The sequence below is a fragment of the Carassius auratus genome, unplaced genomic scaffold, assembly GCF_003368295.1.
Source record: "Carassius auratus strain Wakin unplaced genomic scaffold, ASM336829v1 scaf_tig00012602, whole genome shotgun sequence".
Classification (NCBI taxonomy): Eukaryota; Metazoa; Chordata; class Actinopteri; order Cypriniformes; family Cyprinidae; genus Carassius; species Carassius auratus.
This window is the reverse complement of record NW_020524303.1, coordinates 1-72089: the sequence shown is the minus strand read 5'-3', so window position 1 is coordinate 72089 and position 72089 is coordinate 1. Positions and strand designations below refer to the sequence as shown.

Below are 72089 nucleotides of genomic sequence, written 5' to 3'. Positions count from 1 at the left end.
AGTAAAAATGAAATTAAAATCTTAAAACAATAAGCATGGTTTTATGACATAAAAACAATATTGTTACCAACAGAACCATTGCTGAAACTAACAAACGTCAAACTGAAATTAAAAGTACATATGAAAATAGTATTAAAATAAAAATAAATGTTAAATGGCAAACTACAATAACCTTCCTCAGCCAGTTTAGTGCCATTGCTCCCATCCGTGCCCATCTAAGAGATACCTGCATTGAAGATGCCATTTGCGTGTGTGAGTGTGTGCATGTGTGTGTCTGTGCTGGCTAATTGACAAGATGGACGTTTGTCATAAATAGTGCCTCAGTCCACCGGGTGTCATTATATAGTCATTTCCTGGTTTAATGTGTATGGAGAGTGTTCATTATTTGTGACAGATGGACTCTTCTCTTCCTCTTTGAATTCCTGCTCTCAGAGAGCCGAATTAGAATCTACTAATAGGACAGGACCTTTATAGTCATTTCAATTTCATCCATTTAGCACACACCCACACGCACACAAACACACACACACATTAAAAGCAGGTCAAAATTATCCACTAGACTCTACTACTCGACTTTTTATTGTTATTACTTATTTACCTGCAGTGCTCTTATATTATTATATACCATAAACAGACAATTTTATTTTTCATGACCATCTCTCTGACTGCATCTTAACCAAGCACAATGTAACAAGGTCGAAGTGACAAGACATGTGCCTGTCACACTGGATGCAAAACTGCTGTGTGATGTGACACAGCCAATCAGAATGTATCTGATGTTTCACATCAGCTATGAAGACTAGCAATTTGGACCAATGAGGTTCAGTGGTAGGCGTGGCTACCTAGTGTGATAAAGCATACATGGAGACCAATAGATTAATAAAATATCCAGTTACTAGCAAAAACACAGAATTTACATGAAAAAAAAAAATAATAATAATAATTGTGACTATCATGGTAGGGATACACACCGATTTTTTGAACTTCAAGATATGTCCTTTTTAGAATAGTTGTGAAGAAATGTATTAAAGCTTGTGTGTCTTCGCTGTATACTATATGCTCTTAGTCAATCTTGACATATGCTTTTAAGTGAGTATTACTGGCATAGCACACACATGACCTCTTTTGGCACTGTGCAGCATTACAGTGCTTCATTCCATTAAGAGCTGCTATCACTGCAGAAATTATCTGTGTAGCATATTGTCACGGGAGGAGCACAAGACAGACACAGTGGGCGTGGCGTCAGGCCTCGGAGAGGCTTTTATTAACAGAAATCATAAAACAAAGGGAATAAAAGTGGCCAAAAGGGGGAAAGTGTCCAAAATAACAGGGAATCTGGTGTCCTCGTTGTGCTGCGGGATTTGTGTAGGTCGGGCAGTGTTCATCAAGGAAGGGTCCAGGCAAGGGGCGGAGTCCGGCGGCCGCACGCGCTCCCCTCCTTGGTCCGGGGCGCGAGGGGCGGCGGCTTCTCCTAGCGGCCGCGTCTCTCTCGTTGGCCGCGGCGCTGGTAGGGGATGGACGGCCCGGCATCCTGGCCCGTCGGCCGTGTATACGGGTGCGGTTCCCATCCGGATCGCGGGTCCGGCAGCTCACGTCTTGGTGGCGCGGGAGTCCCTCAACGCACCCTTCCTGGACCCACGAGGACACCAGTGTGCATGCACGGGGAAGAGACCGGTCTCCTGAGGAGAGGCGCGTTGGGCTTTTAAACAGCGGCGGTAATGAGGCTCCACTTCCTTCAGGTGTGCCCCATCACACGCCGCCAGCCCTGACTCGTCCAGCGCCCCTCCTCTCACACACCCACTCCAGTCGGGAGCCTGGTGAAGGGCGGCGATTTAGGACGGGGTGCCGGTGACAATCAGGGAGGAGGCAGCTGACTCGTCACATTCCCCCTCCCAAGCGACATCCCCGTCCCCAGGGCGCCACCCACACGGGAGTGCTACCATCCTCAACCAGGCTCCAAACGGTCGGAGTGGGCGGGGTTTCCTCTCCGGGCGGTCCTCCCTCTCGCAGCGCACCAGAACAGGGACAGAGAAACCGGGTTTTAGTGACAGCCTCAACCAACCACAGGGTAAAATGACAATGGAAAAGTCACTTACCCCTTGTGTGGCTGGGAGGCTGTCCCCAGTTTTCCTCCGTCCCAGTCTGGGTTCTCACGAACGTTTGCAAGCGAGAGGGGGTGACGTCACCAGACGTTTCCCAACTGCGCTGTCTAGGCTCCGTCTGCCCGCATTCTCCACCAGTGTCACGGGAGGAGCACAAGACAGACACAGTGGGCGTGGCGTCAGGCCTCGGAGAGGCTTTTATTAACAGAAATCATAAAACAAAGGGAATAAAAGTGGCCAAAAGGGGGAAAGTGTCCAAAATAACAGGGAATCTGGTGTCCTCGTCGTGCTGCGGGATTTGTGTAGGTCGGGCAGTGTTCATCAAGGAAGGGTCCAGGCAAGGGGCGGAGTCCGGCGGCCGCACGCGCTCCCCTCCTTGGTCCGGGGCGCGAGGGGCGGCGGCTTCTCCTAGCGGCCGCGTCTCTCTCGTTGGCCGCGGCGCTGGTAGGGGATGGACGGCCCGGCATCCTGGCCCGTCGGCCGTGTATACGGGTGCGGTTCCCATCCGGATCGCGGGTCCGGCAGCTCACGTCTTGGTGGCGCGGGAGTCCCTCAACGCACCCTTCCTGGACCCACGAGGACACCAGTGTGCATGCACGGGGAAGAGACCGGTCTCCTGAGGAGAGGCGCGTTGGGCTTTTAAACAGCGGCGGTAATGAGGCTCCACTTCCTTCAGGTGTGCCCCATCACACGCCGCCAGCCCTGACTCGTCCAGCGCCCCTCCTCTCACACACCCACTCCAGTCGGGAGCCTGGTGAAGGGCGGCGATTTAGGACGGGGTGCCGGTGACAATCAGGGAGGAGGCAGCTGACTCGTCACAATATATACAAAGAAAATGGGATATTTTCATACTTCATTAGGTTCACTGCTATCCTAGAAGACTTAACTCAAAATAATGTGTAGCTAAAATGCAGGGACAATGTATATAAAGATGAGACCTGACAGGATTATGGAAATGCCATCAACAAATAACATACAGTTGGGGTTCAACTGCTAATTTAAATTTAGAAATTAAGGTAACACTTTATAATAAGATTTGTTAGTTAACATTTGTTAACTGCTTAAGTTAACGAACTAAGAATGAACAATACTTCTACAGTATTTATTAATCTTAATGTTAATTTCTACATTTACTAATGCATTATTTAAAATCAAAAGTTGTGCTTGTTAACATTTTAATGCACTGTAAATTAACAAACAATGGACGACTGCATTTTCATTAACATTAACAAAGATTAATAAATGCTGTAATAAATGCATTGTTAATTGTTCATTCATGTTAGTAAATAGATTAACTAACATTATCTAATGGAACCTCATTGTAAAGTGTTACCAAAATTAAACTTATTTAATTTAACTGACACTTTTACTTAAATGTTAAAAAACATTATACTGATAATATAATTTATGATGAAAACAACTGCTTAACTACAAGCAAAAAAAGTAAATAGAATAATTTTTCAAATGTGTATTTTTTAAACCCAGTGTGCAAATTAAATTTATTTTGGTTTGTCAGGCAGAGGTCTGGCTTCAGTAGAACTATATTTTATCTCTAGAGCAGCTGTTGATGACATGAATGCATGAATTATTCTTCTGTCACACAATGAGGGCATGCCAGTCTCTGTCATTCCTTCATCCAGACAGCTGGTGAAATTAGAGGAAACTGCCACAGAATCTTTCCGCTTATCTTGCATACTGTATATTATTTTGCCCGACCAAACAGGCAGGATGACATATTACACAAATAAACCAAATGAAACAAGCACTGTCCACAGCATAACTACAGCGTCACGTATACTCAGCCACACAAGACTCCAGATGTTTCGCCACAGCTGTAAGCGCAATATGGCAACAGGTACCAAGAGCTTTAAACAAGCCATACTTCATTTAATACATGCTTACTTTGTTATAGCCATTCAAACATGGCTAAAACGATTACACAGACTAACAACATTAGGCAGCCATATGGTTCTGTACACCTGTGGATTAAAATGTAGAAATAAACCTCTTGAAAACAATGTAACAAAGACATTTCTTTCTTTAGTTTCTTTCTTTCTTTCTTCATCATCATTATTATTATTAAAATACAGGAACAAAAGTGCCAATTGTACAAGCATTTTAGAATATATATATATATTAGGGGTGTAACGGTTCACAAAATTCACGGTTCGGTTCGATACGATACACTGATGTCACCGTTCGGTTCGGTTCGATACGTTTTAGATACAGCAAAATGTAAAAACATCTCAACTTTTCAGAATGCCGCAAGCGCACCGCGGGTCATGTGACAAGAACCAACCAATCAGCTTCATCCTTTCCCGTAACAACGTTGAGAGCTCAGCCAAGATGAAGGAACAGCTGATCATAGTTGTATATGGATTGCAATTTTGAAATAAATTCAGTAGCAGAGCTACTGCAAGCGATTTTTAGAGCTGCAAATCCATTTATCATTCGCTGAAATTTCCGCGTCTCATGGAGAGAGCACGTCATTGTTGCTTAGCAAAGACAGACGCCTCAGGAGAAAGACGCGCTTAGCGTTTTCCGTGCGTTTTTAGGCACGATATGTGAACGGCCCCTAAGGCGCTCGCTCACTCAGCACGCGCTGAAGGCTCGTTGCAAAATGTCGAATGCCTTTAACAGACCAGAAATATAAGATCCTAAAATAACCAACAGGTCTGGTGTTTGGGTTGGATTCCCTGTAAGCTATAGTGTCTAAATGCTGCAGGGATAATTTGCTGCGTGCATGTTTCTCCTTTTTTTCGTCTTTTCCCAGATAGTACTGACGCATATATCCCAGATATTCCCGCTGGTTTTTTTTTTTTTTTTTTGTAATCCCGCTCGTGTACCCTGTCATGTTGCAGATGCGACATACCGTTGTTTATTTATCCACCACTCTCTTGCCATCACCATTATAGCTTAAAGGGAATCCAAAGTGCACCCAAACACCAGACCTGTTGGTTATTGGAGGATCTTCTCATTTCTAGTCTGTTAAACGCATTGGCTATTTTGCAACGAGCCTTCAGCGCGTACTGAGTGAGCGAGCGCCTGCTGAGTAGCCTAACATAAACATATAAGATGGTGTTTTTTTCTTCTTCGGGAGTGTCAGGGGCGTTGCCTGTTACGTTGTTTGGGTTATTGGGCTACCTTGTTGAACGCATATCATTATATTTCTTTCTCTCTCTTTTTTTTTTTTTTTCAAATATAATTAATTACTCCAACGAACCGTTCGGTATACATAATGCGTACCGCGTACCGAACCGAAAGCGTCGTACCGAACGGTTCAATACGAATACGCGTATCGTTACACCCCTAATATATATATATATATATATATATATATATATATATATATATATATATATATATATATATATATATATATACACACATACACACACACACTTTTTTTTTTTTTTTTGATGCATGAATTAGTTGTGGCAAGTTCTTCTCCAGCATGAAATGTGTTTTTTTTTTTCTTTCTATAATTTCCAATCACACTCCTCTATCTTGGCTTACAGGCATTGAGTTCTGATGCTTAAATAAGAATGACATTGATTATTGCTTTTAGAAATCTTGTTCATCATATCTTAATTTACAAATAAACAGTGGGACAACATGAATAGTTTCTTAATTGTGTTTGAGTGATTTGGTTTTGTTTCTGTATTCTTAGATCCATGTAAGAATAATTTTCACTGTTTGCAAACTAGTCCTTTTCTTCCATTTCAGACGTATTTTCAATGAAAGGAAGCTGTAATTTAGAACTCCATTACACACTTTGCTAAAAAAATAAAACAGCCTTAGCATGGTAGGTAATCATCCCAACATTTAAAGATCATATTGCAAAGAGTCTTTTATGAATTACTTTCGCCAGCTTGAAAGCAAAGTAAAAAAATCATTGTTCATCATCTAACGATACCTAATAAAACATTCAGCTGATGATCTCATAGCACTGTTAAGTGCCATTTTTTATGCCACATTACCTGCATGAGATGAATTTGACAATTAGAATCATCTCACTTTAACTAAAATGTCACAATCATGTCTAATGTATTGTAGGAGGCGTGATAACAGAGTAGAAGATCCAAAAGCAAAGCTTTATAAAAAGTGTGGCAAGACAGGCAGGGTCAAAACACCAGCAAACAGTAATATCCAAGACTCAGGCAAAAGGGTACTCCAATACACAGGCTATAGTTAGGGCAGGCAGCAAGCAATCAAAAACACAAGGAAACAGTCCAGGGTCAGAAACAAGACAGGGATACAAGAGGAATACTACAGACTGTGTGTGTGCCATTCTTATAGTGTGTGACTGATGAGGTGATGAGAGACAGGTGACTAAAATTGGTGAGTGCTGGGCAAAGGATTATGGGAAATGGAGTCGTAAGTGAATAGTAAAAGTCATGAATAAAGTGCCTTCTGATGGAGATCATGGGCACTCCAGTGGGAAATAGTGACATCTAATGATAAACAATCCAGCTTTGATGCACTGGCCCATGAGTATCTAATATAAAGACACTTTTTTTTCTGCACAAACACAACTATATAAATTAGGGTTACTGCAGAAAGTGTCATATGCGGTTCATTTTACAAGAAAATATTTCAGTCTTCAACATTTTGAAGACTGAAATATGTTACATGACATGACCATATTTGTGCCCTGACTTACAGTCTGGATAAGTTGACACTTTTTGCCGAAAGTCAGCAGATTTGAGTTGAGTGTAGTGCATGATGGTCACAGACCTTTTTTTTTTTTTTTAGCTTTAGACTATTATTCTTTGCAGTTGGAGGGTATGAAGCATGTTCGATATTTTAAAGACTATTTTTTTTAAAACATTGTCTTAATTTGTCACACCTCTCCTAGCAACAAGGCATTATTTTGTCTTTGTTGTTTTCAGAACGACTTAAGTCTTGAAGTGAGTGATTCTCAGTCATTGAGGAATTCCTCAGTCATTTAGTATATGAATATGATGCCCCGTTTTTCCTTTGTAACTATTCACAAAGTCGGCAAGTGTATGATGCATAAGGCCATATTTACAACTATTGTCAGGATTTACTAAAGATGTACTAAAAAGGTGTGAACGTTTATTTTTGTGGGAGTTTCAATTTCAGATGCAAAATTTATGGGAAGCGAGTATTTAAAGGGCACCTTTCATGCAAAATTCCCTTTTACATGTTGTCTGAATATAAATGTGTGTTGGCAGTGTGTCCACAATATTATATGTATCCTGTTGACAGACACTGCCATATAAGCAGAGACCCCGTCCCCGTGCTAGAGCATTTAAAAGTAGCATTCAAGTAATAAATGTCTTCTTATTAAAGCTATAAAAGTTATTCGATCAAGAGCAGTGAGTGATTTTCTGTTTTTATTATATTAACATACAACATATTAACAGCGTAGACAGCAGTATAGGTACTTTATAATACGCTACTGTCACTTAATACAGAGATCTCATATAAACGTGATTTCTTCCCCAGCTGTTTACCTTTAAAGACAAACGTTTTTTGGAACTTGTGTGTTTTTAACATAATCTTGTGTGTAATTGACAGTTTGAGCGCAGTAATACATGAACAATAAAATTACTTTAGTACCCACTTGCCGTGCGACAGCCACTTTGTGCATGTTTCAGTTTGCACTTCCACTCACAATAGGAATTTTCAAAAAGACAAATTCTGTGTGGACTATTTTAGGGTACATTCTTTGGACACCTGAGACTTAATACATCTTGTAAAATGGGGCATAATAGGTCTCCTTTAAATAAATTACTGCAAGGTGGTTTACTAAGGTTTGTGGTAGTCATTTTTACTGGTATTTGCACGATTATGTAATGCCCCCAAAAAAGCATCTTTTAACCCTTAAATATCTTAAGCCTCTGCTTCTGTATTCTTTATTTCCCACATTGTCAGATTACCAGCAGAATTTGCCACTTTTGATTGGCTTTTATGGGATTGCAGCCTTGTGCTTATTTGTTTTGTTTAGAAAAACTGGCCATTGTTTTTTTCATTATTATTCTTTTAAGAATTTAAAAGTTGTGTAGTGTATTCCAGCATTTACTTGCCATTTCTTAGTGACAATTGTTTCCAAACCATTTTTTTTTTCAGTGTATCTGCTACATTTAAAACCTTGATATCAATGCATTTAGATGCATAAAAAAATAGATAAATAAAAAATAAAATTAAGAGGTGGTCAACAGAGCACTCAAAACCTGCATGTAATTTAAGGTACTGTGCCATGCAAATTGCATTCAGCAGAGATTTTGAGGCTGTGTTTTTGTTGTTACTTCATTTGCATAATTCCTTTAGTGAATTAGCATTAAATGTGTGCAAATGGACAGTGATATAAGCAGGCACAACTCAATCCAAGTGTAGGTTTGTCAGATAAGGTTTTGTGCAATAAGATCTGAGGGACTGCTGAACTGGAACATGTATGATGCTGGATGTTTGGAGAACAAGTTCAGATCTAATGGGCCAAGAAAAAGCCCAAGCAGGTAAGACTGGTGCTTCGGTTAGATCACTCTGATGAAATGGAGAGCTTGAAGCTTCTCCTATAAGCCAAACAGATGTGGGAGGCTTTGAGAAGCCTCCTGGTTTCTCTCCCATCCCTGCGCTCTCTACGTGAACATAGGCCCACACAGTTTGGGTTTTCTATCAGTGGCAAAATAAAACGTTAGAGGTAGCCTGAAAATACTTTTTTTTTTTTTTTTGTCTGTGTAGCTTCCGATAGATCACATATAACAAGTATAAGCACCTCAACAACATGTAGCCCCATTCATCACGGAAGAGCGGTGGTTACCACAACAACTGCTGATGTTAGGAGCGAGCATCATTAAAGCGAGCACAGAATGATGGGAAAGCATTACAGTGTGCTATATAACAGGATTTGTATTTCGCTGGGCTGAAAACACCTTTCTGTTAACTGGGCTGCTGTGAAGCATTCGATGGCCTTCATTGCACTTCGATTTCTATTTAATACTTAATCTGCTAAATAGTTAATGCTAAATTGACAACAATTATGAGCAGCTTAACTGGCACCGGCACCTTGGGAAAACCTGACGCTATTGTAGCGAAATAATTAAACACACAATTAGTTTGGCAGCTTAAGACGGGGATAATAATTATTCTAAATACCTTGATGCATTTCTGAAAAGTGCAAGGACAACAAACAAGCTTTTAACGATTCGGCTCCCTTTCTGGTTTTGCTTTCTTGTCTGTGATCATGTGGATGTCTTTAATGGAGCGTGTTATCAGAGAGAGTGCCCTAAAGGAGGTCGGATTAGGCCCTTTCTCTCGAGAGAAAGGCTATCCTTAATTATGTCAGTATGCATCATCAGTCTCTGGCTGTTTTCTGCACAGAAGGACAGTGTGGAAGTATGTTTGCGTGGGCTTGGAGTGCACTGATGGATTTATTAACTGCTAAACAGTTGCAAATCTCATCACATAGTCTCCTGAGAGTGGTGTCCATCCGGGATAACTCATCAGGGAGATTTCCCGAGAGGGAAGTGAGCAGTGGAATGCATATGCCCTCTCACAAACACACTCGTATGCATCTAGAGACGCCAACCGCAGTGAGTCAGTTTTAAAGCGCTGTTGATGTAATTAATTCTAATGACTCGGAATCTGCCGCTGCTAATTTGGTTCTGATTGTAGAATTACTCTAATCAAGAAGCAGAAATGACAGGTTAAAGCTCACTCTTCAAACTTAATACTAGCTACTTTGTGCTTTTAAAGGCATAGTTGATCGTTCACACAGAAAGGGCATTTATGTGATTGTTTTTATTATCATCTACTTTCCACAATGTCATTATGACACAGCATTTTATTCTGTGAAACAACAAAAAAAAAAAAACTTCACTTCTTTTCTATACAAGGACAGTAGATGATGAATTATAGATCTAACGCATAATAGTACATACAAATTTTTACTTACTGTATCACAATCAATCACAACATTGGAGAAGCAATGATGTCTGACATAAGTGATCATACCTGGTGTGAAACATGTATAGGTGTGATTTTTACTTCCACTTGATCCAAACCTTGAGTTTCTTTCTTCAGAACACAAAACAAGACATTTTGAGGAATTTTGCCAACCAAACAGTGGATATTCATATTGTAATATTACTCTGTCTCATGTAAAACTTTCTCAAAGGACATGTATTTGTGAATATATGTGCTATTGCATCCCTAATATATTCTTTTGTCCTTTTTTTGTTGGGAGCATTAATCACTATGCACTTTCAATGCATGGAAAAGCACAGCTTGGACATTCTCCTGCTGTGTTCCACAAAGAAAATAATACAAGGACATAAGAGTATTCATGTATGGCTACATGGATGAGGAACACCTGCTCCACTCAATGTTTGTAGTAAAGGTAGCAGTCTTACTCCCATAACAGAAACAACAGTAACCTCTGGCACCTTGCTTCCAGGGTGTAATTGAGTATTAATGGAAGCTTGACCCAGCCACTGTGAGAGTTGTTATCACCAGCCCATGGCTGGCAATGCTGGCTGTGTTTTAGAGGATTTGGTTATCTATTATTTATGAGGGATTACTCTCTCTTCTCTCTGCTGTGTAATATTTAGGCCCCTACTGGGTCGATTCGCTGCCTACACAGATCCATTCATGCTGAAGCCCACTCATTTTTTAACCTTGAGGGTGGATGTCCCATTAAGCACACCACATATATCCAAACGCACAATGGACATGTGTTTGAGGGTTTGTGGATGTTCCACAGGGTGCTGTTGTCAGAAGGAGTCAGCAACTTGTATTTCCATCTCTCGTCATGCTGGATGATGTAAACCAACCACTTTCCGATGCTTGAATAGACTTGTTTCATATGCATATAAATATTAATAAAAACCTAAAATAAAAACCTTTCCACTAGACCACATCCGTCTATGGTTCTTTAATCTCCATCAATTGGAAGCAAAGGCCCCAGAGACGAGGTGGGCAGAGAAAAATTCACTTTGTCATTCCTCATTCGGTGAATGTCTCCTATGTGGGTAGGACCCCTAATCCATCAAGATCTCTTTTCTTATTAAATTCTTAAGGAGACACTTTCAATGCCCTCTATGTGCTCCTCTGTCCTCTCCCATCTTAAAAATAAATAGCCAAAGAAAAACAGAGGGGAGTTAAAGTCCCTCATCTAGGAGTAACCACAAATACTGTGGGAGGAATTCACTGAGGATGAACAAACTCGTTTACTTGTACGTGCTGTCTGTCACTAACAGACTCATGTTAATCAGGTAAGTGAAAGTGACATAATGAGACGTGTGGCCAAGAATGGAGACCCATACTCGGAATTTGTGCTCTGGATTTAACCCATCCAAATGCACACACATGGAGCAGTGGACACCCAGGGGGCAGTTAGGGGTTCTGTGCCTTGCTCAAGGGTCTCACCTCACCATCAGTCGTGGTATAGGTGGTTATTTACTCCTGAAACTCGAACCCACTACCTTCGGGTTGCAAGTCTGACTCTCTGTACTTTAGGCCACGACTGCCCCCTGTAAGAGTGCAATAATGCCAAAAAGTGCATCAATTTGACTAAATGCAACAATTACAGTACTTAATAAACAATTGTTACAAGCCTGGCTCAAAGCAAGCAACAGTGTAGGGAAAGACCACACGCGGAATAGCAATAAATACTAGATTTATTAAGTAAATCTAGTCATCTAAATTAAAAAGTAAATATATTAATTAATGATTCAGTAAATTATAAAAAGTTCTTAAATGTAATACCTGTATGCAATAGCTGGCATACCACCCTTTGTTTTTATTGAAACGGTTATAAATATATATTTATTTCCTTTCCAAAACTTTTAAAACTATGAATACTGACAAAATGATAATAAGCTTAATATTTAGTGTCAATACTCAAAATATCTCTCATCTTCCGCATATGTTTGCATTTAATTATGAATCGGTCTAAAACAACTGAATTGGATGAGATTGTAAGCTCATTTCAGATTTCATCAGATTTTAAGGGTTGTTATTGAACTGTCAGGACTGGGGTAACATTTACACTTCAAGTGCTGAAGGACATTTGCATCTCACATTTTCCCATCTTGCACACTGGTTTTGAGTGCTAGGTTGGTAGTGGACACAGCAGTGCACTACAATCTGGTGCACTTTACTGTGACTGTTAATCATTACTCTTACTGTATATACAAATATCTTTTTTTTCCTTTCTTTTTTTAATCCACTGCATTTACGTCATTTCATTCCACTTGTGGCATTCATTACTTCAGAGCAGACAGTCTCTGGTTAAATAGTAGTGCAGCTCAATAGTGAATAAGGTGCAGGTGTAAAATTATTACTTAAAATACCACACTCAGAAGTGACACTATTTAATGACTTCATCCCTACGTGTTACGTTCGTTTCCTTCCTTAAGGTTGACTTAGTTAGGTCAGGTGTTTCACTGCAGTTTCATCACTTCCAGACTGACTATATCTAGTTTTCTTTACATTTTCTGAAATGCTCACATTGATCTTACATTAAGAGTCTCTCTGCACTCACAATACATTTTGTTTTTCTCTTAACTGGAAGTCAATGAACTTATGTCTTGTAAACTGCAAATAATTGATAATTGATGTATCTGATTCCTGTACATAAGCTGAAATATGATTTTACAATAAATTTGCCAACAATGAAATGGTTGGTTCAGATAACGGCTGCTAATTCGTCTAAACAAAATAACTCTCGAGTTACTCTCTCAATTTTTTCCCTCTATGCTCAAAGGTTTAAGCTTCTTAAATCTCAAAGGCTGCACAGTGAGAGAAGTTAAAAGTGGGCATCACTACAACCGCGAGAGGCCAAAAGGGAGTGATACTCAAGAGAAAACAGCATTCTCAATAAGAGAAGAGAGGGAATGGAGACAGTGGCTTCAACAAAAAGAAAATAATGAGTGGTGGGACGTAGTGACCTCTTGGGATGATCTGATGACAATAGGCTTCCCCAGGCATTCTCTGGTTTATCATAGGTGGGCGAATAAAGCCACATAAGTCTGCTTTAGACAAGAAAACTAAATAAGTTTGCGTATTAAAGCTCCACATTGGCCATTAAGCCTGTTATGACTGGAAAAGAGAAAGCCCTGAGAGAGCTAACGGCCCATTGTCCACACGCTCCGAGTTAAAAGTTATTTATACAGCAATTCATTTGCTTTTTGAACACAGAAGGAAATTGACCTGAAAGCTCATTTGATTTTCAGAAACATTTTGTCTAAGACATTGGTATAAAAAGAGCCCAAAATGTGACTGACTTGGCAGTGAGGCTAAATAAAGAATGGCATGCAGAGATAAAAGGTCATAAAACTGAAATTATGACTTTGCTTGTGGTATAATGACAATTTAAACATAATGGTCTGTAACAGAAATAGTGATGGACTTGTCTACAGAGGGTCACATGAAGAGACTTCAGCCTCATGGAGTGTCATTACCGATAGTCAGTCATCAATGGTGAAGTCTGGCAATCCAATTCTGCTAAATTTTGGTTTGTAAACTTTTTTTGGTGCAGAGCCCATTTTTTGGCACAACACTTAACTGGTGTAACAGTAAAGTTATAATGCAGACCTCCAATTTTCACAGGTCATGGTTATTCATTAGGCTTCATGATCTTTGTCCTGAAGACTCAAGGTGGACTAATGTATCCCCATAAATTGGCAGCTACCAACAATAGTTCATTAGGCAGTTTATTAGCTCTAGGTGACCTGCTAGGGCTGCCCCAAATAGTCTCCATCTACTCTCATCTCTGTCTGTCTGTCCTGGTCTCTCCTTTTCTCCAGACCCTTCTTTCTGCAGCTCATGTCCTTATCGCTATAGGATATGGAAGAACAACGTTGTGCTGAATTACCGTCAACTTTTATCATAGGCTACAGAGCCGCAGGGTCTGGGAGCCCAGATCTGATAGCCTGCGCTCATCTAATGACCTCTGGGCTTGCACTCAACCTTTTAACATCTAGCTATTCTGCTGAATTTATTGTACTCAAACCAAGAATCGTTATTATCAGGCATTGTCCTGAGAGAGCATGACTCTGTCTGGTTTACTTGTCTGAGAAACTTTTGCAAGATGTAATTAGAACGGACTATCTTACAAGTAACATCTACGTCACATTAAAGAGCCGGAATAAATGCTCGTCAATCACTGTTTGATAAAAGAAAGATGATTTACCCTAGTGGTGGCTTTCAAAGTCAAATGAACACGGTCCTGATCTATGAGAAGAGCTGCCCATCCACAGGAGGTTTGCTCCACCCATTCTAATGCACCACTATCAAATAGGAAATGGCTTCCTAATGGTTCCCGCTAGCTGCTAATTCAATAAATTCACTGACTGCCTCTTGTTTAGCCTTTTGGGAGAAGCATACAAAAAGAAAATGTCCAAAGAAAGATGGAAAAAACAACAACAACATGAATGGATCAGCTAGATGTAGAGATGCACACTGTCCCTCCAGCATTTCTTCAATGGGGTTTAAGAACATCGGTCCTGAGAGCAGATAAGTAATGTTTATCACTGCCACGTGTCTCTTGAGCTTATAAGACAAAGAATCTCTCTTCCCGTCTATCTCTTTGTCATGTAACCACAGCAACAAAAGCCACTCAATTTGTAGACCGTGCACATGATATTATCTGCATGCTGTATTTTCTTGATAAATGCAGAAAAGCATGCGACTGTGAAAGATGCAAATGAAGGCCTTCAAGCTTTTTTTCAGAGTTTGCGTGTCTGCGTGTGTGTGCTTCTGTTTGTAAGTGTGCATGACTAAGTGCATCTGTCAGTTTCTCAATATTTCAGAAGCTCTTCTGCCATGTGACAGGCTATGTGACACTCTTGTAGAAAAAAGCTAAATATATATATATCAGCATATATCAGAGTGTCATCCCAAAGTTCATGAGCAACTGATCATACTGCCAAAAGTTTTGCGTTGATACACTTCAAATAAATAACTGCTGGTTATACAAACACGTAAGATGTAGTATCAGGGGTGTCCTGGTGTCCTTATTTGGTGCCAGAGCAGAGATGTGAACCAAGAAAAAAAAAAATAATAATAATATTTTGACAACTTAGTTCCATATTTAGGGCCCTATGATTTCTGCGATGTAGAAAACGTGGACGGGACCACGGAATCCAGTCTTTAAAAATGGAATTTACAGTTTAACGCGGAATGTCACAGAATTTGTGCAATTTTGAATGAATTAATCAAAAGTAGGTCATTGCACTTACAGCAAATCACAATATGGACTAGTATCTGTGAATATTAAGGCGGAAAAGTGTATTTAAATATGAATCCTGTATTTTATGCATGTCTGTTTTAATGAATGGTGCAGAAGCATTTCTTCGTCTATTACACACACTGAAGCGCGAGTCACGCTTGCGGTGATTTCAGCTTCTGTCATCTCTCTAAATAAGGATGTGAACACATGAACAACATCTCCAGAACTGCACTGAGAGTCACTTCATGAGCATTTGACAGTTTCATTCGAGTAAAACTAGTGTCACATCACATACAAAGAACTGTAAAGGTATTCATGGTAACCTATCAAAATAAAAGTCTATTTAATTTAAAGACAAGTATTTGCCAGAAATGTATTACTATTGTACAGCAGAATGTACATAGCCTACTAATACTACTACTAAAATGACAAACATTATTTTTTTAAGGAATAATCACACATTTCTTCCATGTTTTAGTTTTAATAGTAAATCCCCTTTGTTTACCAAAAATTTAAGTTTGCTTAATTTTCAATAATTAAAGGAAAAATGTAATGAATGTTAAATGTACTCTTTTAAGAAAAAAAAAGATTAAATTTAGTTGTTTTATGCATTTAAATAATTAGACATGCTAAAACACAGAATTAGGTAACAATGAAATATATGGTGAAGAAAAAATAAAAATTTTCATAGGGCCCTAAACATTTAATTTTTGTTACACTTTTAATAAATTGTTGTGAAAAAGTGTTATGATTTTAATTAATTAGACATGCTTTTTGATTCATACAATTAAATTTAACCATTAAAAAGGAGTTAAGGAAAAAAAAAAAAAAAAAAGTAATCCAGAAAAATTTAAATGGAAAAAATGAATTTGGAAACAAAAAATAAAGTGGAATGGAGTTCATAGGGCCCAACAATTACACAAACACACACACACACACACACACACACACATGTATTTGCATACATATATACATTATATAATAAATATGTTTGCATTTGCATTTAAGTCCTGTTGTCACAACATTCAAAGTGAATCTGAAGCTTCTGTATATGCTTTTAAAATACTTTAAGATAAACTGTGTACTTTTCGCTGTATAGATCTGTACTTTTTGTCTATCAAGATACGGGCGAATTAAAATCAATACCAATCATCAATCATGGAAAGACATTCAATCTATCGGGAAACATTTTATGTGAGGAGGAAGGATACTGGTGGGGAAAACAACAGCAGAGCTTAGAGAGATATTATGTAAAATGGAGAATAACCCGTGGCATACAGGCACATTTGGAAATGGACACTAACCCCTCAGGGCCCACTTATTTCTATGAGATCTCAATGCAACACGGACCTTTTGAAAATGCTAGAGGACATGGGAATCATACAGCTGGGGATTAAATCATGAACAGCAGTTGGCTAACCTAATTGCTCTCAGTATAAAAGGTATAGTGATGGCACTTAAATGAGACTTAAATTTCCACACCATATAAATCAACACAACCAATAAGATCCAATCTATTCCTGTGTGCATTCATCATTTCAGAAGAATCTAAACATCTGGCATATGCAGCGCTCTGTAGCACCTATATTGCATGCCACAGCAGGTGTGTAAGTGTGTAGCTTCAGCATTGCTGGAAATATAAATTTATTCATGCCCCAAGAGGCAGATTTTCCTCAGTTTCCAATGAATTTTGTATCTAATCTGATGAATGATCCACACTAGGAATTGAAATATCATTGCTGAATCTAGCAGAGCACATTATAAGACTGCAGGTAATCTATGCGAGCATGCTATGACTGCAGAGAGCAGTGAGGCAAGAGTGTGAACATTAGTAATGCTTAGAGAGTAATATCAGAGTCTCACTAACATCATGTAAACCTACCAGTTTCTCATCACACAAATATACATGTAATCAAACTTGAAACTTGTTTATGTATAGTGTTCACGTACACATTCACATACACTTTCTGCATGTGGTGCTGAGCTTTCCATTTGTTGCAGTTTGTGGTTCAATTCTGGACAACTGTTTGCAGTTGGCCTTCTTTACAAATGTCAGATAATGTCATCATCATCATCATCATCATCATCATCATCATCTCTGTGTGTTATACAGAGAGAATTCATCTAGAAATGTGCAGTGAATGAAAACCCAACCATGGAGAAAACAGATGTTTTCTTCTGCAAGAATAGTAATGTTTGCATACCATGATGATAACATATAAACAAACTTACACAAACATATATAATGTATTTTGTCTATTTAAAGTTTTTTTTTTTTTTTTTCAAAAAAAAATAAATCCACTCCTTTGTGATGTTAAGTTAAATAACACATTTTTAAAACTTCTGTATACATATTTGAATACTTATTTTGATAAGTGCATTCAAGTTGACACATTTTGTAAAAAAAAAGCCTAGATTAAAGTAATTTACTGCAGACATCATTTCTCGACCCAGCTGTTTTACCAAACATCCAGGCAGAGACACACTGGAGCCACCTGGCTGAACGGCGGTTCTGGAACCGGAGGGAGCAGGTGAGAGGGAGAGACAGACCGGGGGACACAGCAGGTAGACCGTCCTGCCAAAGCATTGTCTCTGGAGCCATGTGCCGGGTACACCTGCTGTCTCACAGAGAGCTGCTGCTAATCCTCAGGGGCCTGATTTGGCAACCTTGTACTCTGGCTGTTTTGCAGATATTTACTGAGAGATACAGCAGCCTGTGATTAATACAGCTCTGATTCTAAATAATGAGATCATACAATCCCAGGCTCAGACTGAGCATTTCAGTACCGAACTTGTGTCATCATTAAACATTAGGGTGAGAAAGAGAATAAGAGCGAGGTTCGGATGGAAAGAATAGGAGAGTCAGCTCACTAATGCCTCCGAGTTCAAACTCCAGGTCGTATGTGCTGGCAGCAGACCTGTGATATTTTTGTCAGAGTCAGAGGGCTTTTTTGTCCTGGTCTGGGTGGTTCTGGCAAGATTAGGAACAGAACAGGCTGTTAAAAAAAAAAAAAGTCAGCCACTGCAAAATGCCCTATTTAGCAGAGCACAAGTAGTCTTTACTATTAACCCATGACCCACAATCTCATTTTTAATAAAGTGGTTATATTTCTTTATCTTCTGTTCTTTGTACGATTTTATTTTATTATTTTACATACTAATTTGCATTTTAAAGGAATAATTCGTTTGTGAGTTTTTGTTTTTTGTTGTTTTGTGATAAAAAGAGGTTTCTCTTTTACTTTCTATGGGAAATAAAAGAAAAAAAATACGGTGCTGGTCATGCAAGAATCTGGATGGGGACTGAAGCTTTCAATCATCCAAAGTAATGTAAAAGTACCATGAAAACCAAAAAAAAAAAAAAAAAAAAAAAATCTAATTAATCTTCCTCTTCCTATATGAATGAGTGAGACCGTTGAACTCGAGAACCAGATCAGTCAAGACCAGTTTTGTGAATTGGATTCATTTATATTAATTCTCTTATAAAAATATCTAATGTCTTTTTTTTCCATACCAGTCTGCAAATTAAGATTATGCTTTAGGTGTGGTCAGATGGGATTTAATCTGAGATGATTATTAAATTTCTTTTTTTTTTTTCATATGTAGTTCAATGAATCACCGTATGAAAGGGTCTTTGTAAATCACTCACAGAGAAATAAAGGAGAAGGAAGAAGTATGAGAGTAATATGTCAACATTATAAGGTGGCAGCAGATGTAAGGGAGAAGCACATTTAGAAACAGAGCAGTAAATTCAAGGCTCGGTATATGAATGTAATAATCCATACGGAGAAGTCTATAAGGTAGACGAAAAGTAAGACACACAAATGATTTGTGCATCTGCAAGGTACAGCCACAAACTCCATGTCTTCATAAACAGAGGGCTATTAAATGTATAACTGAGGCTAGAGTGAGATTGGATAATCAATCATACGAACCACTGGTGGGTAGCGTGTGTGTAGCCCACACACACATACACCTAAATCAGGCTGTCAAGATCTAACATATAGCACCACCACCCGATCAACAACCTATCAGTGATTCTCTAACATACAGCGCGTTTTGGGTCATTCCGTGTCAAATCAACCAGTGGTCCCCAGCTCATTTTTTTATTTTATTTTGCGAATACTTTTTTTCTGAACAAAGTTAACATGTATGGTGATGAAAGCCAAAATATTAAATGTCACGGATGAGTACTTATTGAGTAATCCACTATTTTGTAGAGGAGGCCATTTTCACCTGTGATTCAGAGCCAAATTACAGGGGGTTAAAAATGACTTCAGAAAGATGGCAGCATCATAATGTTACTTAGAGATTGGTAGGTCGATTAGTGAAATCTGTTGACTTTGGCAATCTTCAATGCATTATATGCCAATGGTGACCATTCAAAAATGGGGAAAGAGCCCTTTTCAAGTTTTTTTTTTTTTTCTCTCATAAGTTTGCATGCCTGTAATTCAAGAAAATATATATATTTAGTCTTAAACTTTCCTTTTGGCATCTTCATTTCTAAGGCCCTTTATGGTTCCGAAATTGGAATCATTTATGTTATATATAGTAAATATACAATATTTTCATATAAATATTAATACCAATATAATTTATTAATTTGATGCAAAGATACATTTTCATTAGCCATCACTCCAGCCATTTCTCCAGTCTTCAGTATAAATTTTCCTTCAGAAATCTACTATGCTAATTTATTGTCAATGTTGTAAACATATCAATCATCAAATCATTTTTTGATAAACCATATAGTAGCTAGTTTTCATTACTAATTATAAAATATACACAAATATATATAAAAATATACACATGAAAAAACAGGCATTCATATTCCTGGATTCAACATGGTTTTTGAGAACATGTTGCTGAGTCAGACCTTAGGACAAATTAACATATGGAAATGTTCAGAATATGAGATTAGGGGTGGAGAGTGATCCTGAGGGAAACTGAACGAGTGGATCACTATCTGCCAGAGAAAACGTGCATCCAACATTTGCTTAAATCTGTCACTTATAAAGACTCATGATCACTAAAGACTAGAGCAAATCTACACATGATGACTCGAGAGGAGCTCGGTTTTACTGGAGACTGGGAAGGGTAATGTGCATGCACTGAGAGAAAAAATAAATTAATAAAAATTCTCCCATTTCTCTCAAGGTATCCAAACGTAAAAAAAAAAAAAAAAAAAAAATCAGCCTAAAGCTTGACCCTGTGTTAATCATTCATTTATCTAATCTCATTCACTGGCTCATCTAGCAAAGCCCAGGGCTGTGAATATTCATTTGTGGTAATTTAGCAGGTCAAGACTTACATTTCTCATGCACCCCCAACATTGTTCATAACAGTAACCAAATGCATTAGCATAAAAAGCAAAGAATAGCAGCTCCCTGTCTACTTGTGTTTTTAGGGCCACTGGTCTCTGGACAATGCTAACCATCTTGTCTAAAGCTACCAGCACTGTGTCCTTATGTATATTTCATGCAGCCGCGTGAAAGCTTAAGAACGTTTATATTCTCATTGGGTTTGTCCACACAATTTTATCTTTCTATTGACACCACGCTTTTGAGAATGGATATAAATAGAAATGCATCAGCATATTTTAAAAGCCAGAGTCAGTGGAAATTTATCCAACACTGTATTGGAGATTTTCCGCCCAATTTAATTGGGTGCTTTACTGAATGGTAACATTTTATTAAAATAAGTATTGCTTGATTAGCTACAGCTATTTAAATGAGAAAATGTATTTAAAGGATTAGTTAAAAAAAAAAAAAAAAAAAAGTGTAATTTCACATCAAGACCATTCAACAAAATTTGAAAATGGAGAAATCTTATTACACATTATACAATAATATCTCACAATGAGCTTGAAGTTGGTCGCTTTAAAGATGGTTTCTATTTCAACGTGATGTCGTTTTCATCTTCAATTCTCTCTCTCGCTTTAATTCTTTCCTTCTCATTGCTCTCCATCTATCTAATGGGCCAGAGATATCAGGCAGGCACTAATTATGCCACAAAGGGCAGAGGAGTGATGACAGAATGGCTCATCAAAACCAGAGCAAGTAACAGCCTGCTGATGGGGAGCAAAAACAGATCATAAATTAGCAAACAAGAAAACCACACACATTTTCTTAAAAGGTTTTACCACACAACACACAAGTTACTGTATGTTTTCTGTCACACCAGTTCAGTCAGGGGCAAATATGCACTTAATAAGAACAGTAGTCTTGTTGACTAGGATGCTTTGCTCTCAATTACTCGTTTCTCAGCTGGAGCACAAGCCACTGAAGCTGAGGGAAGCTATTAGCCTTGACATGTATAAGCAGTATGACATTTCCTGCAAACCTCTGCACTCCTTTATTTTAAAACTGAGTATGTGTGCTAATCAAATGTGTGCTTTTGTTTTGCTTAATATATATTCTCCAGTTAATGAGTGGCTTTGTTTGTACCAAAACCCACATACAATTAGCATTTTAGTGTTAGTTTTATTTATTTATATACAGTAAGGTGTAGCTCTTGCCGGGAGAGGTTAAAAGGCTCCTCATGGGGAAAAGTGCTTTCTCGCTCCAGACTTCAAGAAATGAATTCTTGACTAATTGAGAACAGGGACTTCTACAGATGAGGTCTTTGAAGAGAGATGAAATGGAATGAAGTACAAGTTCTCTCTCAGAATGAATACCAGATGAAAAACATGAAATATAATGAATGAAGATCTAATTAGAATGATATCTTTAGAAACAGGCTTTCGACTTGACTGAAAACTATTATAAACGTTTATTGTGGTCTTAATGGCTTGTGACTAATCATGATACATTACATTGCATTAGAACAAGTATTATATGAATTGTTTACACCATTACCATCTGTCTCAGGTAACCTGAAAAAAAATAAAAAAAAAAAATAAAACAACCTGTTTACACCTAGAATAGAATAGAAAATAGAGTGTCTCCTGATAAATCTTTGGTGATCTGATCACGAAGATCATTGGTAGTCAAAAATCCATGTGATCAAAATGCATTTTCAGTGTACCTGCTAATGCATTCTAATATGACAACACAAATATCCAACAGTTCACCTGAAAAATCAATCAATGAGTTAAAACAATGGTTTTAAATTTGCCCGTTAACATGCAACAGATGCTTGATTAAAACACTTGAGCAGTCTAGGAATGTTATGTTTGCATATACTGTATTAGAGAAAAAAATAAAAGGTTTTTCTGCAAGTAATAGCTGACATTTTCCTATTACTAATTAGCACTGTTATACACACAACATTAGACATTATCCTACAATTCGCACTTGTGAAAACGGAGCGGATTCTTTTTGCCAAATCCTGATATGAACATTGAGAACAAATAACATGAAGATGTGATAATGGATTATTTCGATAGGAGTGATGAAGGATGAAGAGAATCAGGTGTGACTCGTCACATGTTCCCAGTAGGGGTCTGTTTGTCACACGCTGTCACAAGTCTGGACAAGTCTGGAGAGAAGGGCAAGACACTGATGATTTGTGTAGAGTCGTATCCCTCATCACACATCTCAAAAGAGTCTCTAGTTAGAAAGTTATATTATGCAGTTTTAATTAGACCCTCTCTGCAAGCACCTTTCTGCCTGCAGGCTGTGTGGAAAGTTTGGCTTTTGAAAAATCCACGCAGACAGAGTTCAGATCTCACAGAATCTCAAAAAGTAAAACGAGACCTTTCTATATATAGTTTGTCAGAAAAGAGGAAAAAGAAAAAAAAAATGACATGCCAAGTTGGCATTGTCTGACATTTCTCTTGCCTTTAATCAAACCGAGAGATGGAATTAGTTATGGTAAACCCCTAAGATCTCAGAGCGGTGGTTTTCATTAGAAAGAACGTGGCTTAACATCAGGAGTCTGACATTACACCGCTACCAGATTCATCGGGGCATGGCACAATGAAACCCATCTCATTCGGACAGCAAGTGCCATTATGTTTGTTCCTGAATATACAGGAGGTGCTCATTTTCAAACGGAAAGAAAGTCCCTTTGAGTGACTTCAGATATACTGATAATGAGTTCAGGGACCCATCCTCCACCATCCCTGACACCTGAATGGTTTGATTCTCACCCTTTTCTGTCAGATGACAATGTGATAGATAGAAGGCGATTGGTACAAGAAGCACAAAAGTCTGCAATGTTGTTAAATAGAGAAAATGGTTATAGTCCAGTTCCAATTTGCCATTACCAAGTGTGAATTTATATACACAGAATGATGTATGGTTTGCTACACTACCGTAAAAATTAATACATAAAAAATATTTTTTGTTATTATGCGTGTATACAAATAAAAGTAGACCCTTTACAGATTCAATTGATGTATTGCTTTTATGTATGATTGATGTATTGCTTTTATCTGTACGATCAAAACTGAAAGTGCCATATTTAAGTTATTTTCAGTGTTATCAGGAGAAGACGCGTATCCATGTTTGTCGACCCCAGAGGGTTAACAGGGATTGCAGGTGGGGAGAGTGAATGTACAGCACTGTCTTCCACCTACAATACCACTACTGAGGTACTGCAACACTGCTCTGGGTGTGCGTTCATAGGGTGTTTGTGTTCAGTACTTACTGCTGTATGTGCACTTGGATGGGTTAAACGCAGAGATACCTCAATAGGTAGTAAAGTATGTGCCAGAGAAACTAGGCAAGCAAAGTGTTGAGGAAACAGGTGTAACCGATAAGTTTATAGACACTGTCAAATTTAGAACTGAAAAAAAAAAATGAAACAAATCATTACCCAATTGAAGCAGGCACAGAGGTGCCAATATTACCATTGAGAAGTTTAGTTATAGTCTGAAAGAGATGCCTAGTATTACTTTGATTATTATCTATAATCTGAGCGAAATAAGCAGATCTTGCAGACTCATTTGTAGTTCTATATTCCCCACGTGGCTTGGAAAAGTACATTCAAGCCTGAGGCACGCCATTTATGCTCCATTTTACAACAAGCTGCCTTCTTAGAGGGCAGGTCATCGTTATACCAAGGGGCAAAATGAGCAAATGAGACATCGTGTGACTTCAAGGGAGCGAAAGGATACAAATTAGAGGCAAGAACAGTATTCAACTATAAAATCATATCTTCAAGAGGCGCTGAGGGAAGACCACTAAGAGAAGAAACAACAGACACTGCAAAATCTGACGGATTAATTGATTTCCAAATACGAAAACAGTGTGTGAAAATGATGTACAAGGAAGAAGCAATTACAGATTAAAACAGATTGCCATATGATCGGACAGACCAATATCAACAGAAGACCGCTGTTGGAAATCATAAAGTCCAAAACATGACAATTGTTATGTGTTGGGCAGCTAATAAAATGTGCAGTTTATAATAAAGAGTCTTTTGTAATCCTACAGTCATTATGGTGTAACAACGATTCCCCCACTTTGACCACTAAGTCGCAGGAGATCAAACAGCACCTACTAGAGTAATCTGATCTGTAAATAAGTCCAGTTTTTGATCTGTAATTATGTCTGAAAAAAAGCAAGGCTTTTTTCTTTACTGAATGTGCACTGAATAATGCAACATTTAGGAGGTTCTGACAGAACAAAGAAGGCAACGAGTGAAGCTAAATTGATGAGAACTGCACCAGTATGAAACTATTTTGGTCTATCGCTGACTCATAGGAATGCATATATTGGTAGAAGAAGAAAGGCTATGACTGCATCCTGATTTCCGATGTACCTCCTTTGTCTCCGCAGGCCAGTATTACGACAGAGTTCATAACTGTCTTTTTGTAATTCTGTTTCAAGTTTAGCATCTGGTGTGCGGTGTACCTTAAATCCATGCTCCATGAGTCCAAGACCGCAGCAATCCTAAAGCAGCGTATATTCACAGTAAGGCCACAGGGGAAACTCCTCCGATTAAGCTCCAGAGAACACAGGCAGATAGAAGCAACAGTCCAAAGAGAATATAATAGTCCCATGACATTGCAAGAGTTTAGATGACAAAAACAGTGGGTTTACAAAACCCACTTTTAAAATAAAAACAAAGAAACAAACAAATGGTGAAAGGAGTGACAGCCAATCGAACCGGAAGTCATAATTTAACAAAATGTAATGATGATGAAGATTCATCAGGAGTGCTGCCACTGAATGTGCTGCAGAAAGCACTGGGTCAGATTTTATAAGCATTCAACAACCTTTTTAATCTTCTGCCTCAATTATCTCCCCCTCCCAAACCCACTGAGAATGTGTAAAATAATAAGCCTATGAACCTGCTGTGAAAAACTCGAACACACTAATGCTCCATACCACAAATGTTTAACAAAAATGCTTTGGATGGATACGCACTGACCCTGCCAACCTCCAACAATTTATCCTCAGAAGAGCTCCTCACCCTGAATCGAATACCAATGCTATGGTCACCTTGAAAGTCCAATAGAGAAAGCACCAGTGAAAACATTAAGTGCACAGACCACACACCCTTGTGGTGTCTCTACTCCCTCTGTCACTCTAATCCTTTATCGTTTGTAATTGAGGTAACCATTACATTGTGACCCTTGGTAGAAAATAAATCTTTCACTCTGGCTGTGCTCTATCCGTCTTCATTAGCATGGCACTGATGTGGTGTTTATTATCTGCCGAGTAGGATCCGGGTCTCCTGAGGCATGGCACCAATTCACAACAGTGCAGTGCTCTGCTGAAGATAGAAGAGTGTAAAAGTCATTCGGGGATATATGAGCATCAAAACCTAAAGGAGAATTGCACATACATTCAACAAACCAGTCATTAAAGGAAAAGCAAGATACTGATTTGCCAACCCGTGAACAAAATGCTCACACAACTTAATCTACAGGGGATCAAAATGTGAAAGACTTACAAAGATGTCATTAAAAGGAATTATATTTAGCAGTTATAAAATAAATCAGTGGTAGTAACAGCAAAACACAGTATGGTATGTTCAGAAAAAAATCTAATAATTCTCACCAGATGTTTAATTTATCACACGGAGGCTCATTCAGCAAGCTCTGATCCTGCTGAATGATAAGCTTTGTGGAATAACACACCAACAGATTCAGGCATTCACTGCTGTTTAAGTCTGACCCAGGGGAGGGGAGGCCATCGTAGCCCTTCAGAAGGTCTGTCTTGCTCAGTGAGGCAGTCAGTCAGGCCGAGCCCCTCTTGGTGACGAGCCCCTTCATTATCTGCTTTTAATTGCGTATTTAATGGGCTCTCCTCAAGCACCGTAGCCCTGCTGTGAGAGTCATACTGCAGCTTGGCTTCAGCCTTCCTAGCGACACTCCGCATCAGTGCGATCACAGCAGGGCATCAACACCCTTAACCAGCATCTTCCTGTTCGTCGTCATTACTGGTACTCTCCTTAATCGAGTAATGGAGGGCGAATTGTGCATTTATAGGATCCCTTTGTACTGGAAGATGCTCATTTGACCCTTGTTTACTATAATTATACAGTCTGCGTGTCTCAAAGACATCTTTTCCCTGTCACCATACTGCAAGCTGCAATTTACCTTTTTCTTAATGAACACCTATGTAACTGCCAAAGCAATGAGTGTCATGTTTAAATTCACAGAGAAATCAGCAACATTGCAGTTAAAGGGATTGTAAACTCCTAATAGAGATTAAAGATAGAATGTCAATGGTCTATTTGAGAAGTGGCGGTTATGCACTTGTAAGTCTGCAATCCGCCGTAAAGCAAGTCGCACACGCAGACTGAAGACAAACACGCTCCGGACAGTTCAGACATTGCAATGAACATGAGAGGTAAAAAAAAAACTATGTACAGTTTTGAGAGTTTTGAGAGATAAAATTAAAATTTTTGGTTGAACTATCCCTTTAAATGTAACAGGCAAGTCATGATATGACTAAGTCATATTCTGAGTGCAATACAATAAATGTTATAGAGCATTTACAATGGAAGCAAAATGGGCTAATGATTAGTCTTTTCAAAATATAAGTAATATACCAAGTACAATACAGGTTAAGAGAGAGAAAAAAAAATACCAATGTTAAAGGCACTAACAATTGAAGAAAATAGGCCATTTTGTATAAGGATGTAAAAGAAGAAAAGGAAAGCTTATAATTTTGTGAAATTCACAATATGAATCAAAGTAATATCTTTGATTCAATACATATTAAGCTCTATTTTATAGCATTGGTGCCATTTTGTTGATTAGTACGCACACACACACACACACACCATAAAATAAAATAAATAATAAATAATTTTAAAAAGAAGCCAAAATCAATGTTCTGGGAAAGCACTTTCAATGGAAGTAAAGGGATAAATTTTTTGATGGAACTAAAAGCAGAAAATCATATGAATTAAGATAATATTATGAGATCAGTAAGTCTTAATGTCAGTTGAAAGCATTGGTGCTATTTTGCTGATTAAAATATAAATTAATAAAAAATAATAATAATTTTGACCAAAAAATAAAATAACTTAAGGTGATGCATTTGGGAACTTTTGCATTTAAGAACAATGGAAGTAAATAGGGCCAATTTTATAGAGATTTAAAAGCAGAAATGTAAACTGACAATATGAATTAAAGTACATTGTTAAACTCTGTTGACAGCATTTTATTGATTACCAATAAATAAGTAAAATTACTGAGAGGCACTTTCAATGGAATAAAATGAGGCCAGTTTTGAAGGATTTAAAAGAAATGTGGAGCACAGAAAAGGTAGCAAGAGATGTTAGCATGCATATTATCTTGCATTTTTTTAACAAAGAAAAAAAACCTGTCACGTCACTTTATTCGTATTAAGATAAAGAAGGGAGTAACATATACTGAACCCAATATATTCCATTAAGCATTGAATAAAACGCATTAATGCAAAACTGAATGCTGTACTTAATTGCCTGTTATGCTCCGATTGCTGCACAATGCACTGGTGAACACCACAAATGCCAAGCTGCTCATCACATGGTTCAAACGGCAGCATGCCAGAGATGACCTTTTCATCGTATCCCTGTCATGCTCCATCATGTCGTGCTCCTAACCCACAGCAATGCCACACACACAGCACTTCTTCAATGCTATTGAGCACAGTACACAGCTCTGAGACCGAAACCACAGAGCAATATGAACACCTGCAAACACGAGCATGAATAAAAAAAACATGGCATGCAGCTCGGTTGCACATGTAGAGCTTTTATGAGGGAATACGTAACGCTTGGCTGCGGGCTGGTGTCGCAAAATGTATGAGGACCATATTGAATGGTGACGCCACCAAGTGGAACGCATCACCACTCTCTGCTCATTACTGCTTTCCGCAAGACATTAGCTCAGCAGTCAGGCACCCTTTAATTATAGAGGCCGACCCCAATACCAGTTTAAACATCAAAACACCGATATAAACATTCCCTGAGAGGTGCTTAGCCATGCTAATACGAGTCTGAGACATTAAACATTTCCAGTCCTATTTGTGCTCTTTGTGAAATCAAAGCGAAGTTAACTTATCTTTCAGTCTATGAACAAAAACACACTCAATAATGCCCAATTCTTAAACTCAGACTAACCAAAATAGTTTTCCCCCTCTAGTGGCATGTAATGTAATCGAGCCGATCAATATACATCCTCCTCCTGATCATTAAAAGACAACAAGTCCAATCAGCTCAGATTGTCAGTATGACTGCAGAAATTCTACAATTGCGCTTCCTCCACTGGCAAGTCTTTTGTAAGAAGAAAGCGAACATTACAAATTAAGTAATTAGGTCTGACTGGAGCAAAAACAAATAGCAAAGCTTTTATCTTGCTTCCAGTAAATGCAAAGTCATTAGTGATTTGGGCTAACAAGCAATTGACAGCGGATTAAATAATTTTAATGAGGTGCAAGACTTTCCTCGAGCCAAATACGAGAATAATTAAATAAGAGCAAAATAAAATAATTTGAGGCATTAATTTCAGTAAAAAAAAAAATTATATATATATATATATATATATATATATATATATATATATATATATATATATATATATATATATATATATATATATATATATATATATATATATATATATATATATATATATATAATGCACATATATAAATAAATGGGCTGAATAATTCAATTAATGCTTATCTCTTCCTAGAAGTAATTCAGGGAAGTAAAAGTAAAGGAACTCTAACAAACACTTTAACTCACACTACAGACTTTAAAGTCTCATTTACTAATTAATACAAATGAAGCAACACTAAGACTTTGAGCCTGAGGGAGGATAATGCTATACTGTCTGCTTACTGAAGGATAATGCACTCAGGGCTGCATTAGCATCTACTTCAATGTACTTTGGATGTACAAAAGACCACTTATTTTTAAACCAATAAAAGAGCACCTGGCAAATATGATGAGCTATTGTGATTAGGCTCTGTGCCAGTTTAGCATGTCATATACCTGCTCATTAATGGCTCGAAGTAGAGAGAATCAGCTCTGAAAATGTTTGCTGACTCAGAATAACACATTGTCAAAACATGTTGTGATTATGGAGATCATAAAAAGATGCAACATGGCAAAAAGAACAAAAAAAAAGAAAACACCACAAAACATAAGGTATAGAGTATTTAAATTTACTAAATTTTTAATTACTATAATTCAATTCTAAAATTACATTTGAAAAATGATAATAAAAAATATATATTATTGTTCATGCTATTGCCAAAGAACACAACATCAACAGTGTGCTAGGAACTACTTCATAATATTCACAGTATCGATTTAATCTGCATGAAAAGCACAGAAATCAGTCCATAAAACAAAGTGCTGACAAATTATGTGTTTTGCCTGCAAGTCACAAGCTAATTAAAAAAAAAAAAAATTATTCAATAGATCATGTAATAAATAATTTATCATGCATTTATATAACCGCCCATATAAATGTGAAATAGTCCCCTGCAGACAGTAGAAATATGGCACTGCAGTGAACGCCTGGATTTGACACATTACAGAAGAGATACATACTTATAGATCTTTAAAGAAGAGTTAGTGTGCAGCTGAAATATGAGTCAGTAGTTATTGTATTTCACAGTTTTAACTACGTGCACAGATCTCAACCACAAGTGCAATAGATTTCTAGACTGTCACGGGGAACCAACAGCTGGCATGCTGTGTCAAATAAAACACAACCTGTGTACTGGAAGTGCTTCTTACTATAGTGTCGATTGTATTACACATTTCCTGACCTCTGCTCCTGCAGGCTGTTACTAGCGCTCTAGTTTCTCGTGTGATGTTGAGCTGTGATCAAATAAGAACATCTGAAACCTCCTGTCATACGGATTTCTTCCAGTATATCGGTATAAAATAATGGCCCTATAGGTACACTGTTTGGATTTTCATTGTGTGTGTGTGTGTGTGTGTTTGTGTGGATTGTAAATGTAGATAGATGTAAAAGATGCAGCAGGTGTTTCTGCTGGATGTTTATGAAGACAGATGAGCTGCTCACATCTTCTATATTGATGATGATGAACCCTCATAATTCCACACACCTGCACCTTTGGAGACATGGTGAGAGGAAGCACAATTAGGCATTGCAGTGAAGCTGGATAACTTTTTTATTATTATTCAAGTAGTACAGGAATGAGACATTTGTCCTCTATGGTTATGCTTGCACTGCTGTAGAATACTGTTGCTAGTCCGGTTTGAAAAGATAAATCTGGTTCTGTTTACATAACAGTTCAGTTAAAAAATGACATTTACTACTGTATGGGATAACAGAAATGAATTTAAAGTCAAGATTGGAAGCTGTATTTCACCTCAATCAGTCGGCCTGTGTGTAATGTACTGTTATTTCTCCCGATTTCAAAAATAATTTGCTATCTTGACAGATGACCTTATTTGTACTGCATTGACGGATGTACTGCATGGGTTCACTTATTTGCTCTACACCCTCCGATCCCCAATGACCTCTTTCAGGACACTATCGCTGAGTAATGCTGAACATATCTGAATGTTGCAGCACGTACGCAAGAACATAACTGCTTGAGCATACTTAATTGTATAAGATCAGAGCAGTACACCCTGAGAAATGGAAGGTGACATGGGGTGAATTAAAAAAAAATTGCTGCTGGCAGCCTGTCTCAAAATGGACACAGAATGGCAATGTCATATAGTCAGTCATTATTGCAGGTTTCCATGTCTCCAGCAGCAACAAGGCTAACACAGAGAGCATATGTGCTAATGCTGAGACACAGTCAGTCAAAAATCAGTCAGCTCTATTTTAGTACAGGAGCTAAAACACAGAGGCAGTGTGCTTAATGCAGAAATATAGTATGGTTAATGCTTTTATTAACCAATCAAACAGTTATCTTTATCTGGCAGAACATACAAATTAATATCCAAATTGTATAAACCCACACAAAATCAAATGTCCTGTATATTTTTTGGAAATGCTTTTTAATAGGGTTCCATTTGTTAACATTAGTAAACTATATCAAATAACATGAAAAAATTATATGATTGTTTCTTCATAACGGATTTAAAGAAATGTAGCATTACATATCTTGCTCACCAGCAAGTGGCTTCTATCAGAACGAGATTTCAAGAGACAGTTTAAAGTTAAAACACCTTTAACAATGGATATATCCATTTATTGATTTTTTACAAACGTGCAGATTTTCACTTAATTGGACTAGTGTTGTTGTTTTGTTTTGTTTTTTAATCATCATCAGGTATTTGGACTCTCATTCTGATGGCACCCATTCACTGCAAATGATCCATTGGTGAGCTAGTGATGCAATGCTACATTTCTCCAAATCTATTCCAAAGTAGAAAAACTCAAATAATCTTGGATGACTTGAGCGGGAGTACATTTGTTTTTATTGTACTTTATGTACAAAAATTTTAGTTTTTGGGATCAACTATTTCTTTAATGTCACCATTTACTAATGCATTATTTAAATCTAATTTCACAGACCAGAGCTAACATTAACCAAAAATGAACAGTTGTATTTGTATTAACTAACATTAACAAAGATAAATAAATACTTCAACAAATATAGTGTTGGTTAAAGTATTAAATAATGTTAATTAATGGAAACTTATTTTAAAGTGTTACCTAATTTATATGCTCTTTCAGTTGTGCCCACTGTGAAAATAGGTCTGGTTATAGCATGATATGCCATAACTCTTTACATGTGTGAATTGAGGGCTGCTGTCATCCAATCCCATTAGATTGATGCCACCTCAAAATCAGATACTAATTTAATCCCATCATCCATGTAAAGTGATTCATGTTAAAGGTGTCCCATTAATGTCTACTGTAATATTCAGCTACAGATGGTTAGAAAGAAGTTAATTATGAGGAAAAATGAGTTTTACTATCAGTGACACAGATGAGATAGAGGTCAAGAAATGTGATAAATGTAAGACTTAAAAGAAAGTAAATATGAAATTAATACTACATTAATTATTAAAAGTTTCAAAATATGTAATAGAATAAGTACTCAGTATACAACAGCAAGTATATATATATATATATATATATATATATATATATATATATATATATATATATATATATATATAAAATCATGGTGCTGAAAAATGTTTAAAAAGTAAATAGTTGATATGCATTTCAAAAGCAGGTGTACAAATGTATTTGGTAGAGATACAATATTTCCTGACAGCCTCATGGGTAGTTCTCAAATGCCTTGTGTTTTGTTCCACCTTTAAAAACAGGTAAAACCTTGCAAACCCTTGGGACCAAGAAACAGGAAACTGTTAGCTGCTTTACACTCCTCTGTCAACAAATCTCAAACTAAAATAGCTAAATTTACAGTCAGACACTTGTTAACTTAACACTTTTTCACTAAAAGTGTTTCTTCACGGTCTAGCTGAGCAAGGTTGCTTGTCACTTGTGTGTGTGTGTGTTTGTGTGTTTATAGATCTGTGTTGTATTGTACCATTTTATTTACGGAGTTAGCCAACCATGTAAAAAAAAATCTCAGAAGTAATAGCTGGGATGGAGTCTTGAGGATGACAGGGTTTGACTTCAGTGTTATCAAGATGTTTCAGGACACCACAGAATCCTCACCTAACAAATCCATCCAGTTAGCCTGAAATATCTTCACCTGCCACACAAACAGAGCTTGGTTCAGTCTATGTGCTATACACTACAGCAAACGCCAGCCAAAGTCTGCATTCCTTTACAGCAGAGCAAATTTCTCTCAGATGATTCAGATTACAAAATGTCATCTTGATTTTATTAGCCATTGAATCAAACATATCTTTTAACAATATATACAGACAACCAAAAGATATCATAATTTACACTTGTGCAAAATTATATGGATGCAAACTTAAAGTTGTTTTAAACATGCTAGTTAAATATCCATGTTTGTTAAATGTTAATATAATGTTAAAAGTAATATTTGAAAAACATGAAATTTGAATGTCATTTAATTTGGTTCTAACCTACTAAAATACTGTTTTCACAGACTAAAATTTATGATATTTAAATCAAAGTAAAATTTCCTAAAACTATTGATGACATATTGATTAATTTAAAATATATTTTAAGTAAAAAAAAAATCACGGCGACCATATACATACATATATTTATATTAACAATTCCAATAACACGAGGTGAGAATCGAGGTTATAACATACCACCTCTGTATTTCACACAGATTCAGTTCAATTTCCGAACACTTCTTTTAACAGATGAAATTCCATGTCAGTCTATGCAGTACAAAAGCAGCATAAGATCCCACCACAGAACCATGGTAAAGCAGAATCTAAGAGTCCCTGAGAGACAGAAATGGCATGATCCATTTTATCTGAAACAGGAAAGAAGATTTTTCCAGCTTCGTGGCACAATACTGTTAGATTACTATTACTTTCGCAAGGCTAACAGTGCCTTAGGGCTGCTTTACTCTGATCTCCGGTTGAAGATGCCACATTCGAGACCTATACCTCCAGAAACACATATATCCATAGTAAGCCGTGTCATTACTGAAGGGACATAACAGCAGGACATCCCACATCCCATAATCTGCAGGCAAAGACGTACAAAGGACAGAGCTGTGGTTTCTTGGCCCTTCACACACGCAGGAAGACAGGTGCTCAGATCACCCTGCTGACCTTTATGTATTCCACCCATCTCGCAGGAGACGGCGGCACGCCGCAAAGCAACACCGGACTTCACACGTTCAGCTCTTAATAACCAGCCCCCACCTCCAGCAGAGATCCAGACGGAGTCACCAGCCCTTTGTCCAACAGTCGAGGTGTGGGAGTTTAAAGGAAAGAGGTGAAGAAGTGAAGGCACGGGTGGATGAGTAGGATTAGAAGAGGGGTGAGCAGAGCAAAGAAACGAAAATCAAAGATGGACACTTCACAGAAGAGCAGCGGTATAAGGGTGAACCGAGATCAGACAGAAGGTCGCCTGTAGGGAACATGTCGTTTCCATACCCATGTGTCATTGTCCAAAGCTTGACATTGTCGGTCCCTCAAAGATCTGCGTCTTTAATAACAGTTGGGCAGTTAGAGGTTGTTGGGAGGTTACAGTATCCCTTTGGGGTCTCCTTGCAGGTGGCTTTTAATTTCGGTGGTGATTTGCATATATTCAATCAGTATGAGTAATTGGAGAAAGAGCAGACAGAGCAGAGATGCGACTGATTTCACCGCCGTTTAAAGACGACGAGCCTACAGCTGTTGAGATCAGCTGATGACACAGATAATCTTGACACTGACTGATGCGTCTAATCACCAAAAGTATCAGCACAATCAATTGTCCTTCCCCACAGCATTTCAAAAAAGTGCTTTTCTCGCAAACCAGGAGAGACGAGTGTGTTCTGGCGGCACATAAACAGAGCGAGATAATAAACGACCTTGACAATGTCAGGTGTGCCAGAGATAAAGGCCACATACAGTAAGGACCCTCCTGTTCTTCATTTTTGCCAAAGACTGCTCAGTCACTCTGCCAACAAGATCTAGGTTCGGATGAACCAGGGGCTATGTAATGAAAGCATGAATTAAATTATGGTTATAGTAAGAGTTAGGGTTAAGAGTCATATGAAGTCTGTATGACACTGTTCTGCTGAACTCATTTTAACAACCCAGGCCCGAGCTGCAATTCTTAGGTGGTATACTAATGAAACATGAATCACACCTGAAATGACAGATAATGTTAGGTGGCAAAGAACTGACGGGTTCCACGGACTACCCAGATTTGAAGGGCACAACATAAAATGAGTAACAGGAAGAAAAGAGCTCAGAGAAGCCATAATTATCAACATCCTGGCAAATGGAGTGCCCAGCATTGCCATGGCATAATTGGCAGTTAGATTTTGCAGTGGCAAAGCACAAAAACATCACCAATAATGTCTTAATGGAGGCTTATTAACATGGAAATATCTGGCAGGCACTTTGGTTGGCCAGGGTCCCTTTAAGATCTTTAAACCTCTTCAAAGACTTCAGTAATGTAAAACACACTCCTGCTGCTCACTGATATGACTGAGTGCAAAAACATCAGCAGGGCTGCTTGTCTGCCAAGTCACCATCCGGTTCTGGAATTCTGATTTTACAGAACTGTGTTTGGGTCTCCGCTTGGGCGGTCAAATAATAATCACTCAAATGTGTACCATTGTACCACTTGGCTCGTTTGAAGGCTCCAGTGGGATCACACTGCAAACAAATGATCTTTGTTCAGAAACAAAACCAAATGACTAAATCATCCTCCCTATTTTTTTATTTGGAAAATAATAAGGGTTTCTGTACAGTCTTTGTGGTCTTCTGTGATGGCACAATGGAGCAAAGAGGCTGGAAGCAAGCAGCGCAGCAGAAGTGGACCGCTGGCTTGACTAGATTCTGTAAAATTCCACTTGACTATATTATTTTAATATCGCATTTTACCTTTGCCTGATCTGACTGTTGACATATGGGGCAAAAACAGCATTGAGCAAATTATCATAAACTCAAAATAAAGTTATATTATGCCACTTGTCACTAAGTTTGCCCAAACTTTTAAACTCTGTCAACATCTATTCAGATTTATTTTACTTATATAATTCAGAAGCAGTTCTGAAGAATGTACTGGTCATTTTTCCCCACTTACAATACATACATAAATTTTATTTAATTGAAACTTTATTGAATTGATAAGAAAATTACTCCCTTCAGATTTACACATAACGTTTGTAGTGGGTAGAAGAAAAATACACTGTCAAATGAAAACAAAGTAATTTTAATTGGCTTTGACTTAAGCACAGTGATCATTTGAAACCAAATTAATTTTTTAGAAATAACATTATTCTTCCATTCTGACATTTGAAACATTATTTTTTTTTTTAATTTTTTTTTTTTTTTTTGGGAGTTTAACTGCCCGAACCCTAATTCAATTTAATTATACTGATAAACAAAAAGAGAAAACTGAAGAGTTGTAGGCTTAGGCATGTGATTTTTCAACATGAGATTGAGTAAAATGACAAACATTTAAGCTTTTGAAATATAAAGCGATTAACAAAAACAGTCTCTAAAGATAAAGATGGGTAAAGCCTTAAAACAGCTTTATACTGCAGTGTATATAAACTGTACATTTTCCACCCAAGAGTTGATGGCACAAGCAGTTATCAACTTCGTAATCTAACAGGATACTGCCGTCACATCTATATGAACAACTATTCAGTCTTGCAGTGGTTCGCAGATCCAGCTGAACCTTTAGTCTCTGAGGTTGGAAGATTCGGCTACTTACTCCAAGACCTACACAACCTTTCTCTCCTGTTATCACAGTAACCGCAAAGCACCTGGAAAAGGGTCGTGGGTCACTTCCCAGCAATCCTTACTGTTGCCTCATGCCCTCATAGGATTCTGATTGGAGGCTGAGGGTGGGCTGACCCAGACACACTGAAACATGACCGACAACATAAGGGGAGAAAAACTGAACAAAAATCATCATCATTCATCTCAAGATGCCATTGCCGGCCACATACACAACCTTGCAGTTTGGATTTCCCTTTGAAGTATCCTCTTCCATCAGCTAGGAGTGAGAATGCAGCTATCATTTCAGACAGGACTTACTGGAAAAGGTGAATTCGAGAGGGCAGAGCTCTCAGCCCTCGCTGAATTTAGACAGCGGACATCCTAATGTTCATACTTGGGGAATGGCAAAATCTTTTTTATTATTATTATTATTACTGTGGCTGTATATGCATGCTTTATAAAAGATCATCTACAAATCCCTGATTTTGTGGACACTGTTGAAGTTCTCAGAATTGCTTGCATGGCATTAGCAGGCTGCTGGGTGGGCAGGTGACAGGCGGAGGGTCTTCTGACTGAAGGCTTTGACATTGAGTGTTCCTGACAGCTCTGAAACAGGTCAGATGAGAGGAGCCCGGGCGCTTTGACTGTTAACTGACACATTAATATGCATTGTGTCTACAGATGCAATTATATTCAGGGCAGTGTGTATTATAAATATCAACACCCGGCCCAGATAATTTGAGGGTCCCTGGCCGGCATTCAACCTTGGATTTCAATCTAACTTTCCGAGAACAGGTTTCTGTAATTACCATTTCCTTCTGAGAGTGAGACAAGGAAGAAGAAAGGAAAAAGGAGAGAAATCCCAGTGTGCGTTTGAATGTGCATTAAAAGAGAACAAACCACAAAATGACGCGGGCAGTGACATTAATACGGAGCTCTCTTTGAAACTTCTACATTATTTTTCTCAGTCTCTTATTAAAGCATTACAGCTGTGGTGTGTATCTGCCCTTATCTGAATTTTGCTGTCTAACGCATGCCTAATTTTGAGAATCTATTTAGAAACTGTAGCTTCACATGGTACAAGCCGTTAAAATACACAGTTAGATTAAAATATTTTTACGCAACTATTTGCTCAATAGAACAGAAAAAGAATAGAACATTAAAAGGTTATCCAAAATTAAAAAACAAAACCACTTGGCCACTTCACCCATCATGCCATATCTGGAGCCAGGCCTGCTTACGTTTCATACATACATAAAATTATTGTTTTCTAACAGATCCAATCTCCAATCTGCCAATGGCTGAACAAACAATGTACATAAGTGGTTAAGCAAATATGTTGCTATATCAGGATGCACAAGGAATTATATTTCTCTCTTCTCTCAACACTGCTATTCTGTGCGTCTACAACCTTACGACAACATGCATTTTTTTTTAACACTAACATGATTCACATACTATTTGATTTGCATGGATTTGATTTTGTATTTGAAGAGTCTTTGGGGGTCACAGTTGAGTGGACATGAGCAGAAGGGCGTTGCTGGATCCAGGAATTACACATGGTCTGCATACACACACAGCAGCTGAGCTGCATTAATGTGGCTGGATTAGGGGCGAGTGCAGCTGTATTGAAAGTTTACAAGCTGCTCCTTCTGTTCTTTGATTAAACCGTTCAGCTTGAATAAACAGAGCCATTTGAAAAATACTTCCCATCACACACAAACACACACAAGTGCTCTAATCATCCAAGGGCCAGCACAAACTCACAACGAGGCTCTGGTGGTAAGCCGATCTTTTGATTTCTAGAGTAATCCACCCATGAGCCGGGTTACAATAACCAAGAAGAGCGAGACACAGAATCAGTTACGCATGTATGAAATGGTCTTTCACATTTCTGCTGCTGAAAAATAAAAGAGCCATTGATGCGGTTCTACACACATATTTGGTCCGATTTAAGAGAGGTGGGATTTACTTTAAATCAGTGCTTCGGGATTGGATTTGTGGATTACGTCATAGTGAAGTCTAATGTATAAAATGAAATGGCATGCAAAATAAAACCAATCTCTTTGACCTTGAACATTGCATTGTTTTGTATTTATTTGATATTATAAGTTTTGTAGCACTCTGTATGACTGTTTGCTAAAGCAAGCTTCAATTTTACACTTTTTTTTTTCCTTCAACCCCAGCCCTAAACACTGAAAAGATACTCCCTCACTATTTGTGCTAGACATACTGTATGTTACTGTTCAAAAGTTAGGGGTAAGATGTAAGGTATTTATTTTCTAATAATTTTCTAATATTTTTTCTAATAATATACCTGGAAAACAATTAAAGGGTAAAAATAAAAAATTGTCTTCCATTTCTTTTTCTTGGACCTGTATATTAAAAACAAACAATGTCCTGGCAATCTCACCGCAAAGTGCTAACAATCATTCTTAATAGCTACCATTTAGCAACACCCTGGCAACCACTCTGCTACACATCAACGAATACCCAAACCAACCACGTCAAAAACATTAACAATGACTCTTAACAGTTCAGCAACCCCTTGGCAACCGCTCAAGTGATTTGCGCTTCCACGACATTGCTAAATGGTTACTAACCTCTAAAAATTGATTGCTAAAACTTCCTGACATGGTTGCTGGGGTGCCATTTGATTTTACATTGCTTTTCTAAATAATTTTTACTCATTTTTGATGTTCTCTAGCTCATTACCTTCACTCCACGTTCAGCTCTCTCCCTTTTTCCTTATTTTCCTGTTTAATGTCTTATTTTACACTATCCTCTTTTTGCAATTGACCTGCTTAAGCTGGGGCTTTTCATGCCTGTCAGTCAGTCCATGATACAGACTGGGCCAGACCACCGGAGGAGACGATCAGCGTGAAGATGCCTGTACAGATGGCCGATGTTTGTCCTATTAAACAATCAGCATGTGCGAGTAGAAAAAACACCTTTGCAACGATATTCTGATGCTGCTTTAGGAGTCGACACTTAGCTGCTGTCATATGCAATAGGAAAGCAGCTAAGTGGAGCTCTCAGCAGCGCTGGATACGGGGGTGATCTGAGAGATCTGTTTTCCCCCCAGGCTGACTGCATCTATGCCTGCTATTCTACAGGGAGATGGCATCCACTGTCCCGACACGAGTCTGCCCACACGAGCTGAAAGCCTGGGGAAAACACTGCTAATAGGATGAGTGAAACAGCTTTGTAAACACAGCAATCTCATGAAGCAGTGATGTGACATGAACAAAGTCTGTTTGTGGTGCATGTAAATGTCTAGAGTAATTCAAACATCAACACAACTGTAATGTCTACTGCTATTGCTCATTCATAGTTTATAAACCAGAAAAGACGCATGGGATTGACTGATGGAATGACTAGATCATGCAAAATGGAAGAGTAGTCCCAGCTGGTTTGGGAACATTAAAAGGTTAGGATAGCATAATCTAAGATGGTAACTAGGTCAATTCATTAACTTTCACCATTGTACCTTTACAAGGTAAGGTCTATCAAGGATTATGTCCATATAATAATGAGAGTACTGTATGTCACTATAGGAATAGCCAAGCATCATAGCTAAACGTAAATAACTTTCGTCCACTTAAGAGAGGAGTATTTATCAACCGAAGACACACTAAATTGATCTACAGTTACAATTTCCATTAAAAATAAATGTGGTTTAAGAACACTATGCACAAAAGAATCCTGGGGAAAAGAATTCTCACCTTTGTCACAAAAATATTAAGCAGCATGACGTTTTCTTGAGCACAGAGCAGCATTATAGAATGATTCCTGAAGAATCACATGACACTGAGGACTGGGGCCTGTAACATGACAGGATAAGTTTTGAGTTGACAAAACCAAACCTCTCCAACCCGGCTCTGTTGGTACCATGATGCTGTTCATCAACTTTCTTTGTCAACTCAGGCTTTGATCCTGAGTTTGTGGAGCGCGTGCACATGAATGTGTGACATCACTGGCGAACAGCCAATCACGAGCCTTGCAACAAAAAGCAAGTTTGGTTTAATTGTGAACTTTACTAGAAATGTCGGAGTAAAAAAAAAAATTTTCTACGCTATTTTTTCAGTGTACACTAGAAATAAAAATGTCAAAGTTGTAAATACAAAAAATATTTTAAACTTGTTTTATAAAAATCAGTCTCCCTATTTGAACACTTAATGATTGAAACATTTTTATTCATTTTGTTACTTTCAGTTTCTTTGTAATAAGAATATAGCCATTTTTGAGTGAAAACTGCATCAATACCATTTTTATTCCAGTGTTTTTTGTTTTGCTTTTTTTTTTTTTTTTTTGTCAATTAAATGACTCATTTAGACACATTCCAGATAGCAGGGCATATCAAAATGAGAAAGACAGCTACTCTTGCTAGACGTCACCATGCTGTTGTAATTAGAACGATGCCATATTAATCCATGTGCCCCTGAAGGCATTGTCACGGACGCAGCTGTGCCCGCTCAGACGCCCGGGGTGAAAGAATGCCCCTCTCCAACATGGCACCAACACAGAGACAGGATGCTGGGAAAAGAGCCATGCTGCTAAAACTACAAAGCCAGATCAGCTGAGCATATATGAGGCCGGCTCAGGGTCAGACAGCAGACAGTAAGGTAAAGGCTCACAACAGATTGCTGCATCCTATAATTGATTTGGGGATTTTCTGAAAAATGCAAGATGCTTCATCTCTCAATCTGAACCCAAATCATGTTGTGGACAGGGTATAGGCTTTAAATCTGCATTTATGAAGTGCTTGAAGCGCACACAACACCCACATGTGCTTGCACACAATTCTCAATCCCACTGCAGTGAGTGTGCTTGTGTTTACAGTCTTATCTGACAGGGATATAATGATTTTATTGGCCCCAGCAGGCAGCGTTACTGCTTGTCAACACAGATTAGGTCATTAAAAATAAAGCTCACCCAAACAGCAAGACCTACAGGTGCATAAGCCACCCAGCTCTCCACCACACACACAAACACACTCAGCAGTTCACAGCCTTCCTGTGTCTTCACTCAGATGGGAATACACTGATACCTGAGAGCAATGGGGTTGAGTCTCTAAACCAGCACATATGCATGGACTAATCAAATGATAATCAAACATCTGTAAAGTCAAAATCCCTACATGAAATGTTTTAAATTATTCAATTCCATTTGCTTGCATAATTTTGTTTTGGATACTAGATGCAATAAACAAATTAATTTACACATTTGTGTAACTAATCTTACTCAAAACATTGATCGTGCCAATTTCTCTTTGTCACAAAATGCCTTAATCTTTATGTCAAATTATAGTTATCTAATTATATTATGTGAAATGACTATGATGACCAGCTACAACAGCATGAAGTGACAGCCTTTTTGATCAGGCATTTTAAACGGCTAGCCCTTGAAGTCCTAAAGACTTTAGATTCTGATGGTGACTTGGGTTTGTCACAACATCAATCTTCTGCTTTCTTTGCAAAGACTTTAAAGGGGTGTGGGGGACCTACTGTGGTCTGAGCATCCTACTGTATGTATATTTGAAACCAGACTGACGAGAAGTGATTGGAATCACCTGCAGTACAGTTCTGCATCTCTGCTTGGTGCAGAGAGACAGATAATTACTACATAATTATATGCAACATGAGCCATTAAAAGATCAGATAAAAACACAATTATGCTAGTGTATCATAATGAGAATTCAATCAAATGGTGCAAGACGAGGGATGATTGGAGCGCAGGCATGTCTTTCCCTCCATTTTGTGTCACATATGTTGTCCCACATTGTACCATCTGGCAGCCAGTCTCATCACCACCACCCAGACAATTTTCTGAAGAGACACTTGCAGCTCTTATTTCTAGCATATAATTGCTTCCCTGACTGAATGTAAACTAGTCAATCATTTCACACATCTGATACACAACATGGAGTACAGACATTCACTTCATTTTTAAAACAGTCTTGGCAAATGTGCTGTTGTCAATCAGTCAATAAGCTCATCTTAAGTACCAAAAAGCATTAAGAATAACTTATATGATGTGCATGGGGAAGACACTGCCTGTTAATGCAGCACTGTGTCTTCTGAAGAGGCTGTAAATAGACGATTTTAGCTCATGAGCAAGCTGGTAAAACCACAGCACGGCTGAAATTCTGCAAGCCATGCACATGGGACATTAGCTACTGTGGCAAGACAGTGAACATTTTGATTTTCTTTCAATTTCAGCACATGTAATCCGTGGAATATAAAATCATTTGCAGACTGAGTCAATTAATGCAATTGTAAGCTCGCAGCTGCTTCCGGAGCATGAATAAATGGTGCAGGATGAAAGCCAGAATGTTAGGAAAATAGGGAACCAGGGTATAGCATTTCACTTTTGTAGCATAACATTATACCATAACTATATAGATTTTTTTTTAATCTAAATTTAGTTGACAAACCAGTCTATTATTATTTATTATTACATATATTAACATTTAATACTTCATTTATAATTTAAAACGATAAATCACTAAAAATAATATAGAATGGTTTTATTTTAGAATACATTACAAAAATGCATTTGCACATTTAAATAATTTAAAGGTGACTAAATGCATTTGCAAGCTCATGGCTGCTTATGATTATTAATAATGTTAAATATTTTTTTAAATAATTTACAATAATTGTATTTTTAATACTTAAAGTAAAAAATTTAAAATTAAAGTCCACATGAAATCAAAATTGACTATTTATTAAAAGGGGGGGTGAAATGCTCGTTTTCACTCAATATCCTGTTAATCTTGAGTACCTACAGAGTATTACTACATCCTTCATAACTCCAAAAAGTCTTTAGTTTTATTATATTCATAAGAGAAAGATAGTCTGTACAGATTTTTCCCGGAAAAACACGACCGACTGGAGGCGTGACGTGTGGGCGGAGCTAAAGAATCACGAGCACCAGTAGGCTTTTGCGTTGAGAGCGTTTGGAAGATGACATTACCTTGAGGAAAAAACCATCATCCAAAACAAACCATGGCTAACAGTCAGATTCAGCCGTTTATTTATGATCCAGAATCAGATAAAGAGGCTGAAACTGAACGAGAGCAGCAGCAGCAACGACTCGCTCCGAGCGGGGCTCGAACCCGGGTCTCCGATGGGAGGCGGACGCACTAACAAGGAAGCAGAGATATTTGAAGCAGGGCTGCGTTCAGCCCCGACAAAACGTTGCACAACGTTTTTTTTAAACCGAAACGGTGATGCGTTGAACACACTGTTCTGATGACGCAAGAGTTGCAACTATGGCAGCTGAGAAGGCCATTCTTTGAAGAAAAAAGGCCATTCTTTGGTTTCTTTGTGAAGAATTTTCGGAGCCATCTATTTAGCCTCACATACTGACTATTTGTAGTTCATACGGTTTTAATATCCTGTATTTTCTTTCTAATTTTTAGGAAAAGCGCTTAATTACCATTGTTTTTTTTTTTATACCAAATGTCATACACTTGTAGTTCTTTATATTTTTAGCTTCATTACATCATTATGATATCCTATATTTTTACAATAAAACTTACGACAAACATGTCTTCTAACATCCTCAGTTGTTGCGTATACAGAGCTGCAACGAACACATTTGTACATTATTTTCCTTGAAGCCATTGTGCTAGTTCACTTTAATACCGCGTGCTTTATATACATGTTGCTGCTGATTGGACTGGAGTTCTGACACACCCACCAAACAAGAGAAAACTCCTCTCAAACCCCGTTGCACACCGGTACACGCCGTTTCCAGGAAACATGACGTTCAATCCGGAAACCGTAGCAAAACGTTGCGCACAGTTTTGAACATTCCCCAGTTTTACTCACCGCCTGCGGTTCCAACACACGATCGTGACCCTTTTTCATTGGGATTGCATCATCCTTAAGTAAACGATACGCAAATATGTCATCAAACTGGGCCTTGTTTGTAAAACAAGCATTTTCGAAATACAGGGAACAAACACAAACACTTGCCCAACTCTGTTGATGCTCTGTAAAAATAAACTCCATCCACTGGTCCCTTAATGCAGTTTCTCTTTTGGTAATCTGTGCAGGGTTGTCCTGCCCTGGCAACCAAAAACACACTCCTTTTGTGACATTTCGCGACGCTCTCGCTCTGATCAGTGATTGTCTCTGCTCTCAGTGCGCTGCTATACGGGAGCGTGTGCTCTTCCGGGAGAAGTGCCCTTAAGACCCATATAAAGAAATTCCGCTCCATCTAACGTCACACAGAGCCATACTCGAAAAAAACTTTCTGAAACTTGTGACAAACCTGAAGGAGTATTTTTGGAACAGAAATACTCCTTCAAACATACAACTTAATTTTTGAAACTTTGTCCATGTTTAGCATGGGAATCCAACTCTTTAACAGTGTAAAAAACTCAGTATGCATGAAATAGCATTTCACCCCCCCTTTAACTAGCACACATTGATAGTCTTGATGTAAACAATGAATCTGGGCAAGTTAATCTGTTTTGCTTTGGTAATCTTTAATCAATATTTGAGCATTTTCTTCCACTCTGGAATGGCATTCCTTTTCTGATGACGTCAGTTCGACAGCTTGGGCAGAATATCCTTAAACACAACCCTCCAAAAAGTTTGAGTTCCAAATAATATCCTTTTTTTTTTTTTACTAATAGGAATGTCTCTATTCTACAACATGGTGCAACTGGAGATCCATTGCATTCCTTCATGGTTGGATTTTACCTGGCACCCCATGCATCACAGCCAATTTCACCCTGTCATTGTGTTCATGATTTAGCCACACACACACACACACACACACACACACACATTACAGCAGAACTGTTTCCAACACTCATAATTAATCATCATATTAGAATGATTTCTAAAGGACCATGTGATAGACTGGATGTCACATGTGACACTGAAGAATGGAGTAATGATGCTGAAAATTCAGCTTTGCATCACAGAAATAAATGATAATTTAAAGTATAATAAATTGAAAACATTTTTTTTTTTAAGTTTTAATATATCACAATATTACATTTTTTCTGTATTTTTGATCAAATAAATGCAGGCTTGATGAGCAGAAGAAACTTCTTACAAAAACAAAAAATAGTAATGTTTCCAAACTTTTGACCTGTACTGTATCCCACCAAAACTGCACAACTGTAGAGTAAAACATTAATAAAAAAAAAGTGATAAAAAAATGCGTCTTAAAACTGACATGATTGTACAAAATCACAGTCTGGGGACTCAGAACAACTGCTAACATTAAGTTTAAGGTAAAAATAACTGCCATGAAATTATAGTATCTTACTCTTATGCAATAAATTGTTCTTTCACTACATCTCTTTACCTCTGTCTTTATCCTCTTCTCTCTTTTTTGGCACTGTATCTATCGCAGACTATGCTAATTTATAATGTGTCATGTAAATTCGGCCTTCCGTCACAATCAGGAAACTTTCACCGTGTCTAGAACTGGCGCGAGCTGCCAGGCCCGTTTCTACGAGCTGTGTGTTAACAAAAGCAGTGCTGTCTACATTGGATGCAGCGTCGGGCACGCTACACAACAAATTACCAACAACTGATCGTGCGCGCGCTCCGTTTCTGACGCACTTCAAGCACTCGATGGGCGGGGGAAGATTGAAGAGCCTGACTTTTTTTTTTTTTTTTTGCTTTATTTGGTAGTATTTCAAATTAATGGTTTTTAAATAGTAGCCCATTATAAAAAAAAAAAAAAAAAAAAAAAAAAAAAATTAACTCGTTCACTCATTCTGGCGCCCCTATGGATGAGTGGCGCCCTAAGCATTTGCCTATACCGCCTATGCTGCGGGCTGGCCCTGGGGACGCGCTTGAGGCACACAGCTGGGGTGGGAGTCTGACGACCGGGGACCGGGCTGGGGTTTGGACGACCTGCTATCACTCAGCAGGACGGAAGTCTGTTCAGCAAGCAGTGATATGAATTATTGAGTGTTATCTGGGTCCAGGTGGAGGGGGGAGCCGGGTGGGAAATGCTTACTCAGAGAATGATCTGCCTCAGTGGGGAGCATCACGGGATGCAAAACCGGCAAAGACTGCAGTTTGAAAGATTAGGAATAGATCTCCAAGATCATCTTCAGCATCAAAATCAGTCATTTTCATTATTTCACAATCCTTAACTTAAACAAATAAATAAAAACCTTCTTATAATAAATTAAACAATTAAAACACTTTACATTTAAACTCAGACCTTCTAAACCGGTTGGACTTAAAAGATCAATGTCTTCTTGATAAAACATACTGTGAGAGCATGGTGCTCTTTGATATATTAATTGACATAGCCAGTTAACCACATATCCCCTAGTTTGGCATCCAGACATTGACGGTGACATGCATGGCATATTACATAACGCCAGATAAATGTTCAAAAATAAAACTGCCTCAAGAGTGGAGAGTGTCTAATGTGAGGACTCATTAATAAATAAAAACAGCCTCCCGTTTCCATCTTCCTCTGTGAAATGAACTAGAGAAGCTTTGGTACATCAGCGCTGAAGGTCCCTGGAGGACAAGAACGCATTTGCGCTGGACTCCAGCACTGCTCAGTAAAAGTGGGGTCAGCTTTGCTTGTAGACAAGCACAGCATTCTCTAAAATATTTACATGTGTAAATGTACAGGAATCCAAGAACCTTGTCCACAACATGTCCAAGAGATAAAATGATGTGATCATTCATTCCAAAATATGCACTTGTGAGGTCCAAACAGACAACCAAGGTTAAATAATAAGCATTCACTGAAGCAAAGTAATTTCATTACCATTTATGAAATATCCTATGATTCCAGGACCTCTGGTCGGCCAAAAACACCAATTAGAAGACATTCAGTTGGGAAATAATGGCCATATGCAGACAAGACAGATACTCCAGTGCACAGCCAAATGAGAGGCAAACAGCACAGGGTCCAACAGTTCAGGGAAAGAGAGAGAGACTGAGTGGTGCAGTACATTTTAATTTAATTTGAAATAAAAATAATAAAAAAAACCTCTGAAGGGTTGAGAGAAAGATGTGAGCACCAGGCAGTCCAGCACAGGAGCTGTTGAGTTTCCGTGAGCAACTGATTAAAAAAAAAAAAAAAAAAAGTATGAGAAACTGTCCTCTAAAATGTATAAGAAATTTACTGTTTAAAACAAAAAAACAACTGACTCCTATGGATAGTTCATACAAATTATTTCATTAAAGGGATACTCCACCCCAAAATGAAAATTGTCATTAATCACTTACCCCCATGTCATTCCAAAATACGTAAAAGCTGCGTTCGTCTTTGGAACACAATTTAGGATATTTTGGATGAAAACCAGGAGGCTTGTGACTGTCCCATAGACTGCCAAGTAAATGACTGTCAAGGTCAAGAAAAGTATGAAAAGCATAAACAGAACAGCCCATCTGCCATCAGTGGTTCAACCGTAATGTTATGAAGCAATGAGAATATTTTTGTATAAGAAAACAAAAATCACTTTATTCAACAATTCGTCTTTGTCTCTTCCCACTTAACCGTAGTGCAGGCAGTCACAAGCCTCCCGGTTTTCATCCAAAATATCTTAAATTGTGTTCCAAAGACGAACACCGCTTTTATGGGTTTGGGATGGCATGGAGGCAGGCATATACTGACCATCGGGACTACCGGGAGATTCCCGGTGGGCCGCGGTCTGGTTGGGCCGGTGCGTTAAGTATTTTGTTTTTAAATCATTATTTATCGCAAATATATTCGTAAGTATATTTTTGTACAGTCCAATTCCGGCCTTACGTGTCTCTCTCATGAAGCCGCAAGATGCTCTTTTTTTACGTTAGTCACAATAATTTATTTAAAACATTACAAAAAGCAGTATAAAGAACAGATAAAACGACACGTGCGCATGATGCTGATGCGAGCTGCGAGATGTGACGTGTTCACTGCTCATTGGCCAATCAGAATCAAGTTCTAGCCTTGAAAAGCGGCCGTTTTACAACTGCGACGAAATTCAAAATGTTAAATAATAAAATATCTAAGCGTAAAGGAGGGGCCGAACGTTGAGAGAGAGAAAACGACAAGCACTTGAGGCAGATGCCACCAAATGTGTCAAGATAAATAAATTATTTGCTGGAAGGCAAAAGACTTAAGTGAAGACGTCCTCAGGGCGGGACTTGACTGCTGAGGTGAGACAGAAATGTAATGATACACGTAGGCTACTGCATTGTTTTGTTTCAAAAAGTTAGGATATTCCAGCTGTAATATGCCACCACTCACTGATCTATATAAATTACATTTACAATTCTCAGCTCTCAGGTTCTGTCCATTTTATGACAAAATTCAGACAATACCGTTTTGGTGTCAGAAAATATGACGTGACAGATCGCTTTAGCGCCTCAGTTCAAGTAAACCGATCATCTGTTACTTTCTGTTTAAAGATACAGTACAACTTACAGAAATTTATATATGCCTCAGAAATAAAATCGATCAGTTATCAGTCAAAACAGCAGGAGAACAATTATTTCACAGAATGTTACATTTACCTCAAGAAAGCCCTTTAAAGACCTAAGAAAAATAGCCATAAGAAAGGAGTATTTTGCTAAATATGTGCACTACAGTAACTTACATATTTATTATATTTTCACCTAAAGTATTTTACATTTGATTATGCAATATCTGTACCTGAAAACGGTGCCGTTTATGATAATTTTTTTAAACATTTTCATTACTGACTGTTTACTTGTCTTCATTAATGTTTGAACTTAATAGTTAGTGTTTATTGTGGTATTGAAATTACAATTGTGAAATGAGATTGCAGCTTATTTACAAAGAAAACAATAGCAATTTTATTTTTATCTTTGTTTATGTATTTATTTTTGGCAGGGCAAGAAAAGTTCTGACCCTAGCATTGAGCTCTGCATTTGAATAAAGTGACATGACATACAGCCAAGTATGGTGACCCACACTCAGAATTCGTGCTCTGCATTTAACCCATCCGAAGTGCACACACACAGAGCAGTGAACACACACACACACACACACACACACACACCCGGAGAAGTGGGCAGCCATTTATGCTGCTGCTTTTTAAAGGCCTTTGATTATGTTATGAAAAATTTAAAATAAATCACTACACAAAGTTCTTTGTCTTAATTAGTCTTTTATTTTATTGTAGATTAGTGGTCTTTATAAATAATGCTTACTATAGTTCAGTGGTCTTAATACTAGCCTACTATAAGCAGCCAACGGGTCTGAGGTAATTTGTGTGAATTAATCTAAAAAAAAAAAAAAAAAAAAAAAGTGTTATGTTGCAGCACATGAAATATAGTTACAGCAGAAATTGTGTACCCTAAACATTAATATTTCTATTAGAATAATAAGCACATAAATTAAGAACTTTAGATATTTAAAATAAAGCCTGATAAAATAATTTACATTTTCTTTGTTTATTATTTTAATAGTTTTTTTCTTGGTTTTGATAGTAATACATTCTAATCAGTAATTTTACATCCAGATTAATGTATGTATAGACATGTAGTGTGCGTGTGTGCGTGTGTGCGTGTGCGCATGTTTACATGCATGGTGGGCCAGTCTGGATGAAGTCCAGGGCTGATTTTTGTCCCAGTCCAGCCCTGCATGGAGGTAAGTGATTAATGACAATTTTCATTTTAGGGTTTAGTATTCCTTAAATTACTCCAAACCTGTAAGAACTTCAGAACACAAATCAAGATATTTGATGAAATCCGAGAACATACCAACGATGAACTAAGAGAGATGGACATTTTATGTCAGCACACCGGCTTCTGTGTCAACAGCATGTATGCGTCGTGGTACTCTCGTGATCACGTGTTCAGGACTGAATTGGAAGAGATGGAATTGTTGCATAGTCATTATTTTTGTTTTCTTTGCCCACAGAAATAGAAATTTCATAACTTCATAAAATCGAGGTTGAACCACTGATGTCACATTAATCGATATTAAATGACAGATATGAACAGGCTGACCAGACAGGGAGGGTTGTAATACGGTTTTCTGCATTTACTTGTATTAAACGGACACATTATGAAATGTTTTTGACAAATTAAACTGAGTGAGCCAGCATTTGACTCCTGCACATGCGCACACTGTCCATTATTTCTTTTTTTACAGCAAATGTAAATGTACAGTATGTCCTGAATGTTTTTGAGCTTGTTTGCCGTTTTACTTTTTTTCATCCTTGGTTTCCTACGGTATTGTAACAGACGGTCACACCACAGACCTGGAGTGACCAATCCTGCTCCTGAAGGGCCACCTACTGTACCTGTAGTGTTCAGCTCCAACTCACCTGCCTGGAAGTTTCCAGTATTCATGATGACCTTAATTAGCTGGTCCGGGTATGTTTAATCAGGACTGGATCTAAACCCTGCAGGAAGGGGGCCCTCCAGGAGCAGGATTGGACGCGCCTGCCATCGATGGTACATGCTCCAAATAACGAGGCAGCAGTCAGAAAAGGTTGTTCAAACAACACAGAAAAAGGGTTTACTTTCTACAAGTGCCTCGAACAAAATTCAGAATATCTTTCAAGATTTGACACCACAAACCTCACAAACTTGTAAAACCGTCAAATGTCAAACCCTCAAAATGACTCGCTCTTCCTCAGAAGCGCTCATTGTGGATGCCTGGCACGTAGCAGCCACTGACTTGTCAGACCTGTTCAAAACCTTTGCACCGGCTCACAAAAACTGCATAGAGACCAGCTAATAAAATTGAAACAGGCCCTTTTTGCCTTTTTTTTTTTGTGAGGTCTGTGAACAGAGGTCTGTCTGAAGCTAGAAGATATTGAAATTTCAAATTTTGCTTTCCTTTTCATCAAAAGCTTTTTTAGCAACACATTGATAAATTCTGTATTCATAAATATGATCTTGTCTAGGTTATTGTCGATGTTCTGATCATTTAAGTAGCATATTTCTTAATAGATCAAACCACCCAGGTGTTTATTTCCATAAAACAAGCCTAAACAGGAGCTTCCATCTAATCAATACAACTGGACTGAAGATGTTGCGGTGTCACTACGCTGTTGAGCACGTGCAGTCTCTTATTTCCTTCTCCCCACGTCACAGCTGAGTAGTCCTGTTGGGCAGGCGGCCAGAACTCAGTTGCCTGCAGCCCTGTATGTACTGACCTCTCTTCCCTGCTGCCATTTCAGCTTCACTGCCTCCATTAGTATAACTTTAAATACATCGGCCAGAGTTGATTACGGTTCCCCACATGCTTTCTCTCACACCCTCTTCCATTTTTCCCCTTTATATTTTTCTTCTATATTCTGTTTTTGTAGAGCACTTGTTGAAAAGCCTTTTTTTAGTGAATCAAAAACACAGCATGACCAGTGTAGTCCGATTCACAAACAAATGACTCTTGTGGGATGGTTATATTTAGTTAATGAAAAACAAAGCATGATGAGTATAGATCGATTCATGAACAAATGGCTCTTACAACCCTATTTTTTCTAATTAATCAAAAGCAAAGAACAAACAGTGCAGTCTGATACACAAATAAAAGTACTCTTATGATGGGTTATTTTTGGTGCATCAAAAAAACATGAGTATAGTTTGATTCGTGAACAAATGATCCTTAAGAGACTTTTTTTTTTCCCCAGTAAATCAAAAGATTAAATTTTGAACAACGTTCGATTCATAAAGTTAGTCTTTCCAAGCTTTTAAAAAAAAAAAAAAAAAAAAAAAAATCTGATTACCAAACAAATGAGACTTATGAGCCAGTGCTTTTTAGTAAATGAAAAACAAGCAATGTGAACAGCATAGTCTTTGAGTTGGTAATCAAAAACAAAAGTGCAGCCAGTGAAGCTCAAATGCCAAAATCAGCTACTCTGATTTGGTAGTTCTTACAATTACGATGAATTATACGTTTGAATCCGTCTGAAACACTTCCCTGTATAATTTGGTGAGCATGATTTCACCAAGTACAACATGTTCCATGATCAACATCCTTATTGATCCTGGAACAACATTCAAATCAACCAATCAGAATGGAGATAACTAAGAAATATCTATTTTAGGCTTAAAGTCAGGGTTAGGTGCTTCTAGACTTGTTAATTCGCTATCATTTCCCACAGATTTTAGGAATAAATTATGGGTAGGTTTAGGGGCAGATGTTGATCCAGGATCATCAAAAGATGTGGATCCAGGGACATGTCTTCGCAAAATCACGACGACCGTATAATTTGCAACATTCGTAAAGAGAAACTGATCAGTACTTTAAAACATGTAACCACCAGGCCACAAACTTATCTTGCAGAGTGGCTTGTCAAGAACACGTGAATATTTAAGGAGGTCAAGATCCACAAGTCAACGTTTAAAGAGCCATTAAAAGGAAGGGAACATCAATCCAAGGCTCTTTCACTTGCATTTATTTCACTCTATCATGCACAAGACCCATGCAGTATAGCTCAAGTGAAGTGAACAGTCATCAAGATGTTTCCATTATTGATCAAACAAGCTTTGTATCAATTAACCACGAACGCAAACTTTGCTGTAGGAGCGTGTGAAGAATAAAGTGCCTCCTCATCTATTAAGTGACTCACTAATGAACACTGGTCATGTCAGGCCTGCTCCCCTAAAGTGGAGAAGGAGTTATGGGAAAAAAGCGAAAGCAAACATCATTGCCATGAAAGGCGGCTCGCTTTGATCAAGCCTTCAAAGGCCCTGTCATCAAAGTCTATCATCAAGATGGCAACTGACGAGGGAAATACACGCCTTTACAAAAAAACATGCAAAAAGAAAAAAAAAGAAACACCATTTGCTCATTTCTGATATGACAGCAGTAGAATGGGCATGTGGACAATACAGAAAGTGCTGGGATAAATAGCCAAAGGCTAAATTATCAGTCGGCCAATGAATAATAATTGCATCTGATGATCATACATTAAAATGTGTTATCATCGTTCAGGTTCGGTGATGAGTAGCTGCTGTATTCCCAAAACAAGAGCTCCATCCAAATTGCTCTCAGAGGCCTTGTGGAGAATGACAGTACAAAAATTGATACAGGCAGGGAACAAATTCAGACCTCTCTGCCTGAGTGGAGGCAAAAGCCTGGTCTAAATAGTGCACGTTTTAAGTGAAATCTAATGGAAAGTGCAGGGTCTCTTGAGAGATGGTGGTCTTTAAATAAGCACTGGCATCAATAAGTGACACCCTCCCAGAGCCAGTGTGTGTTCTAAGGGAGACAAATTTGCATACGTGTCCGCAGCCATTGATGAAATATGAAAACGGTGTCACCCAAGGCACCATCATCAGCGTGCTTCAGAATGAACGAGCAAGAGGAAAGAGGGAGTTTAGATGTGTGTGTGTGTGTGTTCATGTTCCTCTGGAGGGATTGAGAATGCATCTCAACCAGAAGGATATCTTCGCACAAATTAATGATCATGGGAATACATAATGGAACTTCTGAGGTCTTTGGATGGAGGAGATAATTTCATCCATACCTTTTTATTCTTTTTAATCTTCCCCATGTGCTTATTTGGGGAAGTCGTGGCTTAATGGTTAGAGAGTCAGACTCCCAATCGAAAGGTTGTGAGTTCGAGTCTCGGGCCGGACGGAATTGTGGGTGGGGGGAGTGCATGTACAGTGCTCTCTCCACCTTCAATACCACGACTTACGTGCCCTTGAGCAAGGCATCGAAACCCCAACTGCTCCCCGGGTGCCGCAGCATAAATGGCTGCCCACTGCTCCGGGTGTGTGTTCACAGTGTGTGTGTGTGTGTGTGTGTGTGTGTGTGTGTGTGTTCACTACTGTGTGTGTGCACTTTGGATGGGTTAAATGCAGAGCACAAATTCTGAGTATGGGTCACCATACTTGGCTGAATGTCACGTCACTTATTTGGGATATTAAATGTCCCTTAGTCCCTTAGTACCCTGATGCATCTTAACACCCATCCATTTGCTTGAAGTTGTACCGTGTAGCTCTGATATGATCAGAGAACAAATGAAGTTGAAAATGATAGCCAGACCATGCGAGTCACCCATCAGGTCCATGTTCAAATCCTGATGAGATTCTCGCATTCATTTGTATTAAATCAGATAGAATTTAACCATGACCTATTTGGTCAAGCATATGTACTCCAAAATCGCAAACAGTGAAGCTCAATTTCTGAAATGAAAGACTTTGTGCTCCTCATCGATTCAATTAGCCACAAATTATTTTCTCGATATTCTCTCTTTCTACACATACACCTCTATATGTAAACATCTTTAAAATGTTGAGATTTGAAGTAGTTTTAAATGGTAATATTAAGCAGTTTTAAAAGCTCAAAAGGTTAGAGGTTATAAGGCCATGCAGTCTCTCAGACAGACAGATCGCTAGGTGGTTACTAAGGTATTCTGGAAGGTTGCTAAGAGGTTGCTGAGGTATTCTGGGTGGTTGCTAGGTCTTTGCTATGCAGTTGCTAAGATGTAGGTGGTTGTTATACAGTTGCTATGGCATTGTTATGCAGTTGCTAGGGTGTTTTAGATGGATGCCATGGCATTCCCATGTTATTGCAAGTCAGTTGTTAGTGTGTTATTCCTTTTATTTTGTTACCATAACATATGCAAGTTGCTAGGCTTTGTTAGTGATGACAGACAGACAAAGTTCACACTTCAGTGTACTGAACTCCCTGAAATGTACAATCATGACCAGAAACATCTAGTCACAACAGAAAACAAATACTTCACTGTTCATTTCCCACTCTAATCTTTTTCTGTAAATAAATTCTCTTCATAATCTGTACTTGACACTGTATTTATTATTACCTCATCTAAATACTTTATTACTCTGGGAAAATGTGCTTATCCTGTAATAAACTCCCCAGTGATTGCCCATTTAGAAGTGGCTGACACGACACACTTTTGTAAGTAAAGAAAGCAGCTTTCTCGCAAGGACATCACTGCACTGTACATTCACACACACGCTGATAGTGCAAACTAGATAGCTCAAGGCTAAACATACAGTGAAATAACATTGCAATCACAGTGGGAGATAGGAGCACTTTATCCACATATCCGTGAGTAGGAAAGCGACCTTGTTCAATGAAATTACTTCTCACTTTATGATCCATAACAAGTAATATGCAGCGAGGAGGTGAGGAGCAGATACTCAGTTACAGACACCCTTTCTCTAAAGTGTAAATGTCAAGTGACTAGTCACACCAGAAAACATACATCATGACAGCACTGATTGGATGATGACATCACAACAGTGCACATCGTGCAAAAAACCATTAACTACAGACTTTCCTGACACAGCAGAAAGGGGAGATATATAGTATGTCTATTTCACGCTTTTAAGAGTGTGAGGCATCTTTAGGCATCTACTGTACCAGCAGGGGTTGACAGGCCTTGCTCTCAGCCAAAATTTGAACCCTTGTGGATTAAGCCCATGGCTAAAGATGCCCCAATTTAACACCGTGTGAAGAGGATCTACACAAGTGTTCTTTATGTCACCATCTCCTGTTCTCTGACACTGCCTCCAGTGAGTCTGGTAATGCCGCAAAAAGCTGCCTGAGCTAGTGTTGTTCCCCAGCAGGCCACAGCGCAGAAAATACTCCAATCTCTGCAGACCTGGAACATCTTTAACAGATGATTTAAGCCTTTCGTCTACTGCAGTCAAATCAGACTACTGTCTTCACTGTACATGCAGCTGTATTTCAAGACCTCTTACAAATCCTCTCCATATTAATGTTCCCTGATCTACAGCATTAATGCAGACTACAATGCTTTGCAATTTAACTAGTCTAATACATTAAATTTAATTGTGAAACATTAAAATTCAAAATCAATTTTAATATTTTAATATTTTAAGTAGCCATTACTCAAGTCTGCAGTGTAACATGATAAATATGCATTAAATATCAAAACAGACAGTAAAAAGATTTATAATTTTTCAAAACATATAATACTCGAAAAAGGAATATTAAAAGAATCCTAGAAATGAAAAAAAGATCTGTGTTCCAGTACTGTATTAATTATCAAAAATTGTTTTAAACATTAAAATAGACAACAGCTATTTTAAATTGTAATATTCTTAAATATTATAAGAGACACTGCAGGTGAATAAGGTTAAAAAAATGAATAGTTATCACCTTACTTACCAAGTTGATTGATTACATTGATAATTGCAAAAAAAAAAAAACAATGTATTACACTAACAAATTAACATTTTTCAAAAATGTTATGTTTAAATATGCAAATGAGGCATAATTTAATGAAATATGCAGTAAATTGCATACATTTCTAGTATAAAAGTCTGATCACTGGATGAAGTCAGTTTCAATTTTTATATATATATATATATATATATATATATATATATATATATATATATATATATATATATATATATATATATATATATATATATATATATATATATATATATATTTATTAATTAGAGTTAAATGTTTTAAAGAGGGAATTCTGGGTATCTCTTTTGGTCACTTCATAATTCAGAAAATACTTTGAACAGCCAGAAAACAATATATTTTCACAATTTTGGGGGGGAAAAAAATTGTATATAATCAAGAAAATTATATATTAACAAATCCCTCTGTAGAAACCTTCAGAATATAGACAGAAATAAATAAGTAAAGTTTGGTGTGTGTAAGTGCCACTGCATTGGAGATTTATGACCCAGTGTTGGAGAAAAATAATAGAGAAAACGGCCTTTAAAAATGTATTGTAATTAAAATCTAGTGGCACAAATAGATAAAGTGCTATAAACGAAACACTTAATGTTTTTGGGATGTTTTCTTTCCATTAGTCTAAGAAAAAAAAAAAAAAAAAAAAAAAAAAATCGCCAGCAGTGTCTCCCCTTAAAAAAGGAAGTATTTCCAAGCTTTTAGTTACATAAGGGAGTGTGCATCCATGTATTACAAATTTACGCACATGTTTTAGTGTTCTGCAGTGTTTTTTTATTTTTTATTATTATTTTCATTGACAAGAGATTTCTAGTCCACACCAAATTTTCAGAAGTTGTGAACTAAAAATAAAACTTACCGATCATACACATCCATCTGCTATGGAATGTTACATTACATCAATACCATACAGCACATGCATTCAAAAAGGTTGAAGTCCTGATCATATGTCGAAAGATGTTAAATGATGCCAAAAAATAAAAATGGCTTCAATAATAGCATCAGTAAAGCATCTACAAACTGAATACGCAAGAACGTCAAGGACAAACATCTTTGTCAGCCATCTGTCCAAATTAAATACCTATAGGGCACAATATGTACAGTATATGTCGCTATTTTGGATTCGTTTACCTTTAGAATATTTCAAGGCATTTTCATCCCTGAACTTCAGCATATGGTGTGTTGAACACAGTCTGTCGTTCAGGCAGCCTTGTTTATAAAGTTTTCCACCTGGCTCCCTGCTGGCTCTCGCAAGAAGATTCAATTTAAGCTCCACTGTGCCGCTCCGCTCCCACTCATCAGATTCAACAATATGTATGACAACCTCTATCTGGTCATGTGTTGATAAGTGTTCTGCATGGTGTGCTTAGGTCAACAAAATTCAATCAAATGACAAGTCCTCTGAGCTTCCATCCAACAATGTACTCTGCACCACAAAAGATGGGGAAGGTTTTGTACAGCGGACTCGAATCATGAAAGGGTTTCCTTTAAAACGAAGTGTGCAAGCGCAAGATAAGCAGACACCAAATAGGCTGTACTCATGTCTATCTGATATGAATTGGTAAACAGTAAACTCATTTAAGAATTGTGACAAAGTTATGTCATGAACAAGAAGACCACTGTGGGCGGCACGTTTCAGGAAATCATTCATGATATGAATGTGTGTATATTTAAAGCAATGTTAATGATGCTTATGGCTGTTGTGGTTTCTTTGAAATTGAGTCAAGTCATTCACTTTCTTTTGACACACATTGTTAACTTTTCCTCCAAGGGTCCTCTAGAGGAATCATTAGCACTAGCTGTCATGCTAACTTTGGCCATTGTTCCTCAGTGCAATGCCACATTGGTTGGATCGGTCTCGGAAAGGCGAGCAGTGCTTTAATGATGGAAATCAGTAGAGCACAAAGCCAACTCCAATTAGCTTGCTCTATTAGAGTTTGGGCTGCATAATGTACATTTGGCCATGTGTTTTCCTGGCATTAAAAGTGCACCCTAGGTACTGGTGCAGCGTGTTGGTGTGAATGTGTGCTTGTTTTCCAAAAGTCACAGCACATGTGAGTTGTGTACTAAGTTCAGCAGACGTGCCAGGATTGCGAGCTCCAATACCATTGTGTGATAAAATCCTTTTGCAAGAAGAAAAAACTTGTAAAAGGCTATATATTTATCGAATCCATTTGATTGGACTGCGCCTGACCGACATGTTGCTCAATACAACATGCTTTAATGGGCAGATGCTATTTACAGCTACCCTGTTTGGCCACCTTAAAGGAAATATATACAATTGCGGTTCCACACAAGTCTCCGTGTTTGTCACACAACGGCATGTCCAAAAGTTCGCCCACTAAAAACTTTCCTTCTGTAGCCGCCCATCTTTCTTTTCAGAGAAATTGTGTAAATTGGCTGTCTTTATAGATGCTATTTTCTGTAAGAGTTATTTTCCCCTCTGTAGTCTTGATCCCCAGTCTTCTCATTACAGTGAGGTGGAAAACAATCTCGAACAGAGCCAAATCAATAGCAGAACCCACAGAACCTCCTCCGGTTCTCCTTTGGGAGGTGACACACTAAAACGCTTACTTTCTCTTTGGCCATTGCTTGTTAAGTCTTATTCTCTTCTCGCCAAAATGAATGAGCTGCTTTTTATCTTTCAAAATAGTGGGCGAACTTGGTAAGAAATTACAAAACGTACTCCGTGTGGTGATATAGTTGCGTGCAGTCCACAGGCTTCATTTCCCAGTTGGCATGAGAGGTGTCTGGGTTTCGCAGCAGGTCTGTGTGTTTGAGCTCAGCATCTGCTGTTCTGGCATTGACAGTGGCCCTGATAATCAGCGAGATGCTGGGCGTTACATCTCTGATTTGGGCTATTAGCAGAACAGCACTCTTTTGCTTATGCACTGTAAAAGAATATTCTTAAGTAATAATTCTTATATGCTTATATAAGACATGGTTGTTGCAATTTTTGTTTCCCTACTATTCAAGCCAATAAAATCACAGCTTTTCATCTCGATAGTATATCTTTTACCCTGAAAAAGTCAACCTGAGAAAGGAGCCTCTTGTAACATAACCAGTCAAAAATACTATTTAACATACTGAATCATCCCAAAAACATTAGCTTGCACAAACCAAAAGTTTTTGTGGTTAGATGAGATATAAATAGCTCATTTCTAATCTACAATACTGTACATCTGATTTAAAGTTGAACCAACTACAGCAGATAAGTTAGATTTGTTGGGTTAAAATAGGCCTACATTGAATATTATGATTTTACAATCCCTTTTTCCATGAGTTATGCTCAAGACAACAAGCACTTTTAATGAACTTTTCATGAATCTGGAACTCTTTAGAAACATTCTCACAGTTGCTTCTTGAAATCTAAACTGTTAAAAGTACATAGATTTCAAATGAATTAAACTTATTCAGTGAGACATTTGCTAAAAGTTAATGGAATTGAACTAACAACCCATAAATAAATAAAAAATGTTTACCTTGTTAAAAAGACAGAACAGTATTTTTCACATTCTGGGGAACACAAAATCCAATATCATAAGCTTTCCTTTAACATCTACATTTGTCAGATCAGTGCCGTTTTAGGAACTCTTTGTCGTCATTCTAGCATTTTGACCTTGTGTTCTTCGTTTCATAAACCTCAAGGCTTTTACCTGTAGTAAAAAGAGTATCTTAACCCCATTTCTTACATAACATCAAAATACTCTCCATCATACAAACATTTTCCTGAAGTCCCAGAGCGTCAAGTAGCTACTCTCAGTTCTCACACCAGAACACACACAATGAGAGCAGCTAGGAAGCCCTTGCCTCCCAGGATGGAAACACTGAGTGACTCCAAACAACCAATCAAAAAACCAACATTGAGTGCCCACTGGTTCAAATGCACTTCACATCAACTGTCTTTTAATTATTCAGACAATATACTACTGATATTTTTTACTTGCAAAAGACAGAGCCTAACCACCACGTACATGGTTTCATAAATTCATGGATGAAACACATTCATTTAACCAACAGCACAAGTGCTTCTACAAGAATTTATAGAAGAAAAATCATCATGTTCAAGATTTGGTTATGAGCTCAATATGCCCGTATATGTATTCTTAACTGCATTAAATAAAACCCTGCAAAATGTTAAAGTTTTCTAAAACTGTAAGCCTGACTGAAATTTGCTTTGCTAAATCTATAAATGATTTATTAGATCATAGCTTATCTTGCCATCAAAATGTTATTAGAATTGGTAAAAATGATAAAGTATCATATGCATTCGCATTCGCAGCTGTGCAAACTGTTAATGTGAGATCACGTGTATGCCTCACATACAGGGATGCAGAGTCTGTGCTCTTAAAAGAGGGGAACACAAACAGACTCAGCGCTCATCTGTGTTCACTTCAGTTTTTGATGAAACGTCTGCGGCGGAGGTGAAATCAGATTTTTGTAGAGTTTTTCTGCGTGTCTTCTGGAAGATCTCTAAAAACAGCATGCCTTTGGGAGCGGCTGCTTGTGGATATGAAGCGAGCGACTGGTGTCACATTTGCTGAGAAGCAGCGTTTGACTAATGAGCGCCGATGACAGGGTTGTGGAGAGGTGCTTGCTGAGCGGAACACATTTGTTTCTCCCTGGTCTAGCGAGATTCCTGTCAGACACAGAGAAATGACCAGAAGTCGGCCCCAAGGTGCCCTCCCTGTACTGGCAAACTGACAAATTGACCAAAGGGGACAAGTTTGGCTCAGAGACTAAGACATTTTGAGCATTTGTAATCAGTGGCATAATGAAATTTGCGATTAAAGTTGGATATTTTACTTGTGTGGATGCACTGTAAAACATGAGAAGCAGAATAGCAGTGAAATGGAAGTAAAGGTCAGTGTTATGTTGATTAATTGGAACATTGTTGTCAATGAACACCTACCAGGAATAATATACAACAGCGATAAATCCATTAGCCGTGATCACGCCTATAGTATATGCAGAGTAATTCTATCAATTACTGGCCATGCGGGTGTACAGTCTACAGAACAAGGCGAAAATCGCTCCATAGATCTCATCCCTTAGTGTCAAAAATCAATAGTAATAAAGTTACAAAAGACGTAAACAGTTGTGTGGGTTTTATTGTCAATGCCACTCCGGGGAACGACATACCGGCACGTTCTTCACCTTAGGCAGAGGAAGAATGAAAACCATTTCTGAAGGGGCGTAATGAAAAATATGCCATTACTTGGATTTCTCTATTACTTGTATCCCTGCAGACAACTGTCAACAGCTGCTAATTCATTACAGGCTGATATCGTGGGAATGTGTGGAACATGCTAACTGAATTCATTAGTTTGGAAATAATCAACAGAGGATGATCCAAATATATATGTACAGATGTTTGTGCATTTACTGTATCAGAGTTTCTTGAGCTTCAGGCACTTTTAGATCCCAGAGGGGGTTTCGTATGCAAACTAACAGGTTTAAACTTTTGACATGAAATTTATAACGGTCTTCGAAAAGTTTAAGCATGCTTTCATCATTTAAATGTGGAATACTTTTGAAAAAGTATTCTGAAAAAAGTTTGTGTAACTATAGATTTTTTCCAGGATTGGCCACACTTAGCAATTATTGGACTCTGTCTTCCTCAGTTGAAATTTCAAGATGTATATATAATAATAATTATTATTATTACTACAACTGCCCTATTTTCAGTTTCCATCAAACCAAACAATTTGGCACCTAAAAAAAGTCAGATTGGGCAAAAATGTCAGACATCAGATGTGAAATGTAAATAAATAAAAAAATAGGGAAAACCTCACAGAATATTTTATTGTGCGTAATTTTCAATCAAGCTGTAATTTTCTCAGATCATGCAAAAAGTGTGAAACATGGTTTAATTGTGTGCATTGAGGATGCTACTGATGAAATTAGCCTTTGCATGACAAAAGGAGACGGGGTTTTTATTACAAATTACTTCAAAATGTCATGTCTACCAGTGTACCTCCATTACAAAATCAAATGTATAATTTGAGATGAGATGGAAATGACAATGCAGTGGAAAATTTCATGACTTTCAATAGGGAAAAAAAAGGATGTATATTTCCACACTTAATACATTACATAGATTTAATACACTGTGGTGAAAGTTTGTAAAGCATTTTGAGAGTATTTCTTTTCTAAAAGTCTTCAAGACTAAAAGTTTCCTTAGATGAATACATCAAAGTGTGCTTGGATCTGCATATGTGTCAGTGAGAATGATGGAAATGATGGTGGAGCAATAGTTGTTTGATTGCATCACTGCATCACTATCAGGGGGGATGAACCGACCTATCAATCTGGTATGTGATACATAATTCTGCAGCGGAAAACGTTAACATACTCCCAGCATCTTTCAAACCATCACTGATATGACCAGATGCTTGGTTGGCAAATATCCAACACAGCGAGCTTTAAGTGTGCACAGAGCACAGTAATCCTTTCAGTATATACAGTACATTAACAAAAACGAAATTCCTATTTCATATAAAAGACTTCCACTGGTGTCCATAAGAGGTACACGTGCCGATATCACAGGCAGGTAATCGAGGGAGATGCTGTATGATCCTCAACAATACCACCTGTCTATCTACCAGCTTCCTCAAAGCACTTCCTTCAAATCCTCTGTGAGAAAGTGAGCTACCAGCACTGTTAATCGGCTCATTTGTTCAATGATGTACTACAGAGTGAAAGAGAAAGACAAAACGTGATTTCAGAGCAGAGAAGCAGTTCTGTACGGAAACCACTGTTTTAGAGCTACTCGAAAAACAAAGCTGAACATGAGGTTGTTGTACTGAAACCTGTCTGCAATGTTGTTTGAGATGACAGGCATGATCTAAGGGCATGAGTGAGGGTGATTCACACAAACACACACACACATATACACAGGTCAGATGGCTAATAAAAGATCCCATAGTGTCCTGGCCTTTTCTCACAGGTTCCAGATGATATGTTTTCTGCTACTGGTTTGAACAGGGCAGGGGGCCGGGGGAGATTGGCTGAACCCCTGGTTTTCCAGCTTATCGTCTACATCAGTCAGGCTGTCAAGATTGGATTGTGGGAAAGCACAGGGAGTGCACAAAGAGGGGGCGTATGGGCTTAATTCACACCAAGCGGACAGCCGATATTATCTGTGGTGATTCACAGCACTCCATCGAGAGATAAAAAAAAAAAAAAAACAAGTGAAAGTGAATATAGCATTGCCTTATCCATATTCATAAAAAAAGGTTGTAATGAAACTCTGGAAGACATGTTATTATTTATGACTTTTGATAACTGGGAAATAGACAGGTTGGTGGAATCCACTGCTGTACAATTATACATTAAGTATATTCTTTCAAAGCTAAAGGTTATTGAATAACCGCTAATAGCTTAAATCTTGTATAATCTGCCCTGCAATAAAGATAGACACAAATGTGTAAAATTTGCTTTTTTTTGTTCTAATTCCATGTTTTATGTAATTTAAAAGCCTCATCTGAATTGTAAAGTAAGGCTTTGGTAATTGAAACGTAAACTTATGACCTTTGACTTTCTAAGGAAAGATTTTTAATTTATACATAAAATCTGTTAACAACTGAAGATCAGCACAGAATTCAATGATCTTGTGGATGGATCGCAGCAAGTCCTTTTTCAGTTGTAAATATATCACAGTGCTATGCAGACATCAAGGGAATGACTGTCACTTTGTAGAGCTTAGACAAATTTGTAAGTAAACTTCTATATAAATGCACATATTTATTGGAGTCCGTAAGCTTTACGATTGTAAGGCACGTTTTAATGCTAATGTTTCCCCTTTGTTTTTAATCAAAACACAGGTTCTGAGCAGGAATTTATTAACGACATGACGACTTATAGTTTTGGGTGACCAGAGTTAGCACCATCAATCTGCAGTGATGTGGTAGTGGTAAAACAAGAAGAAATCCTGGTGATCTGGAGTTGTAATGATATCCAGGATTTGTACAACACTTAAAAGGCAAAATAGTTTGATTTTAATTTTTGATTTGTGTTTTTTTTTTTTTCTCATTCAAGCAGTTATGTACACATTTACACTTATGTTTATGTAGTGCTAATATGTAAATGTTTTAATAAGCATTAATGGTTATGGTTAATTAAGGTTTATTTGTGCTCTTATGCCAGGATAATTAGTTAATAAAAATATTTTGTCATGTTAACTTGTGTTGAAGTTCATTTAACACATTTTAAGGCAACCATTTAAACTTTTTAGGTAATTGATATAACAAACTATATGTAGTTGAGTGAACAATTTAAAGTTTATTTAAAGGTGGGGTAAGTGATTTCTGGTAGCCATTGTTAATATATTTAAATCACCAATACAAACACATTGCTACCCCAAAAGGGTATTTCCCCTATTTCGATAGCTCCATCCCACACATATGAGCACAACTCAGACAACATGGCAGAAAGCTGGAAGTCGGATTCAATATTTACATGGGTCCTACTTGACCTATCATAAGCATTCTTTTGTTTTTCAGACATTTTCCTCTTGTTTTTTTTTTTTTTTAGTTTTTTTTTTAATCCATCTCTATCTTTCGGTCATCACTCGGCTCGGCTAATGTCTGTCCTGCGAACTGAGTACTCTCTCCTCCCCATCATGAGTGGCCATGCCCCTTACTGCTAATTGGCTACAAGTTTCTTTTGGTACACAGCCCGACTCAGTTTTCTAAAGCGTTTTTGAAAAAATACATACCCCACTTTTAATCCTCGTGACTGCTTGTCTGGATAAAAAAAAAAAAAAAAAAACCCACTCCTTTCTCTATTGTGTTTCAATACCCCTAAATAACTCCAAAAAAAAGTAACAGCGCAGTTACTCTTCCAAATGTTGAGTCTGGTGAATTTGGATGGTTTTCTGTCCCTTATTCACTCTCTCTGTACCCCCTGTGGGGCCTGTCTATGTCTAACAGGTGCTCTGCTCTCATTAGCATCTCAGAGAGTCGTCCTCTTGTGGGCTATATCATGCTGCCAGTCACAGTGTCCCTGGCATCAGCATGCCAGCCTCAGCAGCACTGCACCAATCTGCTGCAATCTGCCCCTTCAGGCAACAAGCTGAGACCCCTCTCAGCCAATCACAGGCCTGGGGAGGGGTGAGGACGGGATTACGTGAGACTCCTGCTAGATAGATGTCTCACTATTCAGTATCGTTTAAGTGAAAATATCAAAAAGGACCCCACAGCGAACAATTCAACTGTCCCACAATTCAATCAGAGACATGTGTCTTCAAGGCACATGTCTCCAGGAGCAGCAGTGCATGCAACAGCAATCTTCAAATAAAAAAAGCTTCGGAAGACAGCCAAAGACCACTTACAGCATTAATATGGGTATTTTTATTGATTAATAAAGCTGAACAGAAGCTCACAGTCCTTGAAAATAATTATGTCTGGAGATTTATGACGAAAACGTGGGTGGATTAGATTCCTTCAGAAATGAGGCCCATTACCTCTAACATTTACAGGTTTTTTTTAGTCCTCTCTAGGACTGCATTATTTGATCATCGCAGACTTCCTCTTAAGACCTGCAGGGTGGAAAAGTACCCCAAACATTTTGCAGATATGTCAGCATGCAATGAATAATTGGCCCAGGAACAAACAAAATCATGTTCGTGGTAGGACAACATCGGCAGGTAACCATCACAGACTTGTGCACGGTGACAGGTGGAGACATGCACGACCTTAATGAGTGTCTAAAATGGAGTGACACTGCTAGCAGGCGCACTGGCGTTAGAGTTTACAGGAACAAGCGTGAGTTAAAGAAACTCCATGGCACCGTGCCCTGTCATTAGACACCCAGCGTCTCCCTGTCTGCCTCTCCATCTCTCTCTTAAACTCATTCTCTGGCTCTGAGACCAGATGAATGCGAGGAGAGAGCCTGATGTCTGGAGGCCGGTCTGGAGGAATGAGTTATCCCTGTGCGAGGGCCGGACTAATGGAGGCCGGTGACTCGGACATCTGTTTCCAGGGCTGGCCACGGGAAGTGCCATCCGACAGCAGCCGGTTTATGAAGAACCACAAATTCTCGACATGGCAATTATGGAGGAGTCCGAAAGAGCGAGACCGGACGAGAAGGGAGGGAGAAAGATTGCAGTGCGAAAGTAATATGACGGCAGATTCCGACAGCTGGGGGACATCAACATCTGTCTGCAGTGAATCCTGTGACCCTCTAACCCAACACGTGTATATATATCAGGCCGCCTCGGCTTGTGCAGTTATGTCAGCCCTGCTTATTTCCCCCCTATCATTGAGCCTTGATGAATAGCACATAGATATATGTGATGTGTGACCATATGTGGTGCATCCGCAGATTTTTTATTTTTTTCTTCCTTCCAGGAGGATTGCAGCAGTCTGTCCTGCTTATCTCTGCAAACATTGGCGCGCTGATAACGAGGTCTTTCATATCCTATTTGTGCAAACACCCCCCAAGGACCCTCTCGCTGTCTAAACTCCTCTATATTCATAGGTGGAAGCCCATTGTGAAATGTTGCTCGGCTTTAATTTGATAGCAGATAAGAATAATCACAATGGAACTTAAAGTAATCTGAACTTTGCGGTCCCTTCACGTCGGAGCGTGAGCCAGTGCCGGCTGCACAGCGGCTGGTGTGGGAAGGTGGGAGGTTGTCGACTTTGATTAGTCCCCATACAGCTTGATGGAGAACATAAGACGTGTGGAGAAAGGAAACAAAGAGTGGAATCAGTGATCCAAGGTAAACTAGTTAGTGCTCAAGTCTGCAGAGGAATGATGGCAGTGACATTGACAGGGCTGCACTGTGTGTAGGGCTGGAATAAACGATTATTTTTTAAACGATTAATCTAGCGATTATTTTTCCGATGCATCGATTGATCTAACGATAATTTTTTTTCAGACCGATTCGATTTCGATTATCTCCGCATTGATTGACTACTAACAATTTATACATGTTAATTTACATATCGGAATGAAAAAAACATGGATTCCTTAACATTGCAATATATGTTTATTGCTCTAAAAATTACAAAAAAGACTAAGAATGCATTACTTTGCACTTGTATAGAGATAGCATTCAATAAAACCTTGAAGCCTTGAAAACATCGCTTACTGAAACAAACTTGAAGACATAGGGCCTAGCTTAAAAAAATTTCTTTCAGATGAAACAACTTGATGTCTAGCATTCAATAAAAAAGGTCACCCAAAATACTTGTTTAGAGCAATTGAAAGAATACAGTAACCAATGTAAACTTGAGGGCTTTAAGCTAATACAGAGAGTGCTTTTCCAAAAAATCAAACAGTGGGAGCCAGCAGCCTGTCATGGAGGAAAAAAAAAAAATATCTGAATGCTCCACGTGAAACTTTTGCGTTCCACCCTTTTTTATTGTGTCTAATGATTTTGGTTAATATGCACGAGAGAGAGAGAGAGAGAGAGAGAGAGAGAGAGAGAGAGAGAGAGAGAGAGAGCCAGACAGCGCTCGTGTAGTTTGAAGACTGTGAGTGCGCGAGCGCGTGAAACTTTGGTGTTTCGCCCTTTTTTTATTGTGTTAATGATTTTGATTAATATGTACAAGGGAGAGAGAGAGAGCAAGAAGCGCTCATGTTGTTTCAAGACTGAGTGCGCGCACATAGCCGGGGCTCTCTCTCGTACGCCTCCTGTAAACGCATCAAACAAGGCTTTGACAGCCGCCAAAAAAAAAAAAAGATCAATGCAGAAAAACCCCTGGATTGATTATATAACGTTGGACAGAATATTGATCCGGCCATCGTGTATATTCAGCGCACATAAGGTAAATGTTTTGCAAACGTTTTTTTTAGAGAAATAAAAACAGGTCGACGAATCGAGGAGTATATTTTGCGTAGACATATTTTTTGCGTTGAGGTCATCGACGTTGTCCCAGACCTAACTGTGTGTGATTCATACAGATCTATTCCTATTGGTCTCTGTGACTTCCACACACACAGGGAGGAAGACGATGAATCTAGGGGATGGCTAGGGCTATAGGAGCCCAAATCAACCACTGAAAAACTTAGTCTATCCCATTTCCTTTTATTCACTCACTCCATTTCCACTGTAGCAAGCCAGGTCACGAAGGAAGGGCCAATGAGGTCATATCACCATAATCAGATTACTTTTTCAAGTAACTAGTTAAGTAACACATTAATTTTTAATTTACAAGCAAATATCTGAGCTACCTTTTCAAAAAGTAATGTTCAGTTCTTCGTTTTTCCCATTTATTGACGGACAAGTCTCCTGTCCTGGAGAAATCAGAAGTACGGAGGCGTTGAGTGCACTGTGTGAACATGTAGTTCTAGACGAAATGTGAATTGCATTAATCATCCCACTTGCAAAAAAAAAAAAAAAAAACTGATTTAGTATTCAATAAAATGAATTAAAACAGTGAAATGCAAACTTAGAACATGACGCAAAACTTGCATAATGAAATGTTAAACACAAGATGTATCTAAGCCCATTTTATTAACTAATTCTTTGCTGCTGACCTTTGAGGATTCCAGTTCAACCATACTAATAAGCAAAAAATGACTTTAGATAAAACTAACCGTTGTGCTTCATTGTTTGTTTTTATTGCTGCGAGAGTGTCGAACCTTCTCCTGCGTTCTACTGTACAGACGTGAATTTACTTTTACTTCAGACTGAGGTTTATTCATTACACTTTTTGGTGTAAAAGGGCTTTTGGATTGGATTTTTATATTAAAAACCAATCGAAAGCCCTGCTCATTATTTAAAAAAGTAACAAAAGATAACTGTGAACCCATCTTAACTGTTTTTATATAAAAAGTTAACTAACGTAAGTTTACAATTAGTTCGTAATGCATTACTTTGAAGAGCTAACTCTTACCCAACACTCGTCACTGCAATGAAACTTGCATTAAGAGTAATGTGTATAATATATCAGGCATATGTGCATGGCGGTAGGTTAGACCAAACAAAGTTAACCAAAAAGATAGAAAGCGGTTTACCCACACACACACACCTATTTGATTCCAGTCCATTCAAATAGAATTTAAGAAATATTAAAGTTGTAAACCAGGCATGTAGGAATATCAACACAGTTTAACGTGCTTCAAGTCACAGTAAATGTAAATCACCAAATAGGTCAATTGCTATTCCCAAAACTGTGAAATCAACAATTACCTTTCTCTGGTACAGCTTTGTAAGAAAACTCAGGGGGACAATGTTACAAAATAAAATCTAATAAAAGGCATATATGAAACTAGAGCTATCAGAAAACAAGGTGTTTTAATAAGAAACAGTCAAAGCATCATCTTATTAAAGCACTTGCTAGACTTGCCAGTGCACACTAATACAATTCATCACACAAGCCAACTAACAACATGAGCCCACTGGGCTGGTTTTGGAAGTTTAAATGGAGCCTCATATTTCATCATGTCACTGAGTGAATACAAACATCTTGGAGAAGCATTTAAGCTCGGAGTTGGAGTTCACAGAGGGGAGGGCGTTTAGTTGATAAGGAAGAGGAAGAGAATGTACTGAAGAGCAAAGGTATGGAAAATTGCCTTTCAAGTTGTTTCAGTCGAGGTGTGATCTTGTCCCTGAGCTTTGAGTACTAAAGGCCTTTCTTCAGGATGAGCTTGAGAAAGAGGCCTCCCCTGCTAATGCTCACTGTCTGGGGCTAAACGCAAACCGATTTGGCCTTTTTGCTGAGGACCATGTGGAGACGAAAGCTACTATAGAGGCTTGCCTTTTAAAGGCTGTATGAGCAGCATAATATGTGCATTTCATCTTACATTTAGATCAAATAGGGAGTTAGTCAAGAGGAGAAAGCACATGTTGCCACAACATGAGCTGTGGTGCCTTATGGGGGGGAAAAACATCAGTTTGAGTCTGCTTATGTACTCATCCCTCCCTCTTCATAATTTCCTGTAATTGTCAAGTCAACTTAATGAACTAAAGTGCTAGAGAGAAAAAAAGTTGAAGTTGAAGTGTTTTAACCGCATAGGCAATGGTAAAAGACTGAAGGGAGGCCTGCCACACTCAAAAAAGGGTACAAAAAAGGGTACAAAAATCTGCCACTGTGGCAATACCTTTCAAAAGGTAAATGTGATGGCTAAGGCCACACTTGTAGTAAGAATTGGGCTAGTTAATTCAATTGTTCGAATACTTTTAATTTAATTCATTTTCTTTGTAGGATAAATAGATTTTTGTTTAAGGGAATTAATACTTTTTTTGTTTGTTTGTTTATAAATTTAATGTATTTATTTGTTTCTTTAATATTATTTACCCCAAAACATTTAGTGTTAGTTGTGCATGTTGTCTCTTATGAGCGCATTGAAAGTCAAAGAGCGACACAATTCATTACTAAAGTGCACGCTAGTGATTTAATAAAACCACAACTACACAAGATATGGGTTACTATTTTCTTCAGTTAGTTGAAGGATTGAGCATCTTACCCGTGGTTCTGCCGGGATCCATGACTGCAGCATTGAGCCAAGGTTTGTAATTAAAAGAGCGCGGCATTTCCTGAGGTCCTTTATATCCTGTGTTAGGAATTATGGGAAATGTAGTTGGGGTACCACAAGGGTTTGGATTGTTTTTTAAAATTGTAATGTTGTTATAATAAAGGGCATTCTTTCCAGTTTACTTTATTATTACTTTATGGTGAATGGAATTTAATGCTTATAGAGTTTGTGTATATATTATACCTTTCTTTTTCATTTAGGTTTGATGTATGGACTTGAGTCCCCATGTAATTATAAAATGGTTTGATCTGTTTTTGTTAAAAAGGGTGTGATTTGTCTATGGCGGGGTCAGTTCTGGTGAGGGATCCCTGGAGAAACATCTTAGGTCCAGAATACAGTAGCGCGTTGATTTTATATCAGTTAGTGGTTGTTTTTTTTGTTTTCCCATATTGTCTTTCACTATTGTGAACCGTATATGAGTGTGGCGGTTAATAAAATGTAATTTTGAAGATTCTATGAATGCCTCCTGATGATTTTATGGAAGAAACCCTAAC

At 38.1% G+C, this 72089-nt stretch overlaps 1 long non-coding RNA gene across 1 annotated transcript; it reads right to left on the bottom strand.

Annotated features, from left to right (window-relative positions):
* Nucleotides 1-47935: 47935 nt before the first annotated feature.
* On the bottom strand, nt 47936-71569 carry LOC113073622 (uncharacterized). Its single transcript, XR_003280515.1, has 3 exons — nt 71527-71569; nt 50697-50797; nt 47936-48048 (listed from the first exon to the last, which is right to left on the bottom strand). It is a non-coding gene; the product is annotated as an uncharacterized LOC113073622 (long non-coding RNA).
* Between the last annotated feature and the right edge of the window lie 520 nt (nt 71570-72089).